At 40.4% G+C, this 72089-nt stretch overlaps 4 protein-coding genes across 6 annotated transcripts; 2 read left to right on the plus strand and 2 right to left on the minus strand.

The window, feature by feature from the left end:
* Positions 1–15488: 15488 nt before the first annotated feature.
* Positions 15489–25972, minus strand: LOC123746920 (pseudouridylate synthase 1 homolog). Of its 3 annotated transcripts, none has more exons than XM_045728835.2 (10): positions 25894–25972; positions 25185–25349; positions 22776–22944; positions 21125–21291; positions 20714–20880; positions 19406–19512; positions 18682–18782; positions 17660–17865; positions 16783–16968; positions 15489–16357 (listed from the first exon to the last, which is right to left on the minus strand). In XM_045728835.2, exons 1-10 carry the CDS (start codon positions 25907–25909, stop codon positions 16034–16036), a joined length of 1608 nt encoding a protein of 535 aa, XP_045584791.1. In that variant the 5' UTR covers positions 25910–25972; the 3' UTR covers positions 15489–16033. The 3 variants fall into 3 exon arrangements, with proteins under 3 accessions (XP_045584791.1, XP_069177746.1, XP_045584794.1); XM_069321645.1 differs by having other exon boundaries at positions 25851–25928; XM_045728838.2 differs by having other exon boundaries at positions 15489–16360; positions 25851–25928.
* A 7437-nt stretch (positions 25973–33409) lies between these two features.
* Positions 33410–57439, plus strand: LOC123746945 (28S rRNA (cytosine(4447)-C(5))-methyltransferase). The gene is made up of 11 exons (XM_045728848.2): positions 33410–33630; positions 34808–34933; positions 35453–35735; positions 39616–39771; positions 40068–40260; positions 47796–47951; positions 49703–49802; positions 54635–54774; positions 55492–55707; positions 56547–56659; positions 57202–57439. The coding sequence occupies exons 1-11, from the start codon at positions 33534–33536 to the stop codon at positions 57332–57334; spliced, it is 1713 nt and encodes a 570-aa protein (XP_045584804.2). The 5' UTR covers positions 33410–33533; the 3' UTR covers positions 57335–57439.
* Positions 57440–59253: 1814 nt separating this feature from the next.
* On the plus strand, positions 59254–59961 carry LOC123748179 (high mobility group nucleosome-binding domain-containing protein 5-like). The gene has a single exon (XM_045730372.2). It carries the CDS (start codon positions 59254–59256, stop codon positions 59959–59961), a length of 708 nt encoding a protein of 235 aa, XP_045586328.2.
* Positions 59962–64909: 4948 nt separating this feature from the next.
* On the minus strand, positions 64910–71519 carry LOC138362996 (peptidyl-prolyl cis-trans isomerase-like 3). Its single transcript, XM_069321646.1, is given in 6 exon segments — positions 64910–65310; positions 66088–66206; positions 68182–68238; positions 68240–68281; positions 69033–69170; positions 71242–71519. Coding segments are annotated over 6 exon segments (486 nt in total). The 5' UTR covers positions 71245–71519; the 3' UTR covers positions 64910–65183.
* Positions 71520–72089: the final 570 nt, after the last annotated feature.

A 72089-nucleotide genomic window follows, 5' to 3' on the forward strand; every position in this document is an offset into this window, starting at 1 on the left:
CTGGTTGGGCCGGATGGTTTGTGCTGGTTGGGCCGGATGGTTTGTGCTGGTTGGGCCGGATGGTTTGTGTTCAGCCGATGGGCTGTTTTACACTGTCACTTGGTAGCTACACCACGGTCCAGCTCATGGTGTTAGGGGGCCTGATAGCTGAGTGGACAGCGTTCGGGATTCGTAGTTCCGGGTTCGATCCCCGGTGGAACCGAAGACAAATGGGGAGTGTCTTTCACCCTGATGCGTCTGTTCACCTAGCAGTAAATAGGTACCTGGGAGTTAGACAGCTGCTACGGGCTACTTCCTGGGGATGTGTAACAAAAAAGGAGACCTGGTCGAAGACCGGGCCGCGGGGACGCTAAGCCCCGATATCTATCATCGTCATTCAAGAAAACCTAAAGATGATACCTACCTCACGTAACTCGTTTTCCCGGGGGACAGGAAGCCTGTGAATATATATCGGGATTGCCCCAAGGTCGAATTGCTGACCCTCCCCACAATACAACCCTTCACGACAGTTGCCTAACTCTCGGGTACCTATTTACTGCTGGTGAACAGTTCATTAGGTGAAAGGAAGCGCTGCCCAACCGATTGATTGATTGATGAAGATTAAGCCACCCAAGAGGTGGCACAGGCATGAATTGCCCGTAAGCTACCCAACCATTTCTGCCCCGCCCGGGAATCGAACCCGAGATCCCCCGATTTATTTCGTGTTGTGATGAGTTTTCCTCTCCATAATGGAGGGAAGATTTGGCTGACCCATTATTGACTTGCAATGCAATATATTAATTCTAGGCATTCACTGTTGCCCTGCAACAGCGTAATTTATACTACATATTGAAATAAACGAAGTACTACTGTTAATGGTTGTCTGGTATTAGCTGATAGCGTTCACCGTCCAAGTGATAATCTACTGTGTGGACAGTTAGCACTATAGGGGGGGGGGGATGATATACTTAATAAAGCTTAGTGTTTACTCAATTTGTTCGTCATTGGATGTTAGTTTATGTGTTTAAATGCTGGGTCAAAACGGCCCATCATTAAAACTCATTACACATGACCCTGATGGCGTTCGAACTTTTCTCGAACAGTGCTCACTCACTTATTATGTTCGAATCGCATCTTCGTTAATGCTTCTTCCCCGACGCTGCAAATACCAGCCCGTCCTCATCAACCAAGGCCACAGCCCGTCCTCATCAACCAAGGCCACAGCCCGTCCTCATCAACCAAGGCCACAGCCCGTCCTCATCAACCAAGGCCACAGCCCGTCCTCATCAACCAAGACCACAGCCCGTCCTCATCAACCAAGGCCACAGCCCGTCCTCATCAACCAAGGCCACAGCCCGTCCTCATCAACCAAGGCCACAGCCCGTCCTCATCAACCAAGGCCACAGCCCGTCCTCATCAACCAAGGCCACAGCCCGTCCTCATCAACCAAGGCCACAGCCCGTCCTCATCAACCAAGGCCACAGCCCGTCCTCGTCAACCAAGGCCACAGCCCGTCCTCATCAACCAAGACCACAGCCCGTCCTCATCAACCAAGACCACAGCCCGTCCTCATCAACCAAGACTACAGCCCGTCCTCATCAACCAAGGCCACAGCCCGTCCTCATCAACCAAGGCCACAGCCCGTCCTCATCAACCAAGGCCACAACCCGTCCTCGTCAACCAAGGCCACAGCCCGTCCTCATCAACCAAGGCCACAGCCCGTCCTCATCAACCAAGGCCACAGCCCGTCCTCATCAACCAAGGCCACAGCCCGTCCTCGTCAACCAAGGCCACAGCCCGTCCTCATCAACCAAGGCCACAGCCCGTCCTCATCAACCAAGACCACAGCCCGTCCTCATCAACCAAGGCCACAGCCCGTCCTCATCAACCAAGACCACAGCCCGTCCTCATCAACCAAGGCCACAGCCCGTCCTCATCAACCAAGGCCACAGCCCGTCCTCATCAACCAAGACCACAGCCCGTCCTCATCAACCAAGGCCACAGCCCGTCCTCGTCAACCAAGGCCACAGCCCGTCCTCATCAACCAAGGCCACAGCCCGTCCTCATCAACCAAGACCACAGCCCGTCCTCATCAACCAAGACCAAAAGTGACTACATGCACAACCCGTCCTCGACTCAAGTCCATTACATTCAGCGGTCAACCCCACAGACGCATTCATCAATTTTAACATGCTGTTCATTCAAAACGGGAATTTTCGCAAGTATAAATTAATATTATATTATATTAGCATATTGTGCATATATAGGCATAAGTTAGGTTAGGTGTTTAGGTTCTGTTGGCGATTATTTGTATTTGTAGTACGTGGGTGAAGCATTTATAGCGTTGTGATTCGAACAAAATTCGTCAGTAAAGCACTTGTTCCGGAAGTGTTCGAACGAAATCAGTTGTGAGTCGTGTGTAAACCGCTTTTCATTCATAAACAGGGGGTTTGGCGGGTGCATGGAATCACTTTTGGGTCTTTGTTTGGAGGACGGGCTGTTTACAGCGTTGTAGTTCGAACAAAATTCGTCAGTGAAGCACTTGTTCCGGAAGTGTTCGAACATCAGCAGTTGTGAGTCATGTGTAAACCGTTTTCCATTCATAAACATTGGGTTTGGCGGTTGCATGGAATGGATTTTGGATCTTTATTTGGAGGACGGACTGTCCACGCACAGTTGTGGTCTAGTTGAACAAGTGTCGAACACGTGTTGAACAAGTGTGTGATAACTCACGCCACTACAAAGCAGACCTGACGACTACCAGCGTCTACTTTAACCTCACGAATATTACCATCACCATTATTCCTCACATCCACCTACCTCCTCACCTCATTTTACCTCACCTTCTCACCTCATTTTACCTCACCTTCTCTCCTGCGTTGTATTGCCTCACTTCTTTCCTTGTCACGACCCGACAAGGGTCCGGGTCGGACAGAAATATCGTTATTTCCTATTTGTTAATTAGGTTATATGACACATTAGCCATAGATTAAAGCCTCCACAGCCTCTAAGGAGAGTCGTGATTGGACGAGTAACAGTGGCGGCGCACTACGAGTCAGAGTGGCCAGCTGTCATCACCCGGCGAAGCTCGTGAACACCGAGGGGGTAATGAAGCCTCGAATTACTTTACCAACAATTCCAATATGGCGGCTGGGTTCACGCGGGAACCTTAAGGGGAGATAGAGAGGTTCTGTCCCTTGCTTGGCATGAAATTAACACCCACTGGAGACATGACCGTCTACATGCATGTGCATATACGCACACGCAGACGCACATTGTTGAAGGGAGGGTATTTACACTCACACACATGATCCAGACATACAAAATACGTCGTCCTCCCTTCACCTTCTAGTGTGTGGTCTGGTCAACATTCTTCAGCCACGTTATTGTGACTCATCGTCTGCATACAAAATACCACTGAGCCGGCTACCACCAGAAAATCGGCAGTCATCATATTTCAGCCAAATTAGTTTCAAGTTTTGCTTATGAAAGGTTACGTTGTACTGTATTAGTATGTGTATATACCCACCTAGATGTGCTTACAGGGTCGAGCGTCAGCTCTCACGTCCCGCCTTGCGACCACTCCAATGGTTCTTTTCCTTGGCATCACTATACTCATATTTGGGTTCCTTTGAAGTTCTTTCTGACGTTTCTGTGACTCAGTTATGTCTCCAGGTTTCCCGTTTTCTTCACCTTATGTGTTGCCACAAGCGGGGACTAGTTTATTGTGCACCCCATACTCATGCTGTGAGCGGTAGTTTATTGTGCACCCCATACTCATGCTGTGAGCAGTTGTTTATTGTGCACCCCATACTCATCCTGTGAGCGGTTGTTTATTGTGCACCCCATACTCATCCTGTGAGCGGTTGTTTATTGTGCACCCCATACTCATCCTGTGAGCGGTAGTACAAAATGAGTTACAGAAGGGCAAAAGGACGTATACCTTAACGGGAATTGTTACATCAACATTTACAATCAATCCGCTCATCTTGTAACAACAATGACCTCCAGTAACAGACTTCTATCGCTTCAACTTCTACTGTTCCTCCAATACTACTTCTCTATTCAAAGTGGAAAATTCCCCCTAAAATCTTGAAGATCGTTATCATATCTCCCTTTGTTTCCTTCAATGTGGTGAGGCTAGTTCCCTTGGTCTTCGCCCAACCACTTGGGCTGGACGGTAGAGCGACGGTCTCGCTTCATGCAGGTCGGCGTTCAATCCCCGACCGTCCAAGGGGTTGGGCACCATTCCTTCCTCCCCGTCCCATCCCAAATCCTTATCCTGACCCCTTCCAAGTGCTATATAGTCGTAATGGCTTGGCACTTTCTCGACAGCACCGCTCCTGTGCCAGGTAAGTCCACTACGGACTCACCATAGCCCGTGCTACTTGCCCCGCTCCTGTGCCAGGTAAGTCCACTACGGGCTCACCATAGCCCGTGCTACTTGCCCCGCTCCTGTGCCAGGTAAGTCCACTACGGGCTCACCATAGCCCGTGCTACTTGCCCCGCTCCTGTGCCAGGTAAGTCCACTACGGGCTCACCATAGCCCGTGCTACTTGCCCCGCTCCTGTGCCAGGTAAGCTACGGGCTCACCATAGCCGGTGCTACTTGCCCCGCTCCTCTGCCAGGTAAGCTACGGGTTCACCATAGCCGGTGCTACTTGCCCCGCTCCTCTGCCAGGTAAGCTACGGGCTCACCATAGCCGGTGCTACTTGCCCCGCTCCTCTGCCAGGTAAGCTACGGGCTCACCATAGCCCGTGCTACTTGGAACTTGTTCTGTGTAGCTGAATCTATAACAACAACAACAACAACAACACTTTCTCAAAGTTACAGCCCCGCTCCTGTGCCAGGCAAGTCCACTACGGGCTCACCATAGCCCGTGCTACTTGCAACTTTTGGTTCCAGTAGCTGAATCTATAACAACAACAACAAACACTTTCTCCCAATAATACCTTCATAGCTCCGTCCCGCTGCAGTGCAATGAGCCCAGTTGCATAGCTTTGGAAAACCTTTTCTTCTTTCACTTTGAATTTCTATGGTAGAGGAGGTAGGCTGTGGCGTGAGTATGCCGCCACATTCCGTGGCGGCATACTCAAAATATGTCATACAACTTCCTGAAGATTATGGCCATATTTGACAGTTATGTTGTGGGGATAATATGATTGGTTGTGTAAAACCCTGGTTTGTGTCTCGGAGAGGCTGCAGGATCCAAGTAAGTTTAGTAGAACTTCTGGTTTCAACTCTTTTGACCATGTCGTAGCTTAGTCGATTAAGGAAGCGTCTGGGATACTCTCAGACGTAGGTTCGAATCCTCGTCACAGCCCTTGTGGATTTGTTCTTGGAAGGACAGAACTTGGCAGCGGCCAGTGATTTACTACCACGCCAGAGACGTGGTGCTCAGGACGTGATGACACGAGTGCGTTGCAAATGTTATTTAATAATTCATTTGTGTATAAACATGCCTATGGATGGGGGTGTAGCTCCTGGGCCCCACTGTAGAGGTGCTGTTGACGGGTAGTACGCTGTGGACGGGTGGAGGCGTATGGTAAGGTAATTATCAGCAGAAAGCACCAAGCCATCATGATTATAGAGGGGGGTAATGTACTAAGGGGTAGTGTAAATTGGGGGCGAGAGTAGTTAGAGGATAGCGTAGTTAAGGGGTAGTGCAGTTAGAGGATAGCGTAGTTAAGGAGTAGTGCAGTTAGAGGATAGCGTAGTTAAGGGATAGTGCAGTTAGAGGATAGCGTAGTTAAGGAGTAGTGCAGTTAAGGTAGTAGTGCAGTTAGAGGATAGCGTAGTTAAGGGGTAGTGCAGTTAGAGGATAGCGTAGTTAAGGAGTAGTGCAGTTAGAGGATAGCGTAGTTAAGGGATAGTGCAGTTAGAGGATAGCGTAGTTAAGGAGTAGTGCAGTTAAGGTAGTAGTGCAGTTAGAGGATAGCATAGTTAAGGGGTAGTGCAGTTAGAGGATAGCGTAGTTAAGGAGTAGTGCAGTTAGAGGATAGCGTAGTTAAGGGATAGTGCAGTTAGAGGATAGCGTAGTTAAGGGATAGTGCAGTTAGAGGATAGCGTAGTTAAGGAGTAGTGCAGTTAGAGGATAGCGTAGTTAAGGGATAGTGCAGTTAGAGGATAGCGTAGTTAAGGGATAGTGCAGTTAGAGGATAGCGTAGTTAAGGGATAGTGCAGTTAGAGGATAGCGTAGTTAAGGGGTAGTGCAGTTAGAGGATAGCGTAGTTAAGGGATAGTGCAGTTAGAGGATAGCGTAGTTAAGGGGTAGTGCAGTTAGAGGATAGCGTAGTTAAGGGATAGTGCAGTTAGAGGATAGCGTAGTTAAGGGGTAGTGCAGTTAGAGGATAGCGTAGTTAAGGAGTAGTGCAGTTAGAGGATAGCGTAGTTAAGGGATAGTGCAGTTAGAGGATAGCGTAGTTAAGGAGTAGTGCAGTTAAGGTAGTAGTGCAGTTAGAGGATAGCGTAGTTAAGGAGTAGTGCAGTTAGAGGATAGCGTAGTTAAGGTAGTAGTGCAGTTAGAGGATAGCGTAGTTAAGGGGTAGTGCAGTTAGAGGATAGCGTAGTTAAGGTAGTAGTGCAGTTAGAGGATAGCGTAGTTAAGGGGTAGTGCAGTTAGAGGATAGCGTAGTTAAGGTAGTAGTGCAGTTAGAGGATAGCGTAGTTAAGGGGTAGTGCAGTTAGAGGATAGCGTAGTTAAGGCTACTCACCACGTCTGACTGGGGTCATACTCAGGCCAGTAGGTGAAGCGGTCTCCACACTGGAGCACGGGCAGGGGGCGCCGCTCCCTCTTGGGCTGCTGCAGCTGGTGCTGCATGGGGGGCGGGTGGATCATCTGCTTCATGAAGCTCTTGGCGCGCCCCTGGGGCCGGGGGGCGGCCCCAGTTCCCGGCGTGGGCACCAGTCTGGGCCCCAGGCGTGGGTTAGGCGTGCCCCCAGGCCGGTGGTACTGGTGGTGGTGGTGGTAGCCGCTCGGCGTGGTGGTGGTAGTGGTGGTAGTGGTGGTGACGGTGGTGGCAGCGGCGGCGGCGGCGGCCACATCGTTGCCGCTGCTGTTCTCTCGGCCGAAGGGAAACCGTTTGGGCGAGAGCGAGAGGGTGTTGGTGACCCCGGCCATCACCTGCTGCAGGGAGTTGAGGAAGCTCATGGTCTTGCTGCTGAAGCCTCGAGTTGAACCCCAGCTGGTGAAGCCTCGAGTTGAACCCCAGCTGGTGAAGCCTCGTTTTCAACCCCAGCTGGTGAAGCCTCGAGTTGAACCCCAGCTGGTGAAGCCTCGAGTTGAACCCCAGCTGGTGAAGCCTCGTTTTCAACCCCAGCTGATGAAGCCTCGTTTTCAACCCCAGCTGGTGAAGCCTCGTTTTGAACCCCAACTGGTGAAGCCTCGTTTTGAATCCCAGCTGGTGAAGCCTCGTTTTGAATCCCAGCTGGTGAAGCCTCGAGTTGAACCCCAGCTGGTGAAGCCTCGTTCTGAACCTCAGCTGGTGATGCCTCGTTTTGAACCCCAGCTGGTGAAGCCTCGTTCTGAACCTCAGCTGGTGAAGCCTCGTTCTGAACCTCAGCTGGTGAAGCCTCGTTCTGAACCCCAGCTGGTGAACTCTCGTCTTGAACCCCAGCTGGTAAATCCCAGGTGGTATAGCCTCGATTTAAACCCAAGGTGGTAAAGGTTCGTATTGAACCCCAGGTGGTAAAGCCTTGACGTAAACCTTAGGTGATAAAGCTTTGTATTGAACTCAAGGTGGTAAAAACAGTCTTGAACCCCAGTCTTGGAGAAACTACGTTTTGAACCCAACTTAGTAAAAAAACTTTTTTGAACCCCAGGTGACAAAACCACTTTCTAAACCCCCCCCCCCCCCAGTATTAAACCCCCAGATGATAATATTTGAAACCTCAAATGGTGGATTTTGCTCTTAAACCCTCAGATCAAAGAAAAATAAAATCACCAACATCAAGCCTCCAAAAACACCTGGATGACCCCAAGACCTGCCTGCCGGAGTGGCCTTACTGAAGCCAGCGCCCCGAGGGCCGGCCCTGTCCCTCCCACAGTAGCAGGTGGCTCCTGGAGGCAGCGAGGAGCCCTGATACTCGAGTCTCACATGACCCGTGACTCCACCTGTTGTTGATATCGCACGCACACACACACACGCGCGCGCGGGGTGAGGGGGGTGGGGGCTCTCCGGAGGAGTGGTTGCACAGGGGGAGCTTGGGGAGAGGGGGGAGGGGAGAGATAGGCCCTCAAGCACGGCACTGTTGCAGTGGGAGGATAGTGGTGGGGGGCGGCGGCGCCCCACTCGTGTGGTGATGGTTAGTGGGGAGTGGTGTGGGTGAGCGGCAACATGGCTGTGGTGGGGGAGGTGTGGTCGTGGTGGTGGCGCGGCCAACACTGACGACCATCTCCCCATCGCACCTGTGACGGGCCACACACACACATACGCAAGCGTAAGCCCGTCCCATCTAGCCCCCCCCCCTCCCCTTAACCCCCTAACCCATTAGCCCCCCCCCCCAAACCCCCCCCACCACACCAGGCCCAGCACAACCCCCCCCATCCTCTCCCCCCCCCTCCAACCATCCCGTCACGTAAGCGTCATTTCTCATGCATCCTATTTTACGAACCCGTCACTTAACGGACCCGTCACTTAACGGACCCGTCACTTAACGGTCTTGTCACTTAACGGTCTTGTCACTTAACGGACTTGTCACTTAACGGACTCGTCACTTAACGGACTTGTCACTTAACGGACCCGTCACTTAACGGACTTGTCACTTAACGAACCCGTCACTTAACGGACCCGGCTCTTAACGGACCCGTCACTTAACGGACTTGTCACTTAACGGACCCGTCACTTAACGGACCCGTCACCTAACAAACTCGACATTCAACGAACCCGTCACATAACGAACCCGTCATTTAACAAACCCGTCACTTCACGAACCCGTCACTTAACGAACCCGTCACTTCACGAACCCGTCACTTAACGAACCCGTCACTTAACGAACCCGTCACTTAACGGACCCGGCACTTAACGGACCCGTCACTTAACGGACTTGTCACTTAACGAACCCGTCACTTAACGAACCCGTCACTTCACGAACCCGTCACCTTACAAACCCGTCACTTAACGAACCCGTCACTTAACGAACCCGTCACTTCACGAACCCGTCACCTTACAAACCCGTCACTTAACGAACCCGTCACTTCACGAACCCGTCATTTAACGAACCCGTCACCTAACAAACTCGACATTCAACGAACCCGTCACATAACGAACCCGTCACTTCACGAACCCGTCACTTAACGAACCCGTCACTTAACGGACCCGTCACTTAACGGACCCGTCACTTAACGGACCCATCACTTAACGGACCCGTCACTTCACGAACTCGTTCATGTGAAAGCCTCACTAATTTACTGAGAAAAACAACACGTCAAGAACTGGGTGCTCTAGACAAGGTCATTACAACACATCAATAATTATTGATGGTGTATATATTAATTAACATCAATATACACCACGCGGCCAGTGTGTGTACTCACCTACGAACCCGAGCCGGTCGGCCGAGCGGACAGCACGCTGGACTTGTGATCCTGTGGTCCTGTGTTCGATCCCGGGCGCCGGCGAGAAACAATGGGCAGAGTTTCTTTCACCCTATGCCCCTGTTACCTAGCAGTAAAACAGGTACCTGGGTGTTAGTCAGCTGTCACGGGCTGCTTCCTGGGGGTGGAGGCCTGGTCGAGGACCGGGCCGCGGGGACACTAAAAGCCCCGAAATCATCTCAAGATAACCTCAAGAAGATAACCTATTTGAGCTTGCTGGATTGAGCTTCAGATCTTGAGCCACCTGTTTTCCAGTCGCAGGTTTTCTAGCTCAATGATCCCCGAACAATATTTCTATAACGTGTCGATGTTATGACTGGAATTCGCTTCTTCAATCTATTAGTATACTCCATTTTCCTAGTTTTCTTAACGCTGTGAAAAAAGGTTATCTCTTGGAGTCTATATTTTTCTCAAGTTTCCACCCATGTGTTCTCGTCCTGTGGGTTGTGAAGATCTTTGTCACGCTGTCAATCCCCGTTTTGTCACGCTGTCAATCCCCTGTTGTCATGCTGTCAATCCCCTGTTGTCACGCTGTCAATCGCACTCATTATGTCATGTTTCTGTCATGTATTCCTTCTGTTGTAACGACGGTAGGTCAAGCTTAAATATTTACTGGTATTCTCGGAAAATAACCCACAGTGTTCTAACATGAGGGCCAACAGGGGTGCCACCGTCACTTGTGGGGGAGGAGTGGTGGTGCGTGTCTCACACACGGGCCACAGTTATGGCACTGTGGCAAATTGCACCGTAATGCACCTTATTTTCAGGCTCCATACACCACTCGCCACCTGCCTGGTGAGGTGGTGTGGCCACTGGCAGGTGTGGCCTGTGGCAGGTGTGGCCTTTGGCAGGTGAGACCCTGTGGCAGTTGTGGCCTTTGGCAGGTGTGGCCTCTAGCAGGTTGTGGCCTGTGGCAGGTGTGGCCGAAGGTGTGTGATCCCCAACAGGACAGCCCAGTCGAGAGCTTGGATCTCGACTGGGATCCGAGCAGTACATGTATATACATACATGTATAGCTTTTGACGTGAGAACTATACATGTGTATATATGTGTTTTTCTATACATGTATGTATATACGTGCTTGTCTATACATGTATATAAGTATTCGTCTGTATATGTATGTATATTAGTGCTCGTCTGTATATGTATGTATATTAGTGCTCGTCTGTATATGTATGTATATTAGTGCTCGTCTGTATATGTATGTATATTAGTGCTCGTCTATACATCTATATATATGTGTACGACTGAGTGGGAATTGTATTGTTTATTCTTTTATCACGCCACACTGTGGGAAATGTGATTAGTCAAGGCTTTACCGTCAGCCTTCCTCTCTTCTTGCCTGTCTCTCTGTCCACTTGACTGTGTACCTGTCTACTTAACTGACTTTGTGCTCACTTGACTGTCTCTATTTTACTTGCAGTATACACGGAGTGTGTGTCTGAGTTCTTCTATAAGCCCGTCCTGGGAATGATTTGATCCATCAGGCTGTTGGTTTACTCCACTCCACCCTTATGTAATGGAGCTGTATCTGCTGATTAAAGTGTTTTTTGGTATCTACACTGTAGCCAAGCTTTTTTTCCACACGTAGCGCTCGTCCTACTGGTGTTTTACATAACTTTGTAAATATAGAATTCCAAGAATCTGAACCTGGAAGCTGAGTGCGTGGACATGTTGCCAGTTTTCCTTTGAAAGTCTGCCGTGCTCGTGTAAATATCAGTTCTATTGTCAAAGTTTTAGATATCGTTCTCTGTGTATGTTGTATGGTTCGTAGTGGTTGTATATGAAGGTTACATAGATGAAATTGTCAATATCAGTACGTTACCTTAATGGGGTAACCTTTTAGTCTATTTAATTTTGTTATACTCACCAAAGTGTACATATGGGGGTTGAGCTCCGGCTCTTTGGCCAGTTTGTGTGTACTAATGATACACATGCATGCACGCACACATACATGCTAGCACACACATATACGCAAGAAAACACACACATACATGCTAGCACACACATATACGCAAGAAAACACACACATATATGCAAGCAAGCACACACATACACGCAAGCATGCACCTGCGTGAAATGCACCTCACGACGCTGGAGGACAGAAGAGTAAGAGGAGACGTGATCACTACCTACAAAATTCTCAGAGGAATTGACAGGGTAGATAAGGATAAACTTTTTAACATGGGTGGTATGCAAACAAGGGAACACAGGTGGAGACTGAGTACCCAAATGAGCCACAGGGACGTTAGAAGGAACTTTTTCAGTGTCAGAGTAGTTAACAGATGGAATGCATTAGGCAGTGATGTGGTGGAGGCTAACTCCATGCACAGTTTGAAATGTAGATATGATAGAGCCCAGTAGGCTCAGGAATCTGTACACCAGTTGATTGACAGTTGAGAGGTGGGACCAAAGAGCCAAAGCTCAACCCCCACAAGCACAAACAGGCGAGTACAAATAGGTGAGTACACATATTTGTGTGTATGTGTGTGTGTGTGTGTGTAAACCAGTAGGACTTGGAAGGGTTCAAAATTACCAGTGATGAGGTTAAGAGGCAGTTGTTGGAGCTGGACATGAGAAAGGCTGTTGGTCCAGGCAGAATCTCACCATGGGTACAGAACGAGTGTGCAGAAGCACTTTGGTTGCTTGTCTCCATGGTGTATCGTAGGTCACTGGAGACTGTAGACTTACCGGAAATATGGAAGACGGCTAATCTAGTCTCAATATACAAAAAGGGTGACAGGCAAGAGGTACTGAACTACAGGTCAGTGTCTTTAATGTATACCATGCAAGGTGATGGAGAAGATCATGAGTAAAAAACTAGTAACACATCTGGAGAGAAGGGACTTCGTGACACACCACCAACATGGGTTCAAAGAGGGTAAATCTTGACTCACGGGTTTAAAAGAATTCTACGATCAGGTGACAAAACTTAAGCAAGAAAGAAAAGGTTGGGCAGACTGCATTTTCTTGGACTGTCGGAAAGCATATGACATGGTCCCCCATAAGAGGCTGGTGCATAAGTTGGAGAAACAGGCAAAAGTAACTGATAGGGTGCTCCAGTGGATAAGGGAGTCCCTAAGCAATAGGAAGCAGAGTTACTGTGAGGGGTGAGACCTCAGATTGGCATGAAGTCACAAGCGGAGTCCCAGGGGGACAACACATACTTATGTACTCAAACCTATTCTGTTTCTGATATATATAAATGATCTCCCAGAGGGTACAGACTCATTCCTCTCAATGTTTGCTGACGATGCCAAAATTATGAGAAAGATTAAGTCAGAGGAGGACAGCATAAAGCTTTAAGAAGACCTGGATAAACTGAAGGAATACTCCAAGAAATGGTTGTTAAGAGTTTAACCTGAGCAAATGTAATATAATGAAGATAGGTGTAGGGAGCAGGCCAGATACAAGGTATCATTTGGAAGATGAAATTCTTCTAGAATCAGAGTGAAAGACCTGAGGGGTTGATATCATGCCAGACCTGTCCTCCGAAACCCACATCAAGAGGATAACATCATTGGCATATACCAGGTTGGCCAACATAAGAATGGCCTTTAGAAACTTGAGCAAGGAATCATTCAGAACTTTATAGTCCAAGTATGTCAGACTAATTCTGGGGTATGAAGCTTCAGCATGGAGTCCATATCTCGTCAAGCATAAAACTAAATTGGAGAAGGCTCAGAGGTTTGCCCCCAGACTAGTGCCTGAACTGAGGGGAATGAGGTGTGATGAAAAACTACAGGAATTAAACCTCACATTGCTGGAAGACAGGAGAGTTGGGGGGGGGGCCATGATCACCACATACAAGATTCTCAATGGAATTGATAGGGTAGACAAAGACAGTTTATTTAACACAAGGTGGAAATTGAGTGCCCAAATGAGCCATAAAGACTTTAGAAAGAATTTTTTTAGTGTCAGAGTAGTTAATAAATGGAATGCATTAGGAAGTGATTTGGTGGAGACTTCTTTCTTTGATGTCCAAAGGGATTGGAAAGGATGGGGGAGGTAGAGGGATAGGGAGATGAAATTCAGGAAGAGGATGCGGGTGTAGAGAGATTGGTGGAAGAAGACTCCATACACAGTTTCAAGTGTAGATATGATAGAGCCCAATAGGTTCAGGAACCTGTACACCTGTTGGCTGACGGTTGAGGGGCAGAACCAAAGAGCCGAGGCTCAACCCCCCGCAAGCGCAACCAGGTGAATACATACACACAAGCAAGTATGCATATACATGCAAGCAAGCACACACGCATACACACAAGCAAGCACGTACGCATACACACAAGCAAGCATGCACATATGTGCAAGCAAGCACGCACATACATGCAAGCAAGCATGCACATACACACAAACAACCACGTACATGAACGTGTCTCCAACGCGTGCACAAACGTCGAGGTGACAAGAATTGAATGTCGAAGACAGACTCCGTTCACAGTTTTAATGGTGGATTTGTCAGTCCAATAGCCTCTGGAATCCATACACCAGTCGATTGAAAGCTGAGAGATGGGAGCTAAGGAAAGGAACTAATCCCCATACAAGAACAACTAGGTGAGCACAACTAGCTGTCCCCCAGTGCACGTGCACCTCCTGTATATCAGTGGTAGAGAGGTAGGGGTCAGCCTTAACATTTACGACCTTAGTGCTAACATTTTTTATCCCCACTGTCTACATACAGTATTTAATTGTGATAGTTATGATTAAAAACTCGATTTGGCTTCACAATTAGGAAATGGCGTAATGAAAAGAAGGCGTCTGTTCCACTCCAATATGAACAAGTCAACCTCAGAGCAACCAAATGTCTTGCAAATGCCCTCTGCAGGGTATGCCACACAGCAGCAAACTCACACATAATACTATGCACTGAAAGGAACAGACCCTGGACAGCCTGGTGAGTGATAATCATCAAGCCCCAACCCAGAGATGAGGTGTCTGTGAACACACTGATCGACAGGAGAGGACGGCACTATGGACCCGAACCTTGAAAAGCCCAAAGAAGCTGGCGAAACAAGACCTGATGAAGGAGAATCATGGCCTGAACCTGACAGTCCAGGATGCGGCAAAACAGGCGGAACTGGAGAAACCGGTACAACATCCTGAGCCAAACCCAACCCAACTGGAAAAATCATGCAGGCAAAGTTCAAGCTCCTGCACAACCACTAGACTAACCAAGAAGTCACCCAGAGCTGATCAAACACCTGAAGGTGACAAAGCTGCAGGTGGAACAAAGCCACTGGAGGCAGGGACACTGACACCGAGTCCCAAATGAGGCCCGGCCAAGTTCATACCCGAGACAGAACCAAATGGGATTCCCACCAGTCTATCAAGCACCCAAACCTGGCAAGCTGGGAAAGAAACAGATCTCTGGCCAGCTGACAACACAGACCTGCTGGGGACCCAACCCAGCCAATGATCGAGGTTGCGGAAGAACGAACGAGAAGAGACGAAGCCAGGTCACCAAGACTTGTGCCAATCTAGTAAAAACATGGAGAGTCAGATTCAAGCCAAAAGTCAAAGCCCAGAACAAAAATCTGATGCCCCACAATGAAACCTAACCAGTCCCTGTACTTCAGGTGAATAGGGCATACCAATACACATCCTGGAGACCCAAGGACAACATCCAAGTGTCCGCCTGTAATACAAGGCAAACCTGAGCTAAAGTACTTATGCGTAAGGTCAGAGGCAGGGAAACAGTTAATACTCTATATATTTTATGAGGGTTAACTTTCAGCTCTAAATTGGGATGGATAGTCATTGAGCACTGTCACCATCTTAGTTAACATATATTATTCCTCTCTCAATAGGTATCAATTTTGAGTACCAGAACACAAAATTTAGTTCAATGCCTGCAATTTTGGTATAGCGCAATTATGTTAATTTGAGGCTTTGTTTAATAAATAAAATACACTACTTTCATACATTCATATATTAAAGCAAATATAAACATACCTTCTGAATTATTCATAAAAATTTGAATTTACAATATTCATACATGGATTTTGATATACAGTACACATATATTCATTAATTTTGTAACGCTCATTATAATTTTCATTTTTAACTATACAAAGACACATAGTTTAATATAGTTTGATAAAGATTTGAAATTTATAAAAAAAACATATCAACATTAAAAATGACCAATTTTTAAATATTTAGCTAGCATTATTATATCAACATTAATACAGGCTTAATGACCAAAAAATGAATCATGCTTCAGAGGAGCCTCTTGCTTTTACCAAGAATGTTCTTTACTAGAGACATTGGAGGCACAGAACAACTGAAAGGGTCTAGCATTGGGCCTTCAACCCTCAAAAAAATCCATATATATTAGGGCGACAGGACAAATGAGGAGCTATTTGTCTAGCTTACTCACCTCTCCAATTTGATGCTTGTACCTCCTCAATTCATCTACCAGTACATAAATGTTACCCACGAGATAAACAGCGACTTTTTCTATCCACTACTCTCGTCATACACTTTTTCTTTATTGTCTGTAATACTCTCTTCTTCTACATTACCAACATCCTTCCCAGTCTTGTTTGCACTTTCATCTCCTACACCATTTTCCACATTTGCCACATGCTTATCAGATCCATTCACACACAAATCTGCTTCTTGTGGCACAGCTTCCACCACCTTCACCACAGGGACTACTCTATACTGGTCCAGGTCCCCTTCGTCCTCATCCTCGGCATCATCATCACTACCTCTGTCCTGACTCTCCGCTTCCCGGAACTTTGCCAGCCTTGCTGCTGCATGACCCAAAGGTGTCCTTGCCTGCTGAAGAATATTAAGAAGACAACACATTACACACATTTATAATCATTATGAGTACACTTCTGCTTAATAAAATATAAAAAAAAAATTAACTAGTATTTTATATGCATAGGGTCAATTGCTGCTCAGCCCATCCTCTCGAATAGCCACAATGTCACAAAAATTATATACTAAATTGCCCGAGCCTAACCTAACTCAATCATTGGACCCACTATTAGAAAACATGTACAGTATAGCATCCCATCAATTTTGTAAGATGCTATGATTTGTTGTCAACCATATTTTGACACTGGGGTTTTGACATCAAAATATGATGTCTTATTCGAGAGGACAGGTTGGCTCTATATTGATCAATACATACAAGATTTGTTGATAGTAATCAATATACAAATAAAAACTTCAATTTTAAAAATAAACCTTCTTACACTTGAGTTTTCAAGTTGTTCATCATTTCCTGATGAAACCTCGGATATGTTGAATTTATGAAGGGGCAGTGTTGCCATCCACTTGAGCATTGGCTTTTCCTTGATCTCCGTGTTAACTATCGAAGAGTCAATATATTTTTTGCGGAATTCCTGGATCTTCTGTGCTGCTTCATCCCAGTTGAGCGGCTGTGAAAATATAGCAATAATTATATTTGCTTCATTAGTCCCTCCATCATTTACACCCTGGATTCATACGACATATGATTAAGTTCAATTCCCTCAGAACGGCAAAGTTGAAATTACGTTTTCTGTTACCAAAAGTGACAGCCAATCTTTACACCCATATTATAACAGACATTCCATCTTTTAACTGAAAACTGTCAGCATCCAACAACACTGGAAGATTTCATACAGGCCACATGATCTACATCAAACCTGCACCATTCTTGACCTAGCTCATTTGACCACTCCAGAAATTAACATCTAATCAAACCGACAACATCCACTTTGGCTGATATTACTCTGTTCTCAGATATGAATGGCCAGCAGCAGGAAAAAAAAAAAAAAAAAAAATATCTTTAGAGCTCAGATTTTTATTGTATTAGTGTGTAAGTTATTAGAAAAGTGGTATCAGAAGCAGCAGATCTTTGTATGTAATATTTGGAGCCCAAAACAATATATAAAGCATCCTGAAATTATCTGCTAAGATGAATCGTTTCCTTGGTTTTTATGAACCAAGAAGATTATTTTTTCCAAACTGGGTCATATAATCTTAAAGTAAACATCACAAGGGGTCCCAAACTTCTTAACCAAAGATTTCTAGCTATCTAATAAGTACTGTACCTATATTATAAAATTTACTGTAACCATAACAAACCTCATGGATGCCATCAGTTCCATATCTCTTATTGTATTTGTCATAGTGTGGCTCCTCCAGTACTAAGCCAAGCCCAGGAGCAATGGGAACATCCACACGGTCCTTCCCCCAAGCCCTGGTGATGATGTCAGCCTGAGCAAGCCCCTGACTGATGGCCATTGTCAAACCAATCATTTTGCGAATCTGGTGCAACATAAAACTTTGACCTGCGAAAACATAACACACAAACATTCATATATAGGATACTTATATACATTAGCTGTAAATACTAAGGCTCTTCTGTTTGACAACAATTTGTCTGATAGATATGCATTCTTACCCACTTTTATAATGTAAAGACAGAATTTGTTGAGCTGGAGCATGCTAATTTCTTCTATAATGCACACTTCTGCATTGGCATCTACTATACAGTATATAAAGCATGTACTGGGAATGGGCAAAAAAATAATGAATGTCAAGATGATATCTAACTTCAAGGACACACAGATCTTACATTTAATGCTTTACTGAATATTTAATGGGTAAAACAGTAAATTCTATGTTTATCTCAATGACCTATTTAATGCTTCTCTACCCCATGAAGTGAGAATCAAGCACTCAATGAAATGAAACGTATATTTCTATTGGGTCCTCAAGTAGCTCACTGAGCTAATGTTGATCCAGCCAAGCCTTGGGGAGATGCAGCAGGCCTCCAAGACCCTCCATGTTAACTCTTCCCCACCTACATACACATCTACTCTTCCACCTGCATGAAGCAACTACTCCTTCACTTGTACATACACCTACTCTCCCACTAACTCATAGACACCAGTATAAAAGTCAACGTTTAACATTCCTCATCACAATGTGATGAAAGTGTAACAGATCACTGCAAGTATTTACACATCATTTACTCTCCTTTCATCAGAACTACAGATCCCACTTGTATCACTCCCCATACTGCTGAAGAAAATGGCATAGCAATAATAATTTAATATGCAACAACAACAAATATGACTAGAACCAACATGTCAGTAGAGTACCTTTAATTTTGATAACGAGCCATTCCAAGCCATCACGCTCAAACGGCTCACCACAGTCTATGTCCATGATATAGCGGTTCGCACTTGCATCCTGGGCTTTTCTGAAAAGATTACCTATCTTCATCTAATATACATTTTACATATTCAATGTTTGTTTTCCATACAAAACCTGATATGTGTATTTTAATTATCTTTGTAATATAATTATTTTTAATTCACACAATACAGTACTGAAAAAATCCAGCTTAGAGTGCAGAATGTTGACCTGCCTAAACTGCACCAGATCCTTACCAAATTATCAGAGGAAAAACGATCTTGAATTATGAGCAACTAAATGGAATAGCTTAGAAAAATAATTAGATTATGTGGGTTAATATCAATACTGTATAATAATTATACCCATATGTAGCTATGTGATTAATACAATATCTATACTGGATAAAGATTAGAGCCATGTATGGCAAAATTATGAAACAAATACATAGTTATGATAGTCGTGATAATCTGAAAGTCCAAGAAAACCCAATCAAAATTACCTACAGGAAATGTAATGCACTAAGAAACATCGTCCATGATACCATCATTCTGTCATCAGAATGATGGCATCCTGAAAATCCTTCTAGCAAAAACACTCTTGACCTATTTAGTTTGATTTCTATGTAGCATCATTTAATATTAACACTGCAAGTTTCAGTGAGATAGCCAAGGTAATCACACGACTCACTTTCGGGCCGTGAAATTGTGGAAATTGTGAGTGCCTTTATACAATTCCAAAGTGGCTTTAAGTTGTTCCAAAACCTCGGGAGTAATACGGTAGTCCTCATTCATTATCTGCAATGTTGAAATCTAATAACACTTGTACTGTAGAAAAATATTGCATGATCACATATAGTTAAGCCATTTTGCATGCCATTAATAAAAAGGCGGTTCACGCATACAGGTCTTTCTCAAACAAATAGACGGTACACCTTGATATGTAGAACACTAAAACCTATCATCACTTCTACAGTATAGATATGGGGTGGGAAGGCATATACCATACAGAATTGAAAAGTATTATAAATCAGAGTAAAAAATAGTGACATCCATTATTCTCATAACAGCATTTCCACAATCAACACATGGGATGACAATACTGTATTGCCACACATTAGCAAGAAAGCTTCACAAGTATTTGAGCTGTTTCTTGGATTCTCTGTGAACTACTCAATCTAAGGTATTACAGCAAATTTTCAATTATTCATTGCCTCTTAACAAACTGCTTCTATTCAGTCCTGTTCAAAAGTTGTGTCATTCACCTGCATAAAGCAATTTATCACAAACTTACAACCCTTACCTGCTTACTTTTATTTTGGGCCTTCCTCCTTTCCTCCTACCATGAAGATCAGTCACATACACTTTATTTACCACTCTCACTTCATCCATTTACTCAACAGCTCTTGACCACTCAAGCAAATTCACCTATACTGTACTTAGATTCACACATGCATTCACATTCCATACTTGCCCATACATTTATCATTCCTTATTATATCTATCCTCCTAATACTGTACTCCATATATGCTCTTCAAGCACACACATAATTCTGCAAAACTTGTCATTGTGTTACATTAGCAAGACAGTTGTCACTTACTTGCAAAAGGAACAAAATACAGTTAGAAACATGATGACTCCAGATAAAATAAAATTTCAAAGCCCAAAAGATTTTGTCAAATTATGCAAAAATGAGTTGGCCAATCAGGACATAGTTTTTTATATATGTTAGCATAAAAAGTCCTAATCAGCTCATAACTTGATTGAAGGAAAACAGAAGCATTGGATTACAAACATATTCAACACAAAGAGCCAAAGCTCAACCATCACAAGCACAACTAGGTGAGTACATATGTATTTGAAAACATGTAGAGATAGACATCCATAAACAATAGAAAATTATTTACATCACAATACAGGTACCAAGTACAGAATAGTATAGACATATTCATTGCTAGTTCAAAAGGTTACCCCAAGAATTGCAGGCACAAAACTTACTTCTGTTAAAGGAGCAAAAGCAAAAGAAGGACACATATACGAGTAAGTGCGCGAGTCACACCACGACTTGCAATTGAAGCTTTTAGTTGTGCGACGAATAGCCATCACACGTATCTGAGAACAGAGGTGTTCATTGATAGCACCGACCATATCTGGTACATCCTCAGCTGAAAAGTAAAAGTAATGATGATCAATATCATAACCAATCATCTTGACTTCAGCTGTCTAATAAGCCACTGTCCACTATCCTACACAGACTCACACTAACCAAACCTGTTAGTGTATTTTGACCACTGCATATTTAAAATGCAGTACAGGTATCTATTACTGCACAGACTAATATTACATTGTTCATGAATGAAAATCTTGATCAATTTTTCACAGTACTGTATCTCCTGTGTTTATACTTACGAAGCTTGAGTGATATTACTTGACGCGCTGCAGAAACACCTTTGTCTGTCCGTGCGGCACGTTGAAAGTGGAATATCTGAGGGCACGTACACCCTTCGTCGGTTACCAGGTCAGCACGTAACATGGCTGTTAACAAGTCATCTTCTATGGTACGATAGCCAGGGTTTCTGTGGACACAATACAATAACTCTTGTTGCTCGAGACAAAATACTCAGCATAACAAAATAAACTTAATACAGTGCAACCTCGGTTGACGACTGCCGTAAAGTAAGGTTTTTTTTGGTATATGACCTCAAATTCATCGTAAAATTTTAATTGGTGTATGATAGTTTACTTGGAAGACAACGCCTATTCGTACTCATATGGGTTGAACGAGCGTGTGATACTGGGGGCACGGGGCAAGGCACTAACAGTTTGTTTACAAATCTATCCTGCATAGTGACGACTGCAGCTGTGCTTGAATTCTATGTGAAGAATTTCATTGTTTGCCTGCTTTTTTTGCTTTTTTAACATACTGTATGTGAATTCTGAGACAATTCTATTACAAATGTTCCAGAGATGTGTAAATATTTCATTCAAAATGATCTGCTACCAGAAATCTTAGCCAAATATTCCCAGTTTGTAACTGTAGGTAGTAACTAAGTGATTGTAACCTATCTACCGCTGCCCACTCGATGGAGGGGCGGTGTGCAGGACAAACATATGTGGAGAGCTAGAGTCACAATTGATATGTCAGTTGCTTAATTTAGAAACTGTACTTGTGGTCGATCTTGACCTTCCTCATTTATTAAGAAAAAGTGTGCAGTATGCAAAGAATTGCAAAGTTTGCTGAAAAATGTCACCCAAATCAAGCTTTAGCAGACCATTGTGTTAACCTTTTTAATGACAAAGTGATGTCTCACTTCAGATAAGTGTTACAACGTAGAGGAAAAACAAGTGTCAATAGACAGGTTTTTAGTGAGACAAACAAGCAGTGAGCCATAACCAGGTCCTAGTGGCATGCCTGCAAAACGTAGAAGAGAGAGTACCCCAGAAAAGTCATCACTGCCTGATATTATAATGGAAGGGGACTCCCCTTCCAAACACTAACACCTCTCCTTCTCACCATCTTCCATATGCCAACAAGAGTCGTCATTAAAGGTAAGATATACATACTGTATTGTAGTCCAAAATGAGTGGTATTCAGTATAAAAATTTATTTTTAAGTTAATATTTTTGGGGGTGTGGAATGGATTAATTCAATTTACATTATTTCTGATGGGAAAATTTGCTTTGGTTGACGATGCATCTCTGGGACCGGATTACAATCATAAACGAAAGTACTACTGTATAAGTAAAGAAATAGCACTATATTTTATAATTGCATTCAAAATACTGTTCCAGGATATTTAAATTGTGTTATGTAGTGTATACAAATGCTTGATGGTTACTACATATTAAAGACATTGTGAAAAAATTAATTAAATTTTTGTAGTTTTCTTCTTTTAATTTTCTTGTTTCCTATGCAATACATGTATAGTATGGCAATCCCAATGCTGTGCCCTGTTTTCTCATTTTTATATTTTATTTTGAACTTGCTGAACAGTTGCTTATAAGGTATAATTTGATAGAGCTAATGTTACATAAATTTCCATAAAGTCAAGCCACTCACCTTTGCATGCCCAAATAACCTTTTCCGGAGTAGGCAAGGAGCAACGCATATTTCCTGCGTTTTCTTCTGACAATCTCCCTGCCATTTGTTTCAGCTAAGCCATCCAAATGAATACGTTTTGTCTGGGGTTCTGTTGTCTCCGGTTCTGGCGCACGCTTAATACTCCCTCCTGGTTAATGAAAGTTCTTGATAACTCTTCAGTTAACTATGAAGAAATAGCATCACACAAAGCACATGATAACAATGATCTTGAAAAACCCAAGGAAATTCCCAACACTTCTTATAAAACACAATTATATAAAGTGCCTCAAGACTGAACTAGTGAAAATTTTACCTTTACTGCTTAGCAAAAACAGTATAAATACAACTTCATGTGACCAATTTTTAGTGCTAAGAGGAGAGAGAAAATTAAGTAAACATCCAGCTTTCAGTTTCCTGAAAAACAATTTTTTTATGTAAGGCATTCAGTTGCTTCCTTAGTACAAGATCTGAATACTCCCCTAAGTAGGATCTGGAACAATCTAGTAAGATTTATATGCCCATGATGCTTCACATAATAGTTAAAATGATTCACCGACACGTGTATGCTCTTTTCTAGAATCTACAGATGTCCACCACTCTCAATATAGTCTTCTGCAATCATCCACTGACATCAGAGTTTGGGGATTCTGAAACTCTGACCTTACCTTTGCATCCTGGTACCTCTGAACCTCGATTCTCCCCACGGTACCGGGGTTCTCTCTCCTCAGTACCTCCCCACGATTCCTCACCTATATCACTATTACAGGGGCTGTAGTTGGTCTTTGACAGGCGACTGTCTTCTCTCCTCGTAGGCTTGAGGTTCTGGGATGTGGAGTGCTCTTGACAATAGCTACTTCCTGCCCCTGTAGTTGCTTCTGCCACCATTCTGTGGCAGCTGCATCTCACCAATGTTAGTCATACTGGCTTAGCATTTTCTCCTGATAATTTTATTCCATTTTGCCATTGTTTTTATTTGGCTTCATTCCATGTGATAATCTTGTTTTAGTTGGCAACTGAATACTATAGTTTACAAATCAGGCAGAAAACTATACTGTATTTTGAAACGCCCCTTTCTGAGAGAGGCACTCTGTTCCTTCCTCAATGCCCATATCTTTTTTTTGTACTTTTGATTGGTTTTCTCGTAGTTTTATCAGTAGTTAGAATGTGACTAGGCTTGATGAACGGGCTCTCATGTGGTGCCGGTCCCAACACTTGTTTTGGTGCAACAGCCAAAGGTGGGACTTGGGAGCTAAATAACACAGTGCTTACCTAGGGGAGTAGGATACGGCCTAAGGAAGCGACTGAGTACCAGACACTCAAAAAATATAAATGGAAACACAATCCCTGATGTCTCTGACCTTAGAGAACCATCACCTTCCCTGACTTCATCACACTTACCCTAACATCCTCCCCACCTCTTTTCTCCCCATATAAGCACTAGCCATGTTAGCGCTTATTGTTTCATTGTTCAAAGATTTGGGTTTGGAAGAAATGCCTGTCTGTTTTCTAATGACATATGAAAGCTTTAATAATTTATTTATTATTCACTCCTAAACTTCCTTCAGGCATTTTCAATGTCATATATTAATTTAGGTCTATAATCAAGTCATGCTCTTTGGCAAAATTTACATTTTAAATCTAGGCATTTTTACTGCTGTTGCTTTTATTAAATTTTATATTATGGGTTTATAACATCACATGGGTAAGTGGTGCCCAGTATAATCACTGGGCAAACTAAGCCCACCCGCTTTATCACATGTTTATTCAGACAACCGCCTTACCTCTCCACTTTATCGCCACAAACCCAAAATAAATAACTGGCATATCCAGATAAGTAGTGTTCGGAAAGCATATGGTCATCTGTATACATAACTTGAGGATGATAATGAAATTAACTCTTCACCATCCATTATATTTACTTAATCCTAATTTGTAGTTCAAATTAAATCTCGATACAATATCTATCAACGAATTAAAATACACTGATGGTTAAAGTTTCAGCATGATTGAAGAGATTGGTTATGTCAGAAAAGATAGTCAGCCAGGTACTAGTTATATTGCCTTCTTATTAATGAGAGCTCCACCTCTATAAACTCACCCACCTCCCTCTGAAGTGTTATTAAACACGATGTACCGGGTGAAAGGCCCAGTACAAATCTGTCAAGTGGAAGTCAAGTGTAATATATTGAAATAAACAATGATAGAGACAGAAAGTATGTGTCAAGAGCAAAAACAGTCAAGAACTTGCCAAAATTTTTAATTTTATGGAAAGCCTTGTGATGAAGAAATAAATTACAAGAAACACTAGGATCCTGCAATATACAGTACAATACAATAGTTAGAGGTCATCACAGAATCACACATAAGATTTCCTTTCAAAACACTGACCATGGTGGATTGCATCAAGGTCACCGTGACTGTCCTTTGAAGACGCCATTGAATTAAATGAAAGATTTTGTAAACAAGTTCCAGCAGCAAACAGGAAATGTAGTCCAGGCACCCGACTCTTTGCAGAAAATGCAGCGTCAAGTAGCCGATAATATCCGAATAAACCTGGAATAGCATAAAATATTTTCTGTAAGGTACAAAAATTTGAACATTTTTTTTTTTTTTTTGTCTATCACAAAATATGCCAGATGTCTAACATGCAATGAAACATTCCAAGGAAGAAACTGTAAATATATGGATTGATACACTATACAAACAGAAAAACTCATGAATGTATGAAATCACGTGTCTGATTGTATGCAGCCGGTATAATGCCCTCTAAAATAAACAAAAATATTTGCCTAGTAAGACTCGTGAAATAATTGGTAATTCCAGTTAACTGGTAATTTTTTAATTGAAAAAAATCGCCACATTAAGGATATGCAAATATAATACCATAAATTATAACTATCATTTAACTCAAGTGTGAGAGTGAACTCCTCTCAACAAGTGAATAATATTGAGCCTGTCACAGAATAAATCACTAAAAGCAGTTACACCGATTGATCATCACCAAATACATTTAGTAATTTACGAAACTTGATTAAAAAGTCAAACAAAACCCACAAACTAGTGGTGGTGGTAATGAAGTGAAAGCCTGGGAGCCTACCAGTGTTTACAGCCATGTGTTCGTGTTCTTCAAACTCTTCATCCGGATTATCATCTGGGTCATTGATCCACCTGGCAAGGCTAGGAATCCGGATTCACATCAAAATGGCTGCGGTAACGCAAATAATAATAATAATAATGATGATATCAAAAATAATAATGATAATAACAATGTACATAAATTACGGAAGGTCTGATTACAGTGGTTTCATAATATGTATTTATGTTTCTTATGAAGCCACTGTCGTCTAATACAGATGGCTTCGTTCTCGACTTACAATCTGGGATTCTGGGTTTGATTTATGTACAGTTCAATGGTTTGCTACGTTTCTTTTTACCTAATACAGCTCTTTACCTAGCAATAAATAGGTGCCCGGGAGTTAGGCAACTGCTTCATCTTGGAGAGGCAAAATAGAAAAATAGAAAAGATTCGTGCTAGAATCATTGATTTCACCTTTCATTTTTTTTTTTACTTTGATTAAACTTAAACATCTATACAAATCCCTAGCTCATATATCGCCATAGGATCAAAAGGGCGTTGATAAATTTTCTTATGTTTCCCGGCTTGTTCTTGGGGCTTCAAACATAAGTCTGGAACGCGGCTTGGCTAAAAGGTGCCGGGATTCTGGGTGCCCTGGAGGCTCCTGTGTTCTCTTTGGTCATGAAGGACGCCTGACTCTTGCTCCACTAGGGTAGCTACCCTGCGTGTGGTAGCCGGTCCATATCCTGCGTGTGGTGTGGGTGGACTGTCCACACCCTGCGTGTGGTGAGGGTGCCAGGTCCATACCCTGCGTGTAGTGAGGGTGCCAGGTCCATACCCTGCGTGTGGTGAGGGTGCCAGGTCCATACCCTGCGTGTGGTGAGGGTGCCAGGTCCATACCCTGCGTGTGGTGAGGGTGCCAGGTCCATACCCTGCGTGTGGTGAGGGTGCCAGGTCCATACCCTGTGTGTGGTGAGGGTGCCAGGTCCATACCCTGCGTGTGGTGAGGGTGCCAGGTCCATACCCTGCGTGTGGTGAGGGTGCCAGGTCCATACCCTGCGTGTGGTGAGGGTGCCAGGTCCATACCCTGCGTGTGGTGAGGGTGCCAGGTCCATACCCTGCGTGTGGTGAGGGTGCCAGGTCCATACCCTGCCGCGGGTATGAAGGATGTCGCGCCGCTGCAAGCGGTCTAAATTGTGTGTTGTATGTTTTTATTGCCGTTTGACTTTGTATTATTTTTACGGTATAGACTCCCGTATAGCTCGGTCGGCCGAGCGAACAGCACGTTGGACTTGTGATCCTGTGGTCCTGGGTTCGATCCCAGGCGCCGGCGAGAAACAATGGGCAGAGTTTCTTTCACCCTATGCCCCTGTTACCTAGCAGTAAAATAGGTACCTGGGTGTTAGTCAGCTGTCACGGGCTGCTTCCTGGGGGTGGAGGCCTGGTTGAGGACCGGGCCGCGGGGACACTAAAAGCCACGAAATCATCTCAAGATAACCTCAAGAAGATAACCCGTTTTGCTTCCATTCCGGAACCGGATCGACAGGGTGCATACGGCTATTTCAGTCGTCGGCCTAATCTTTACTAACATCATCTTATGAATTACCTGAATATACCTGATGAACATTATCTCTCTAGTGTCCTCGATGAGGACATTAATCTGACAGCTTGCCGAAGGTCCTCCTTATTTGTCCTAATGACTTGATCGAGCTGAACTTTGAACTGCAGTAGTGTTTAGGCATTTAACTGCTTCGACAGGTAAGCAGTTCCATGGGTCCATAACCATATGGGTGAAAAAGCATGTTTTCTGTCCTACATTGTAGCTTGTTGAGTTTGAAACTGTTGCTCCTTGTATGTGTTACATCTGGCCTTATAAAGAAATTGCCTGTATCAATATCCTCCAAATTGTTATCCACCACGCTAGAAGAAGTGGTTAGAGGTGTTTGTTTGGGTTTAAACTGTTAGTAGATAGAGGTATGGGAATTGATTTGGAGGAAGGAGGTAATAAAAGTATGTGTTTGTGGGAGAAAGGAATTGGCAAAACGATCAGGGAAAGAGAAGGTCCGCAAAATAACAATTCACTTAGGGTATATTACACTAACAGTAGAAGTCTAAGAAATAAAATTAACGAATTAAATGCTCTTGTCTGCACAGAAAAAATAGATATTATTGCACTTACCGAAACGTGGATGAATGTAGAAAATAGAGAACTATTAGCTGAATATCAAATATATGGATTTAAACTATTTCACACAGATAGATATATTAGACGAGGAGGTGGAGTAGCCATATATGTTAGGGACAATTTGAAATGTAGTCTCAAAGAGGGAATCAAAACAGAGCCACACACAGAAACTATTTGGATTGAATTAAACGAAAAAGCTAATAATTTTATAATAGGAGTAATATATAGGCCACCAAATTTAGACAGAATGGAAGCAAAGCATCTATGGGATGAAATATCTAGAGCATCTAGATCTAACAGTATTTATGTCATGGGTGACTTTAATTTTAGCGGAATAAACTGGTTGAACAAAACAGGGAATAGTGAAGCAGAAGATTTTCTAGAATTAATTGACGATTGCTTTCTTACGCAACACATTAAGGAACCAACACGGGAAAATAATATTTTAGATTTAATGTTAACTAACAGGGAAACGCAAATTAATGACATCGAAATAGGGAGTGAGCTAGGGAGCAGTGATCACAAAGAAATCAGATTTAGCATAGAATGGAATAGACCAGTAGGAGAAAATTCTGTTAAAGTGCCAGATTTTCGAAAAGCTGATTTTAATAGCCTAAGAAATTTTTTGGGTCAAATTGATTGGAAAGGCTTGGGTATGGGGTGTGGGCCGGTCTTGGAGCGAGACATGAACCCAGCGATAGGTGACTTAAATGGGGATTTCGATGTGGATTCAATATATAACTTATTTAAGAATATTCTAAACAAAGCACAGGAACGTAGTATACCATACAAATTGAATAGATCGTATACTAATGACCCAAAGTGGATAACAAAGAATTTGAAGAACCTTATAGGTAAAAAGAGAGCTTGGTACAAAAGGATTAAAAATGGGGAGGTCACTTTAGAACAGGAATTCGTACAACTGGTTAGAAATGTTAAAAAAGAGATAAGGAAAGCAAAAAGGAACTATGAAGTTCGCATAGCAGGGCAAGCAAAGACAAATCCTAAAGGGTTTTTTCAGTTATATCGTACTAAGACTAGGGAAAGGATAGGTCCATTAAAAACTGAGACAGGTCAAATAACAGATAGTGATGAAGAGATGAGTTGTATTTTTAATAAATATTTTGTATCTGTATTTACTAAAGAGGAACTTAACAATATGCCTTCAGCCGAACAAGTCTATGTGGGTGGGGACGAGGACAGGTTGACGAGTTTAGCAGTTACCAGGGAGGATGTTCTTAAACAAATAGTAAAACTCAAACCAAACAAATCCCCAGGGCCGGATGAAGTGTTTGCTAGGGTGCTTAAAGAATGCAAAGAGGAGCTTTGTGACCCACTGTCAACCATATTTAATAAATCAATAGAGTCAGGCAGAGTGCCAGAGTTTTGGAAAGTTGCTAATGTGATACCAGTTTTTAAGAAAGGAGATAGATCACTTGCGTCTAACTATCGACCAATTAGCCTAACGTCTATTGTGGGAAAGTTACTCGAATCTATAATAGCAAATAAAATTCGTCTTCATCTTGAAAAACATAAATTAATAATTGAGTCTCAACATGGTTTTATAAATGGCCGTTCATGTTTAACAAATTTGTTATCTTTTTATTCTAGCATTGTTGAGGCAGTTGATAGTGGTAAGGAGTGCGATGTTGTATACCTTGACTTTAGCAAAGCTTTTGATACAGTGCCACATGAAAGACTGATTAAAAAAATAGAGTCTCATGGTATTGGGGGTGCTATATTAAGCTGGATTAGGGCATGGCTATACCAAAGGAAACAGAGAGTTAGTATAAATGGAATCAAGTCAGAGTGGGAAAATGTTGTAAGTGGAGTGCCTCAAGGCTCTGTCCTGGGACCTCTGTTGTTTATAATATATATAAATGATTTAGATTCAGGTTTGAGTAGCAACATTTGCAAATTTGCCGATGATACGAAAATCGGTAGGGAAATTAATTCGGAGGAGGACTCACTATCACTTCAAGTTGATCTAGATAGGGTTTTGAAATGGTCAAAGGATTGGCAGATGCAGTTTAATGCTGATAAATGTAAAGTTCTGAGGTTAGGTAATGATGATAGAGTTACAAGATACGAGCTAGATGGTGTTGTGATTGCGAAGTCGGATTGCGAAAGGGATCTGGGAGTTATGATTAGTAAGAATTTAAAACAAAAGGATCAATGCATAAATGTTCGTAATAAGGCAAATCGGACACTTGGATTTATTAATCGCAGCGTTAGTAACAAGACACCTGGTGTGGTTCTCAAGCTATATCTTGCTCTAGTTAGGCCCCATTTAGATTATGCAGTTCAGTTTTGGTCGCCATATTATAGAATGGATATAAATTCACTTGAACGTGTCCAGCGTAGGATGACTAAGTTAATTCCCCAAATTAGAAATCTTTCATATGAAGAAAGATTAACAAAGCTTAAGTTGCATTCACTGGAAAGGCGAAGAGTTAGGGGTGACATGATAGAGGTTTACAAGTGGATGAATGGACATAACCGGGGGGATATTAATAGGGTATTAAAAGTATCAACACAGGACAGAACACGAAACAATGGATATAAATTGGATAAGTTTAGATTTAGGAAAGACTTGGGTAAATACTGGTTCAGTAACAGGGTTGTTGATTTGTGGAACCAATTGCCGCGTAACATTGTGGAAGGGGGGTCCCTCGATTGTTTCAAGCACGGGTTGGACAAGTATATGAGTGGGATTGGGTGGTTATAGAATAGGAGCTGCCTCGTATGGGCCAATAGGCCTTCTGCAGTTACCTTTGTTCTTATGTTCTTATGTATGTTCGGTATTCTAAGAGTTTTTTTTTTTTTTTTTTTTTTATTTTTTTTTTTTTTTTTTTTTTTTTTTTTTTTTTTGAGATATATACAAGAGTTGTTACATTCTTGTACAGCCACTAGTACGCGTAGCGTTTCGGGCAAGTCCTTAATCCTATGGTCCCTGGAATACGATCCCCTGCCGCGAAGAATCGTTTTTTCATCCAAGTACACATTTTACTGTTGCGTTAAACAGAGGCTACAGTTAAGGAATTGCGCCCAGTAAATCCTCCCCGGCCAGGATACGAACCCATGACATAGCGCTCGCGGAACGCCAGGCGAGTGTCTTACCACTACACCACGGAGTTTCGATGAGATCGGCCGTCATGTCTGGTTTGCAGTGTTGTCGGGCTTGTGGCCCTCAGCCGTTCCTGCTGTAGCGAGTAATCCTTATACTCGCTCCATTATCTCATCATCTTAATGGCATAACTAATTACACAAGCTATAATTCTATCCCTATTTACAGGTAACGGTTTTTCTACCCTCCTATCTTACTGTGAGGTGTAGTCACCGTATTTAAGCAAGCGATTTGAGAATAGCAAAAACACCATTTGGTCACCATTTGGTCCGGGAGACATCTCCTGTCACGCAGGGTGCAGTCGCGCCTCCACAGATCTCCAGTATCATCTCTTGATACTCACACGGGAGGCATCTCCCGTCACGCAGGGTGCAGTCGCACCTCCACAGATCTCCAGTATCATCTATTGATGCTGGTGATGGCTCAAAAGGGCCACCACTTACGAGCTATTCATGCCTGTGCCACCTTTTGGGTGGCTTCATATCTTAACACATTCACAAGGGAGACATCTCCCGTCATGCAGGGTGCATTCGCACCTCCACAGATCTCCAGTATCAGCTCTTGATACTGGTAATGGCTTAAAAGGGCCACCACTTACGGGCTATTCATGCCCGTGCCACCTTTTGGGTGGCTTAATCTTCATCAATCATCAATCGAATAGCAAAAACACCATTTGGTTACCACTTGGTCCGGGAGACATCTCCCGTCACGCAGGGTGCAGTTGCGCCTCCACAGATCTCCAGTATCATCTTTTGATACTGGTAATGGCTCGAAAGGGCCACCACTTACGGGCTATTCATGCCCGTGCCACCTCTTGGGTGGCTTAATCTTCATCAATCAATCAATCGAATAGCAAACCAGTACAATCTCCAGTCAAGAATGTAGCACTTGGCGTAGGCAGTTCTAATCGACCCAAGACGCTACAGCTTCAACACAGAGCAGACAGCAGACTACGACCTCATCCAGCTACAACGCTCTCCCACATAGAGCTCCGCGACTCCGGCCACACTCAGCTCTCTGCTCTGCTCCAGGCTTCGTCTCAACGTCTACGACACTGCTGTATCTAGGACTACTAAATAAATATGAAACTCACTAACTAAACACTGTGTATCTAATCAACCCAACAGCGTAACTAATCGTACGTTACACTGGTATGGGAGTCGACCTAGTTCTGGAATGATTTTTGTTACCCGGTGTTAAACTTTCTCCAAGGCAGAAATGTCCTTTCTGAAGATGAGGTCTCCATGTTTAGATACAATAATCCAAGTACTCACCTAGTTGTGCTTTGGCTCTTTGGTCCTACCTCTCAACTGTCTATCAACTGGTATACAGATTCTTGAGCCTATTGGGCTCTATCAAATCTGCATTTGAAACTGTGATTGAAGTCTTCCTGCACCACATCACTGCCTAATGTATTCCATTGTTAACTACTCTGACACTGAACAAATTCTTTCTTTCTTGGGCGCACTAGAAATTTTGTATTTATTTATACATTCTTACAAGAATGTAAGAATATTCCTACATCCTTGTACAACCACTAGCACGCATAGCGTTTCGGGAAAGTCCTTAATCCTAATTTTCCCCCGGAATACGACCCACCAAATCGTTGAACAGGTACCCATTCACTGTTGGGTGAACACAGTCTAAGGATTGGCGCTAAGTAAATCCTCCTCGGCCAGGATGTGAACCCTGGCTAAAGCGCTCGCGCAACGCCAGGCGAGTGTGTTACCACTTTGCCATGGGGACTGCAATGAATATTCAGTTGAATAACTACCTTCTTGTTCTTAGTCAAAGGTTTGTTTGAATATTCTTAAGGTATGGTTGGCCTTCTTTTTTTCTCTTTTTTCACTGCAGCTCTCACTTTAGCAACTTTCAGTGGTTGGCGGATTCTGAATCAAGGTTTTCTTCATCAATCTGCTGCAATAAAATGTTGTTGATTTGCTGGTTGTTATGTGTATTGTTATAATCCACCAGTATGTTGGATTATAACAACAATACAACAGTGTCAAGGTCTTGCTTCTGTTCGCCTAGCAGTAAATAGGTACCTCTTTACAAAAAAATATGGCATCCTTTGACAAACTCTCGGCTTACTGTCCCTATCGAGGCCACTAGATAGATGGTGGACCTCAGATGATTGCAGGTAAATATACACAAGCTTCCTGCCTAAGAATTAAAATAGTTAGGAATAGCAAGATAACCATTTTCTGTGTTAGTGGCGACGGTGGCGCCGCGGACGGCATGTGGTTTGTATTGGTCTGGCCCACGAGGACGCCAGCTGTGTTATGGGGGGAGTAAAGTGAGGCGTTATTAGTGTTTCATTACGTTGATAGTTAGACGTTGTCAGTGGATATGGGTAGAAAGGGCAACTTTGAGGAGAAGGTTAAGAAGGGACCAGGACGGAAGGCCAAGAAACAGCAGAATCCTGTGTTTGGCTTCAAGCTCAATGGTGAGTTTAAAAGTTGTTCGTGTTATTATGGTTCCCATTATGAGGGCCAAGAATCTTACTTAACTCAACCTAAGGCTGATCTTACCCATGACACTCACAAGTGTGGCCTAACTCTAAGGTACCTATTTTTTGCTAGTTTGACAAGGGGCATTAGTAAATATACCACATGTCTCGTCTTCCCGAGACTGACCCAAGGCTGTTTAGTTGTGAAGAAGTTGTGCTAATCACTTGACCATATCTGAAAAAGTTGAAATGAATTTTGAGGATCAATTTGAAAATCATTCTAGCTAAGAATGTGGCTAGATAACCTTAGATATAGGCAGTAGACTCCCAAAAGTTAAAGCTTGTACACAGTACTGGTATATATCTAAAATAAAAAATTCTTTAATTTTGCTAGGTTTGGGATTTTAAAGGTTAGTGATGGTACAGAATGTTATAGTTTTTGACAGGTCTTGAACCCTAAATATTAGTCCATGGCATACTGTGTAATTTCAATTCAGTGCCCCATAGGCCTATATTTAATGTATGCATTATCTATTTGTTACAGCCTCACATAGCCAGTAACTGGATTCTTTACTTATCAAAGTGTATATGTGTCAAACTATTGCCTCCTCTTACTCGATCCTATCCTGAGTCATAGGGAAGTTATTAAGAACTGGCAGTAATAATTAATCTAAAGGGAAAAGGGGGTAAACAACACTAAACAAAACCTTCACCAAGTGTACTTCTTAACTATATATATATATATATACATGACATAACACTGCAGGTCTGACTTTCACACTGGACACTTTAAAACTTCTGCAATATTCTTTCCTGGCGAGTCCACTTCTATCTACTATGCTACACCACCCAAGGTACCCTTCCTGAGTCTGTCTTCTATGGTCCACACGCCGGCCAGTTCATCTTTCTCAGTAAATCATGGGCCAGTCTTACACAGTATCGTCATGTTGCCAAAACACCACTTCTACTCCAGCAACAGAGCTTTAAAAATTATGTGATGCTGATCTGTTTGTTTACCGTATGTCCTGCAGAAGCCTGTCTAGGCTGCTCAGTTTTGTATGAGATTTGTTACTGTCTTGGAAATGGGATGCCAGTAAAGCATTGTACTCATGTGAGAGGTGTGCCATTACTCTTTTGTGGCCTATTAACTTATTCTGCTAACGTTTTTTGACAGAGCTGGATGGGGAAGAAAAGAAGTTGAGTAGACGACAAAAGGTACGCGCCACAAAACGAACCAATGAGACCAGTAAAGTTGTGCAACCAGCAAAGAAACTCAAGAAGACTTTGCCTCCACCAGAAGGTATAATAATTATTAATTTTAAGGTCATGCACAGCTTCATCCAAGCTTCACATCACCAGATGTGAGAAAACAAGTTCTGGTTACAATATGCAAGTTAATATAGGTTGATAGGGACATTTTTGTGAACACATTATGATGTAAGAGCTGGTAATTTTAAAGGTTAGTGATGGTACAGAATGTTATAGTTTTTGACACAACAGTCTCCGTGGTGTAGTGGTAAGACACTCGCCTGGCGTTCCGCGAGCGCTATGTCATGGGTTCGTATCCTGGCCGGGGAGGATTTACTGGGCGCAATTCCTTAACTGTAGCCTCTGTTTAACGCAACAGTAAAATGTGTACTTGGATGAAAAAACGATTCTTCGCGGCAGGGGATCGTATTCCAGGGACCTGCCCGAAACGCTACGCGTACTAGTGGCTGTACAAGAATGTAATGTATGTATGTAACAATGTAATGTATAGAAAGAGAGCATATCAGTATGTGAGTGTTTTTAACAATTTTATTAAAACTTTGTACACCAGAGAATGAGTTGGACAGTGAAGGTGAATACCAAGACAGTTCTGATGAGATGGAGGAAGGAAGCCCCACAGTGAAGGACACTAAACAACCACAAAATAAGACCAAATTTGCACTCTTTGAAAATGACGATGAGAGTGCAGAAGACACTGAGGAAGGTGATGACAGCGATGAGAGCGAGGGTGATGATGACAGAGATAATTATGGTGACGATGATGATGATGATGATGGTGATGGTGACATTGAAAAATCATCAAAAAAGCTGGAAAAAAAAGAGAAGGCAAAAATGTAAGTGTAGTTAACAAATCCTATATTCAAAGATTTTATGATTTCATTCAGCTTCATTACTACAGTAAAGTCCTCTTTGTTCTGTTAACCTTTCCTAATTATTGTTTTAATGTTTAAGTGATATAATTCCTGTTTTAAGTCAAGATAATTAATTCCATATCTTTTGACATCTGTGGTTAGAAAATAACCAGTTAAGTACAACTACAATTTTGTGTAAACTTCATAAACTATAACAGTAGATAGAGCACGTCTGGTTTTCATATTTTCAGACTGTCAATTTATATATGTAAACATTTGAATTGTACAATATACATTCCCAAGCATTTTATTGGCAAACTCATACCTGTAATTACAGTGGTCCCCCTCCGTTTACGAATTTAATCCATTCCCAGAGACAGCTCGTAACCCGAAGATTCACAACCCGAAACAAGTTTTCTCATAAGAAATAATGTAAATTGACTTAATCCGTTCCACACTTCCAAAAATATTAACTTCGAAATACATTTCATACATAATACACACAAATATTTAGTACTATAATATGTACAAGTTATAGCTTACCTTTATTGATGACTCTTGTTGGCATATGGAAAATGGTGAGGAGGGAGGAAGGAGGTGTTAGTATTTGGAAGGGAGTTTCCCTTCCATTATAACATCAGGCACTGATGACTTCTCTGGGGTACTCTCTCTCTCTCCTACGTATTGCAGGCATACCGCTAGGAACTGGTTGTAGCTCATTGCTTGCTTGTCTTACTAAGAATCTGTCTAGAGACATTTGTTTTTCCCTACATGTTAACACTTGTCTGTAGTGAGACATCACATTGTCATTAATAAGGTCAATGCAACAGCCTGCTAGAGTCTTTCCAGTAAAACTTTACATTTCCTCCCATACAGCATACATTTTCTTAATGAAGAAGGGACATTCTCTACTGCCTCCTCCTCTCCTGGAGATTTGTTGTACTGCTTAACTAGTTCCATTACCATTCTCTAGTACCATTTTCATGTTAACAAATGATCTTGTTTTTCATCTATGGTCATCTTTACATATGTTTTCTTAGGTTGAAAATTACCATTGACTATCTTGGGATCCATGGTGTGATATATATAATAATTACTTTTATGTTCAGAAACAAAAAAAAGCAGAAAAACAATGAAATTCTTTACATAGAATTCAAGCGCAATTGTTACTAACCAGGAGCCACTGGTAAACTGAAGCGCAGGCGACCTTGCCACCAGGAACCACGTGCTCGGTCGACCCATACGTGTATCAACAAACTCGTAACTCGAGGCAAAGCTTGTAAACTGATTAAAATTTTACGAAGAAATTTGGCTTGTAACCCGAAAAATTCGTAAAGAGGGGCATTTGTAAGCCGAGGTGTCACTGGACAGTGGAACCTTGATTAGGTGAATCTGCAGTTGGACTTTTTGTAATTATTTGTTTTTGGGCATTTTGGATTTTTTTTTTAGGGCAAATGGTAAGGGCACAATATTGCCCCCCAAAAATAAAATAGGGGCCTTGGGGAAGCCATGGAACATATTTAACCCTTAAACTGCGCATGGTTTATATATACGCCCAGAGTAACATGTCTCACTGTGCGCATGGCGTATACTGTTAATACGACATTGGGTGCCGGGCACGATTCAAATGACCCACGGCTACACGGGGTTCACATCAGCTTCCTCAGGGCTCTTGTAAACAGACGCCATGTTTAAAAAAAATCATTGGTAATATTCTCCGTTGTGAGAGCCACAGTACTGTGGGAGCAACCAAGGCTGGCGCTCGCAGCATGAGCTAACAGCATTGCTGTTCAGCTTGTGACCACATCATCGCCTAAAAATGTCAAAATAAACATGTAACTGCTATTATTTAGCAATGACAGTATTACAGATGACCCCTGACTGTGATAAAAATGACCAGGATTGTGATAATAGCAGGACTGTTGTGATAATTAACGCTGTGTGGGAGGAGTAATGCTGAGGGAGGGAGGAAGATAGCGTCATTTACTGTGTGACCACCTGTTATTGTCTGCATTCGCCATACCAGCTCAGTGGTTCTCTATGGTGAACACAAATGTAGATACTTATATATAATGTGTGTATTAGTGTAATAACAGCAAAAGGATTATGTTCGGAGCCATTTGGGTTACGGAGGTGGCATCGTCTGCATGACTTGTCTAACTGCATAGAGGGTGACCATTATGCTCTTTCTCTTTGGGCACCCTACAAGCTTAGGTGTACAGTTACGGTGCATACAGCATGCAGACACTTGCATATGTGTGTGTGTATATAGTGTAATAACACCACAAACAGTATTGTTGGGGGAGAATTTTAGTGCGTCTGACCTTGAATGAGTGAGGGAGGCAGCTGCCAGCTGGCTGTGTGTGTAGTGATGTCTCTTAGTGCCTGAACTAACTATAACAGCTTAGTTGTACAGTTGTGGTGAACAAAACATGTAGATACTTATATATAATCTGTGTATATAGTGTAATAACAGCAAAACTATTTGTTTATTGTTTTATGAACATAATAATTGAATCACTAATATGCACACCATACTTTTTGAGTATAGCGATGATTCATCCCTTTTATTATATAAATCTATCATACTACACACTATTGAATAATATTACTGCAAAAAACTAAGAAAACATAAAAAACATAAATCAGACACATTGAAATAATTAGGTAATAATATCTTTGTGGCAACTCCCACCTGACAGCTCGGATGACGCTGACCGCCTCTGACGACTGCCCTGTCAACGCCCACATTTTGCCAGACTTCCTGGGGCCTATTGCGGCCAAAATATGTCGCTCACTTTTTTTTTTTCCCCCTGTGCTCAGGGAACACAAATTAACATTTTTAGAAGATGAAAAAAAATATAGAATTTTTTCCTTGTGCACAGGGGTGTAAATCTCCTCAGGACCCCTTAGCAGCTTAAGGGTAAAACCAAATTCTATGGTTCATTTTAATTTTGAGATTCCCTTAGTTTTTGCTCATTAGTATAGGTCCATTTTCTTTTGAAAATTAGATTTCCAGACTAGGGCATAAGAAATATGCTAGATGTAGTTAAATCTCTTTGCAGACAGATTTTCTTTGTCGCTGTCCATTTTATGACAGGTTGAAATTAAAATTTTGCTTAGTGAAATCAGCCCATAGGACATGGGAAATATTAGAGAAACTTCCCACAATGCCGTAGTGCTTGAATGAAGGTGAAGGAAAGACCCAATACAGTATATGTGTATGTATTAAAAACCAAATTTTTGGATGTCGTCTATATCCTTTCGTAGGTAATGTATATAATGTTCATATTGTATATAATATTATATACAGTACCTTGAGAAAGAATGTAGGCTACATCTGAATATTTGTTTTTTAATTGCACACACATTGGGGTCTTTCCTAGACCTTCAAATGTAACTGTTAATATGACTCCAATCATCTTTATAAAGATTTTTGTTCATGGACTCGATATTACAAGAAATAGTTGGAGCCTTGGGGAAGCTATTGAGGATACATAGAACCAAATTCTATGGATTATTTTAATTTAGAGTTGGCAGGGTTTTCAATGACTGGTATGGCTCTGATACCTTTGAAAATTAGTTGAGAAACTGGAGATGTGAGTTGTTCATTTGGTAGTTGTCTGTTGTACTATAGGTTGAAATAAAAAAAAAAAATCAGAGTGAAATTAGCCCATATGGCATGGGAATGCATCCTAGGTTGCAACTAATTCCTTGCTGTAACAAATTGGAGTTGGTCTTGTATACTTCATTGAATTAAGGTTGTACAGTACTGTACTTTGCCTTGTAAATTAACACACTAGTAAAGATTAAGCAGTTGAACCATCTTGTAGAATACCCATTATAAAGAGACATTCTTTAGTGCTGCAGGTGATGCATACCTGGAGGAGTCGGCAGCAAATATTGGAGTGCAGATTCCCAGCCTTGAGGAAGTGCAAAAGGATCTTGAAGAATCGGCAGACTTGGCCAATATCAACAGTCGAATCAAGGACACAGCATTTATACTGGCTGATTTTAAGCAAGTTGTTCCTCTTACAATACACAATTTTTGTTCTATAATGGCTTAAGAATGATCTATATTAAACATAATTATTCCACTTTCATGCATCATTTAAGAGGCATTTTTTCTCCAGTCTTATGAATGTGTTAGTCTTAAGTGAGAGTTTTATTGTAAATTACTTTTTCCCATTTTACAAGTTTCATCCTGTAAACAGTATTAAAGACAAAGCTGCAAATGTAATACAGTATTGCCTAAATACTGGTGGTTATTATGTGTTGTGCCTTGACATTTATAATTTAGTTTTGAATTTACAGTAAACGGCGCGAAAAAGGACGGAGTCGCTCAGAATACTTACAAATCTTTGTGAATGACCTCTCTACATATTACTCTTACAATGTCTACTTGATGGAGAAGCTCTTGGATATGTTTGGTCCTACAGAAGTTATTGAGTTTTTAGAAGCCAATGAATTGCCCAGACCTGTGACTGTTCGCACCAATACCCTTAAGGTCAGCTTTCCCTTCCTTGATAATTTTATCTTCCAATTTACTTCTTGTTCTGAGAAAGACAATTGCTAAAAATGGTATTAAATCTTTACTATTTGCACAGTCAACTGTCTCAACCATCATGCCAGTTTCCCACTAATTGCATGTTTAATGATAATAGAGAATCACTGTTGATTATACTGTATACTGTTTCTTTGGTTCTAGGTTTTCTTTGCCACTGTCGACTTCAGTATGAACGTCATGCTAATCTTAACATTTTAATATAAAGGAATATGGTATGTTTGTTTTTATGGACTGATAACCATCATTCATTTTACAATTTTACAAGACTGGCATTTGCTTCCTTCCTGCCGTTACTGTACCATAAGTTCTGGCGAAGGAAGACTTGCATAAATTGTTGTCATTGTACAATGTAATGCCATCGATGTCTTAACTACTATCTCAGACAGTCCGTGCGAGAGCTATTGGACATGTTAACATTTGTGCCAATGTACATTTATTTCAATTGTTAAACTGTTTTCAGTCAAATTATTTGAATTTAAATGGATGACGTTGGACTGTGTATAGAGTACAGTACTGTCTGAATGAACCGTGTCTCTTAAAAAAATAGCAACTCGTTAATGACAAGTGTTCTCTGATGATCCATTCTCCTGTTTCTCCTGTTTAGATAGTATTATAGTCCAAAAAAATAAAGCTATGAAACACAAACTAAAATATTCTTAGGCCTAGTATAACACACACATATACTATATTAGGAATGAGAAAGCATGTATTAGGCCTAGGAAGGTTATGTAAACTTAAGTTTACTTTGCAACATCAATGCTAAAACTTTTACAGTTTGTCCAAATTCAATACTGTAATACCAATTTATACTTTCTAATTGCCTTTTACATCAATATATGTACGATGGTCCTTATCGTTACTATAAGTGCTACCTAAACTGGAGGATGGGCTCTCTATGATGGTGTGTAAAAGCACTTGGTATTTAGGTTAGTGAGACTATGCCTAATTTTCAACAGGTGCTCATTAGCATCAGAATGTCCATTATACATACAAAGTGCAGAACTTTAAAGAACAAGAAAAAAGTCACAATGTTTATTTGGCAAATACAGTAGACAGCTTTGTTTTTTCAATAATCTCTATTATACTTCTTTGAATGCAATATCATTAGTACTGTACTTTGTAATGCATGCAATAGATACTATGAAATCTTCATAGATATGTGTGTGCACCAATATATATGTATGTTGGAGGTAATTTTTCAGTGTCTAGCATATACAGTACAACCTCGATTCGACATACTGTACCCTGATTTGGCGAATCTCCGGGTAGGTCACACACTTTTTGGGTCAGATTTATTCGCCCGTTTCGACGTAATCTGGTTCGCCGAAGCAGGGGATGTGCGGATTTGCTGATGATGTTGGGACAGAGTTCACAAGAGTGGTGGAAAACTTTCCCATTCTATCATGGGTTATACAGTGGTACCTCGCATAACGATTGCCCCAAAAGACGAATATTTTGGGTAACGAACGGCCCGATCGGCGTCAAATCGTCCCTTATGACGAACGCTGGTTTGAGTAACGTCAACACCACATGGTGGGGTCGCGCTGCTGCTTGCACATTCTTAGACGCCTCCGACGATGCACATAAATTATGTTGTTCTTGTTTAAAGATGCTAATGATGCTGGGATATAAAAGGGTGACTACTGAGATGTTGCAAAGCATTGACGTTTTTGTAGGAAAAAAGAAATGAAATGTCTGATATACAACAAATGTCAAAAAGGTTCGTTCGGTGTTCGGCAGGTAGGCTGCTCCATTATAACAATCTTTCTTTGTTTCAAATGTGTTCCATTTGTTTTTTATTTGTCATTTGCATCTCAATAATGGAGAAGCCTACCTTACATACACTGAATAAACCATTATGACATTTTCCTTTCTTCAAATGTGTCCAATATTTATTTTTCATTTGCCTTATAGCAAAAGGTTCGTTCGGTGGTCGGCAGGTAGGCTGCTCCATGTTTCTTACATACAAAAAACGTAAATAATAAAAAAAATGAAGAATTTTGAAAACCAGTACAAATGTCAAAAAGGTTCGTTCGGTGGTCTACAGGTCGGCTGCTCCATGTTTCTTAAAAAAAAAAAAAAACGAAAAATAAAAGAACTGTTGAAACAATTTGAAAAATGGACAAATGTCATAAAGGTTCGTTCAGTGTTTGTCGGGTAGGCTGCTCCATTATTGAGACGTAAGTGACAAATACAAAACAAATGGAACACATTTGAAACAAAGAAAGATTGTCATAATGGAGCAGCCTACCCAACAAAAACTGAACGAACCTTTTGCCATAACGAATATGAAAGACAAGGGCTGCTGGCTGGGTTAGTACTGCGTGAGCAACCATTTGTGGCACACGTGCCTCTGGCTCTCAAACACCTGTCCCACACGGTGTTGAAAGACTGTGCTCAGTCGGTGCAATTCAGACCCTTTTGTTTGAAGAACATAAGGGTCATAACATTGGTGAAGCTAGGCGCAATAAGGGCTTAACACAACGGTCGGATGCCAGTGATACAGCACCTATGAGGATGATACAGCAAGCATATCCAGGTGTAGCTCTGAGCCCCACCCTTGCCATCTCTAATGTATATAGATGATACATAGATGAATCGTTTTCTGCGTTCAGTGATGATGCATCTGATACAAGTAGCATAGATTAACAGTGTTAGCGGCTTCCATGGTGGTGGTGTTCATTGATATTTTCAAGAATACCTGAATCTTTTCCTGACTGATGGACACTCTTTGAGGCTAGCTGAATCTCTTCCTGACTGATGGACACTCTTTGAGGCTAGCTGAATCTCTTCCTGTGTGGGACCTTACAAAGCGATCTTTTCAAGACTACCTTACAAATTGAGCTTTTCCTATAATCGTTTCAATACTACTTTATGCTTTACAAGCTTGGCTACATACCACCTACAAGTACCAAAGCCAAGGGTGCACGCAAGTGCGTTATTTGCAAGCACACATAACGATGAAACAGGAAGCAAAAATCTATCTGTAGCTGGTGCAAGGAGAGCAAAGTCGCGCTGTGTACCATGGACTACTTCGTTGACTATTATGCACCTCCAAAGTACTGAGTGTGTAATACAGTGTGTTACTGTGTAAATAGTATGTGAAACTGTACATATTGTAATATTAGTGAATTTTTACCACGTAATATTGTGACAATAAACATTTATTGTGGACACATTACTGACACATGTATCACAGTTTCATGGAAAATTATGAACATTCTACTGTATACATATTGTAAAGGTCACAAATATGCATCATATACGATAAATGAAACAAATAAAACCGCATTGGAAATGCATAGAAAAAATATTTGAAAATATATTTGTGGCAACACGCGGTGCTTGAATGGCCTGCGCGACCGTGTCTGGGAGCTTCACACACGGGCGACCAGGCCCTGATGACGTCACAGCGCACCTTGTCCACGCCCTCACAGCCAAAGTAAGTGGAATTTGGTAATTATTTTTACATAGACATGTTCAGGGACGGTAATTTATCATTTTACAAAGAAAAATTTTATTTTGGGGAACATTTGATGTCATGCACTCTGGGGAAATTTCACAATAAACACAGTGCATCACACTGGTTACATGGGGGGACACTCGTTTTGTATGACGTCCGTTTCACATGACGAACATGGAACGGATTAAATTCGTTATGCGAGGTACCACTGTAATTAATAATTCCTTCATGTACAAGTTGGATCACACAAGAGGACCACATAACAAGTGAATCATATTAACACTTTCGCAATTTGGTGACAACATAGTCGTCACCAATATTCTTACTGACTACACTGGCGTGCCGCGCTCGAGAGTCACGAGAAAAAATATTTGTATAAAATCCGTTTATTATCCGATCAACTTGGGGATAGTTTACAAATGTTTGCCATGAAATTTACGTTTTCTCTAATAGCCGGACAGCTTATTAAAGAGAACGGCGTGGCAGTGAATCATCGTGGTAAAACAATTTTATTATTGACACCACGAGTATAATCGACGTAGTTTTTATATATGTTGCCAGTCGAACGCATCCTTATGTGACCTTTAATATTTATGTTCTTATAGAACATTCTATTGCGAACACATTGGAACAAATATGAAATACATACATCGAAAAATAATGTCAGGACAGTGAATTGAATATACACTTTTCAAAGCGAGTTTCGCCGATATGCCGCCGCGGGTAACACCCTTGGCCACTTCCCACACTGTTTTGGGTGGGCTACGACATTGAATCTATATTTATATGCATATGTCCGTGTAGAGAATTTTATTGCGATTTCAGTGATACCAAAATTAACACTGTAGCACAACTGTGGGCTTCACAACCATTAAGAGAGTGGGAACATTTTGTTGCTGTTTGGCGCTCTCGGCCAGTGGTCTGAATAGGTTTTTATTTGGTGTTGATATGCCTTATGCTTTGGCAGCATTTTATAGGTATGTTCTTATAGACAATTCTATTGCGAACACAGTGATACCAAATTTAAATACGTACGCCTACAATTAGTGTCAGGACAGTCAAAAGAGTATACACTTTTCGGTCTTACCGTTTAGGCGCGCGAAACGCCGATATCACATAGGGTATGATTTTTTTCAGAACGCCGATAGCGCGAAAGTGTTAACCAAGCACCAGGCAGACTGGTCCAAGTGAACCATATTAATTAAATCAAACACCAGCCAGAGTGGCCCACAAAAACTGAACCATATTAACCAAACACCAGCCAGTGACCACACAGGTGAATGACTGAGTTTTCATGATTTTCGTTCACTGATTTGTGGCACACGTATTTTTGTAAATTAATCTAAAGACTGAAGCATGAAAAGCTAGCTACACATGTTGAAATCTTAGACATTTTCTGTGATGAAACAAGATGAGTGAAGGTGGACAGATAAGGGAATACAGTACTGTTATAAACCTCACTTGGTTTTCCTTCATCTGTGTTGTCATAGTTCAGTGACCCATGACTTTGAAAGTTTCAGATTAATAAATCATTTCTAAAACCGGTGTTTTAATAGCTCTTTATTATCGTAATTATATTTCTAAACTAAACCAAAAAAATATACTGTAAATAATTTCTCAAATAGTAGATGTCTGTTATTGGCTCTAGCTTTCAAAACAACCCGAGCACAGGTGGACTGGTCCATTCCCTTTACACACAGCACCATGTGCTTTTCGTTCGCATTCGTCGCTGCAGTTCGGTGACCTACAGCCTCGAAATAATAAAATTAATAAATCATTTCTAAAATAAGTATTTTTATAGCTCTTATTATCCTAGTAATGTTGCTAAACTAAATGCATATCTCAAAAATATATAATATGATATAAATCTAATATTTGAGAGAAATTTGTTACTGGATCTGGCTTAAACTTCAGCCTATTGTAGGATGTATAAACTTAGTTCCTCGGTGTTAGCCGCCTATCCGCCTGCCCAAAAACCAGCCTAAATAGCCACACATCTACCTAGCCCGCTCGAATAGCTGCTCGCCCAAATAGCTGCCCACCCACACCTCTTACTCATCCACCTTCCCAAATCCAACCACCCCGTCTGAATAGCCGCCCTACCACACAGCCTGCCCATCCACCTGCCTAAATCCAGCCATCCTGCCTGAATAGCTGCCCACATGGCTGCCCAAGCCCCACCCACACTGCGTGCCTAAATAGCCGCTCATCTGCTTGCTCAAACCCACCCAACCCACCTACCCACCAGTCGTCCACTAATCCATCCATGATGATGTGAGTAATGTTCAAAGATGAACATTCCAAATTTTTGAGCTAGTGAAGAATGGTTGGAAAGATTTAAGAATAGGCATAATATTAAGAACAGGAAAATTGCCAGAGAATCATTAAGCATCTGAAACCAAGACGGCAGCAGCAAGCACCAGTAAAGCTGATGCAAACATCTAGAACATCGTGTGTGGAGTGTACAGTTATAACAAGTGTTAAATCTAAGTACAGTAGAACCTCGAATAATGAATTTAATCAGTTCCGGCACCAAGTTCGTTATGTGAAACGCTCTTCTTTCAAAACGAATTTCCCCATTTAAAATAATGGAAATCAAATTAATCCGTTCTACCACCGAAAAACATCAATATGATATTCAAAGTTTTAAATAATAGAGCAGCCAACCTTACATACACTGAACAAACCTTTATGACATTTTTCTTCAAATTTGTTCAATTTTTTTTCATTTTTTTTTATAACAAAAGGTTTGCTCGATGTTTGTTAGGTAGGCTGCTCCATGTTTCTTTAAAAAAAAAAAACGAAAAATAAATCAAAAGTTGAAGCAGTTTGAAAAATGGACAAATGCCATCAAGGTTCATTCAGTGTTTGTCAGGTAGGCTGCTCCATTATGACAATCTGTCTTTGTTTCAAATGTGTTCCATTAGTTTTGTATTTTGTATTTATTTCTCAATAATGGAGCAGCCTACCCAACAAACACTGAACAAACCTGTATGGCATTTGTCCATTTTTCATTTTTTTTTTTTTTAAGAAACCTGGAGCAGCCTACCTGACCAACACCAAATGAATCTTTGGGACATTTGTTTATTTTTAAAATTTCATTTCTTTTTTCTACAAAAAAGTCTGCTCTGCAACATCACAGCAGTCACCCCTTTACATCCAAGCATCATTAGCACCTTTAAACAAAAAAAATAATAATAATTTATTTGCATCGTTGGAGGTGTCCGAGAATGTGCGAGAAGCAGCGCGACCCCATCATTGGGTATTGTCGTAATTCAAACGAGCGCTCGCCAAACGAGAGGAATTGTTGGCGATCGGGGCGCTCGTTACCCAAATTACTCGCTAACTGAGGCGCACGTCACTTGAGGTTCTACTGTACATAGTGTTAAAATTAAAGTTGCTGTAATTTTTAGTGTACTGTATAATAAATAGTTTTCATAAACTGTATTGAAGTACAGTACTTAACATACAGCAGAACTATATAATACAGTGCTAACTGCATAATACAGTACTGTACCTATTTGCTGTACTGTATTCACAAGTCTATGAGAATTCAGGATGGGCATACTACAACAATGAGGTAAATAACACAGTATTTTTTATTATAGTAGTATTATATAGGTACAGTATATAATATAATAATGCATTTTTATTGTGTACAAGAAAAAAAGACTGACACAAAAGCCTCCTGAAGATCACCTGTTGTAACGAATCCAACCCTGCATCCAGTTGAATCCAAACCCTGGTCTCATATAGTGCGCTGAATTGAGGTTGTACTGACAGCAAATGGGCAGGCTTGTGTGCACTGAGATTTGTCTGTGCACATACATATGTGTGTGTGTACCTTGAAGTATGTACAGTACTGTACATACATATTATACTAATGCTAAAATTCATTATATATACCTGTACCATACTGGGTAGATTGTTTTATATTACTGTATATGTATCCTGCATTTTTGGAATACTGTTTACTGTATTACTCAGTGCTGTATACTGTTGATCTCAACAGACTCGTCGAAAGGTCCTGGCTGCAGCTTTGATTGCCCGAGGAATTGATGTGGACATAATTAATTGGTCGAAGGTGGGGTTGATAGTAATGCGTACACCAGGCAATGTGACCCTCGGTGCCACTCCAGAGTATTTGGCTGGCCATTATATTCTCCAGGTTAGTGGTTATTAAATGTTTTTTTGGAATATAAATTGTTCAAATAATGTTTGAAGTAGTGCAGAGCTCAAGCTATAAAGAAAATAAATATAAAATTACAGAGGATTAGATTACAGTGGTTAAGTAGTGGTACAGTATTCATATTTTATAGTCACTAATTACATGCAGCATAATGTAGTATCACTAGCAATAATGTTAATGCTTATTCATTGTCAGTCATCTGTTTATTGCCTCTTATGTATATACATTTCTATTAACTATAAAATTTGCAAATTTGTTTAATTCAACAGCAGCTAGTGGGAAAATTTGCTCTTTTTATAGATTTCTTCATAGTTATCAGTACCCCATTTCATTGGATAGGTAGACATTTGTACAGAAAATGTAGGGGAATTTCCATGTAAAGTTTAGGATAAATTATTAAGTATACAGTATTTGCAAATTCCCAAACCATCCCTTATGCCGCCATCTCTTCTCAACCAGAGTTCCGCAGTACCCAAGGTAGCTGGTGGTTCCTCAAGAGTTGTTGATAGGCTAATTGTAATTACATGCAAATGTATTTTTTGAGTCATTTGTTTGATTTTTCTTGTCTAACCAGTATCAAGAACAGACAGAAATAGTCTCCTTTCAGTTGACAATAAATTCTGTATCTGAAGCATAATCCAGAATTATTTCAAAAGTATAAATGTTGAGAAACTGCTCTATACAGTGGAACCGCTCTATCCAAATCCCCTTTTTCCTGATTCTTGGATTGTTGGACAAAAGAAATTTCCAATCCTTCACCCCCCCCCCCCCCATAAACCAGTGTGCGTATGGTTAATAGTGGTTGCCCTCTATTAACCTTGAAGTCTTAATGGTTTGGCAATGTTTTTTTTCAATTATTGGGTCATCCGGTGGTACAATTGGTCAGGGTTTTTGAGGTCACACTAGTGAGCATTAGGGAGAAGTGGCAGTATTATACTCGAGCAGATCATCATCATTTCTATTACAGTACTTTATAAGGCTAGGTATACTGTGGTGTTTGTGACATATAAAATGTTGAGTATTTAGTTAATTTTGCCTGGATTGTACCTGGATGGGGTTCTGAGATTTCTTCTCCCTCAGGCTGGGGCTGGGGGGAGAAGAAATCCCTATCCCTATATATTATATAAATATTTATATTTATTATATAAATCCCTGGGGCTCTATATATTATATAGGGCCCCAGGCCCAGGCTTGAATTAAAAATGGGTTTCTATTTATCATATACCCTATCCTCTTATCCTTGATATTCAAAATTTAATTTGAATTTCATTAAAATAAATTTTTGTCTCGTCTCACTTTACGATATTCACCCATGTTCTTGGCCACAGATTCGCACGAGTACACAACTTCCACTCTTCATTATCCATTCTTTCAACATGACCAAGCTAACCCAGCATACTCATCTTAGAATGCAGATATTGCTAGATTGAATTACATTCCTTATTTCCATTCCAACATAACTGGTCTCACAACTGTTCATGCTAATGTCTCATACTTCTACATTCATTACATAAGTGGAGACAAATGAAAACTGACCACTCATTTGTTGCTTAATATCTGTAATGTCTTGGTTGTCTTGGCAAATACATTGCATTTGCACATTACAAACATATCATTGTTGGCACGGGTGTATAATGAAATCACATTTATGTGATGTACCAATGAGATTTATTTTATTTATTCTTGTTGTGATTCTTATGACCTAAATGTCTAATTTTATTTATTTATAGGGTGCATCAAGTTTCTTACCCGTAATGGCGTTGTCACCAAAAGAGGGGGAGAAAATCTTGGACATGTGTGCTGCTCCGGGTGGAAAGTCAACTCATATTGGTTTGTTGATATTTTAATCTACATGTATTAAGTATATTCATGACTTGTATAATCTGAGTAGCTTCCAGGTATGCAGATATGGTACCGATTGTTGATTAACCACTGAACTGCTCTGCTTTAAAATATGACACACCTGTGGTGTGCCAAAAATAAATTCTTTTCTTTTATTTTTATAAAATTTTCTCTTTTTGAATTGTTAAAAATGCAGTCTCTGATCACGGGAAACTAAAAAAAAAAATTTTGTGACATACTTTAGCCATGATGGAGCCGGGAATTTGAGAAAATTATGAGTGATGGCGTGCTTGGGGTCAGTCGGCTCCGCCACCCTGTGTAATTACCCAAGTGTAATTACCTAAGTGTAATTACCTAAGTGTAGTTACAGGATGAGAGCTACGCTCGAGGTGTCCCGTCTTCCCAGCACTCTTTGTCATATAACGCTTTGAAACTACTGACGGTCTTGGCCTCCACCACCTTCTCACCTAACTTGTTCCAACCGTCTACCACTCTGTTTGTGGGACAACAGTTGCTGTGAATATAATGTTTCACAATTATTTTGATGTCTTCTCATTTGTTTCTTCTCTGGTTTTTTGCTGTAATATTATTCAAAAGTGTGTAATCTGTGGAATTTATATAGTTCAAAGTGTGGAACATTGCCGTGCTCAAAATTATGGGGCTCATATATGTGGCATATATATTATATTCTATGATCAATCAAAGTGTTTTTGCTGATATTACACTATATACACACACATTGTATATACCCATCTACATATGTGCTCACCATAACAAACTACAAAGTTGGTATGGTGAGCCCAAAAAACAAGAGTGAGCTGCCACACCCAGCCAGCCATCCCTCACTCCTCCAATACCTTACTCGCCAACATTCCTCCTTCCACCATACTGTTATTGTTTTTATTACACTATTTACACATGTTATGTATAAGTATCTACATGTTTTATTCACCATAACTATACAACTAAGCTGGTATTGTGTTCAAACAGCACAGCGGCCACAATACATACACTGCATGACAAGTCACACAGTAGACGACGCTACAAGTACGATGCCACCTCCCTCACCAAAATGGCTCCTCCCAACATACTCCTGTTGCTGTTATTACACTATATACACACGTTATATATAAGTATCTACATTTGTGTTCACCACAGCGAACCACTTAGCTAGTATGGTGAGTCCAAACGAGTGGCTGCCACACAGTGACACTACCTTGATTCCCTCCCTCCCTCGCCAAAATTCCTCCTCCCACAAAAGTTTATTTTGTAAGTGAACATGAGAAGTTGTTTGAAGATTCCCAGATGACAAAATAATCCTGTGGTTTTGTGGCGAGCGCTGTGAACATTTTGAACTGCATTGATTTACTGATATTTGAACATTGTACACAGTCATTATCACACTCAGGCTCTTCTGTAATACTATCATGGCTAAATAATACCAATTACATATTTATTTTGACATTATTAGGCGATGCTGTGGTCACAAGCTTAACAGCAGTGCTGTGAGCTCATGCTGCATGCACCAGCCTTGATTCCTGACTCGGTACTAAGGCTCTCACACCCGGTAATGTTGCCGAAGATTTTTTTTTAAATGGCGTCTGTTTACAAGTGCCCTGAGAAAACTGATGTGAACCCCATGTAGCCGCGGGAGTTTTGAATCATATGCTATACCTATAAGATCCCCGAGGCCTGTTGTGCACCACCCGTCGAGAGCCTCAAGGCGAATTGCGCAGTGCAGTGGTTAATATAAGTTTGATGAACTTTGAGCTCTTAGAGAGTATAATTTATTTTTACCTTTTGCTTTGGCAAAGAGCTTAAAGTGGAAAATAGAATTAAATATGTAGGAAGTGTGAGTGATGAAAGGAATTTGTGCAATCGTTGTTGAATAAGGTTAGTCAGGGAAGGACAGTGGTTGTGCACTTGAAGCCCTGGTTTGATAAAACATGATAGAAATAAAGCTTAAGGGCTGCATGGAAGTGCTTATACTGACCCCATTATATGAATGCAAGATGGTGTAAAAAATATACACATCGCAGTAGAAATGGATAATCTGAGAAGCATGTGCTATGTGGAAAATAAACAGAACAAAAAGTTAACATTTTAATACATACAATGGGCAACAACTTGAAGCTTAACAAGTCATAATGTAAGACAGGAAACAGGAGCTGCTTTTTCACCCATAGGGTTTTATACCCTTAGAACCAACCACCTATCTGCCAAAGATGTAAATGTAAAAATATTAATGCAAATCAAAATCCCATTGGGTTTAAAAAATTATCAGAAAACATGGGGAGACCTTTAACAAGGTGGCAGCTTCCTGTTTCTGTCAAGGCCACTAGGTAGATGGTGGCTCACAGGTACACTTGGCCCTATTAATTTGTATTGTATATGGCATTTCATGAAGAGTACTGTATACCTGGTGTTCTGGGTTGACCCTCGGCAGCTCAGATGTATTTTCACTGGCATCAGAGTGTCTGGACTTGCCCAGACTTGCCAAACACCAAGACCCAAATTAGAGGCAAGGGAAGCATGGTGATCTAACATAGACACAATGCCAAGTAAAACTGGCCAGAAAATTCGGGCTACCCACCTATTGTTGGTTCTGGGAATCAATTTTCCCATGGCCCAGTCTGGCCAAGTCTTCTTATTAGTGGTCTGATCAATGCTAAACAAAAGCTACACATTTTGATTAAGCCTTAAATTGCGCATCGCATCATATGATGCTTTGACCGACTTTCAGTAAATTGCGCATCACATCATATGATGCTTTGGAGTACTACGCAAGATTTAAACGGCCCGCGGATACACAGGGTTCACCACACCTTCATCAGGGCTCTTGTAAACAGACGCCATTTAAAAAAAAAATTGTGGGCCAAATTCCCGGGTGTTAGGGGCCTCAGTATTGAGTGAGCTACCAAGCCTGATGCACGCAGCATGAGCTCACAGCACTGCTGTTCAGCTTGTGAACACAGCATCGCCTAAAAATGCCATAATATACTTGTTCATGCTATTATGTAGTGATGATATTATTACAGAAGACCCTGGACTGTGATAAAACTGACCAGGGTTCTGATAATAGCAGGATTGTGGTGATATTTAGCGCTGTGCTCCATGGAGGGAGGAGTAATGCTGTGGGAGGGAGGGTGGTGGCGTTGTCTTCTGACTGTGTGTGGCCACCTTTTATTGACTGCACTCACCATATCAGCTTAGTGGTTTGCTATGGTGAACACAAATGTAGATACTTATATATAACGTGTGTATAGAGGGTATAAACAGCAATAGGAGTAGGTTGGGAGCCGCCCTTTGGCGAGGGAGGTGGCGTCGTCTGCACGACTTATGTTGTTTACTGGTGACCACTATGGTCTTTGGGCACCATACCAGTTTACTTGTACAAGTATGGTGAATAAAACAGGTGTATACTTATATATAATATGTGTATATAGCGCAATAACATCACAAACAGTATTGTTGGAGGAGAAATATTAGTGCGTCTGGCCTTGAGGGCGGCCGCCACCAGCTGACTGTGAGTAGCTAAGTCTTTGTGCCTTTACTCACCATACAAGCTTAGATGTACAGTTATGGTGAACAAAACATGTAAATACTTATTTGTAACATCTGTATCTAAAAGCAAAAACAGTATGGTGGGAGGAGAATGGTGGGAAGTCAGGTGAGGGAGGGAGTGGCAGCCAGTGGCGGGCTGCCACTGGCTGCCATTGCCACTGCCACTCAGCATACCAACTTAGTGGTTCGTTATGGTGAACACGAATGTAGATACTTATATATAACGTTTGTATATAGTGAATAAAAGCAAAAACAGTATTGTGGGAGGAGAATGTGGGCGAGTGAGGTGTTGAGGGAGTGAGTGGCTGGCTGGTGTGTGGCGGTCACTCCTCGTTACTTTTTGACTCATAATAGCAACTTAGTGGTTCGTTATGGTGAACAAAACATGCAGATACTTATATATAACCTGTGTATATAGTGTAATAACCGACAGTATTTCTTCACTGTATGATGAACATAATTGAATCAACAATATGCACCATATTTTTGAGTACAGCAATGATTCACTCATTTTATTATATAAATATATCACACTACACACTATTGAATAATATTACAGCAAAAAAACTACGAAAAATCAATCAGAGAAATTGAAATAATCAGGTAATTATCTCTTTGTGGCAACTCCGGCCTGACACCTGGCGAGCAACAGACCGTCTGGGACGCACGCTGAGTCAGCGCCTGTTTTTTGCCAGACTTCCCTGCCCTATAGCGGGCAATATATGCCACTTACGATTTTTTTATTATTTTTCCCATGATCAGTGAACACAAATTAACAGGTTTAGATTTTTTTTTTTGTATACGCCTGTGAGTGACACATGCTAAATAGCCAGGTGCCATACAAGGGTTAATGATAGATTAAACCAAGTCAAGCAGTAGTTTTATCAAGTGTGCCAGTGGTTGGAAACACAGTTACCCGACATTGTAATGGTGCCAGAGATATTTACAAATAATTGATCTGATCTTTGACTAGTTTAGATGCTCTGTTTTTATATAAGTGGACGTATTTAAGATTAGATGCTCTTTCACATAATCACAATTTTCACATAATTTTCATTATTGTTTTAGATTAAAAAAATTGGAGGAACTGGTCCCATTTAACAGTTAAATGTATGGGATCGCCGGAAATTTGCTGGTATTTCGGCAATTACACATGTAACTGAAGAATTGGAAGGTTGGCACGTAAAATTTTCATGACAAATGCCTATATAGTATTTACCTTTAATTAGTTATTATGATTTATTGTTTTATTTCAGCTGCAATAATGAGAAATACAGGGATGGTTGTGTGTAATGACTTGAACCGTGATCGTGTTAAAGCGCTGGTTGGTAACTTTCACCGCATGGGAATCACCAACTCTGTGATAACTTCACATGATGGCAGAGCTTTTCCTAAGGTACAGTAATCTTACTTTCTCATCAGGTTTGCCTATATTCCAGACAAGTTTTTTTGTACACAACTTAAGTTATGTAGCATTGCAAAACTAATGTTTCTATAGATTTACTAATAATATTAAGGGTTATTTATTGAGAAACATTTGTTAATGGAAACTTGTTTTTTAATCAACAAGTTTTTTTTAATCAAATGCCAAGATTTGTTAAGCAAAAGTAAATGTTATCCATTGTGGGTGTTTTCTAATGGGCTTGCTCAAGGCCTATTAGTGTCCAGTAATGAAGTCCCAAACAGTATTCTTTTTGCCATTCTGTGTAATTTCTGATTGCTCTTGTTAGCCAGCATCACTTTAGATATATCATGGGTTATAGATGCTGCATGCACCAGGAAAGTTGGGAGAGTATTTTAAGGCAATAAGGAATATAAGGTGTTAATTGATGCCTATGTTTATAACATTATGGGTAACTAGCACTGCAACACAAACATTTAAACCTTGTGCATTTAAATCTACACAGATTTAAATGCACAAGGTTTCATACAAAAATTATCCAATTCACTCCCTTCTAATTAGCTGTTCACTACTGGTTTGTCACTTAGGTGTTATTGAAAGCTACAATATATTTTCTTGTTTCTTTTTCTACACTCGAATTTATATACATTGCCTTCACAGATGTCTCCTTATCCATTTGTGTCGGTATTACTCTCATTGTGTTATTTACAGATGATGCCACGTGCCTTTGATCGTGTTCTCTTGGATGCGCCGTGCTCGGGTACTGGTGTCATTAGTAAAGATGAGCGAGTTAAAACGAGCAAGGACCAAAAAGATGTACAGAGGTGTTCACATCTTCAAAAAGAATTGATCTTGGCTGCCATCGATTCAGTTCACAAATTTGATGGCCAAACGGGTTACATAGTTTATTCTACTTGCTCTATCCTGGTAAGTTTCTATCACTGAATATTCATCTACCCACATTTTATTTACAAGTCAGGCTATTAGAACATATCTGACTGGTGATAGGCTTATTAATATAGGGCACTAGGGAGATACTTTGGTAGCCATCATGGAAAGGAAACGTTGAGGATTTGTTTAGTGAGAGGCTTCGTGATGGTATAAACCTGGTAACCTGGTAAGTAAGCTGGTGAACGTTACCAGTAAACCTGGTCACAATAAAACAATAGATTTGTGACAGGGCATCCAGGAAATTGTGTTCATTCCTTGGAAGGGAAGTTCTTGAGAAGACAGGATAACTAGGAAAAACATTATTTTGTTGATCAAACATAATGCATTCCTAACAATGTAATTGGGGCAAGTGCTCACTTGGGAAATACAAGTTAAAAGTGTCCATTTGGACATATACCTGTGACACTTTTCATTATAAAACTAGCACTGCCTTTGATGTACTTCGTCACTTGTATTATTGATAAACGTTAATGTGAACAGGCTTTAGTAGTGTGATTATTTGGAATGTGTTTGTGTTTACGTTCTTGGGGTGCCTTCTACACCCTAAGAAAGTTAATCACTTTCTTGGGGTGTAGAAGGCACTTCCAGGGAGAGAATGTGAAACTGTTGTAATAAGGGTTGCAGTTGTGCAATTCCAAATAAGATATTCTTGCTTCATTACATCTTATTACTTGGTTATGAAAGTTGGCAAGTCATACTTGCTTAATAATCAGGATGTGATACTGTTTAATGTTTGAGAACTATAACTGCTTTTACCACTTTAAATTGGTGGATTAAGACTACATTCAAATTGCAGTGTAACTAATTTTTATCAGGTCGAGGAAAATGAAGCAGTGGTTGAGTACGCACTCAAGAAAAGAAACGTGAAGTTGGTTCCTACAGGCTTAGATATTGGCAAGCCTGGGTATGTCAAGTACAGAGAGAATAGGTAAGTCAGTGCCTATACATCATGTATTTTTGTGGGGTAAACAAACAGGAGGTTATGAGAAAATGTCATAACATTGTCATAAAATGTGATTTCTTGGCGTTGGATCATTTCATTGATCCCAAAGATGGAATCGAACCACCATCCCTGAGCTACTCGGGTCTTAATATTTCCTCATGTCACTTGTAATTCACGTTCATGTGTGTTATATCAATTACGTGCCCAGATTCCAACTTTTTTTTTATCATTTGAGCATGTGAAATGTCTGACCACTCAGAATAATACATAAACTTTATGTATTAGTGTCACAAGTTCAAAATTAGTTGATGTGGATTGTCTGGTTTTGTAATATTTAAAAGGATTTTATTATGATTTTTTTTTTCAAACATATTCAGTAAATGCATAATTAAGGAACTATTTTAACAGTGTTACAAATTGGTTTAGTTAGGGTTGAAGAGAATATGCTGAGCTGTGCAATATAATTCAGTGTGAATATAAGGGCACTTGGCTTTTTCAAAGTGTTCTCTATTTTTTATTTTTTACAGATTTACTCCTACAATGCAACTCTGCAAGAGAATATATCCCCATGCCTATAACATGGATGGATTTTTCATTGCAAAACTGAAGAAGCTGGGGGAAATGGAGACAAAATCCACAGATGATAGTGAAACCAATTAATTTATATATATTTTTAACACCTTAGACTATTTTTTAATTGTCCAAAAATGCTAATTTTGAATTGTATAATAATGGCAAAGAATATATGTAAAAGTTGTCCTTTGACTTTCTTTTTCTCTTATCCTTTTGGCAGATTAATTACAGCTGTGTTTTCATTGGAGAAATGTTGAGATGACATGATGTAGTAAGTTGAGCCTATAGAATAATCGTTAATGGTTTAGTACAGGTGTGTATGTAATGAAAATTTCTTGTAACAAGCAGACAATAAGATGCCGATTGACTGCGGGGTGAGTGTATGCGAATAAATACCGTCTTTAGTTATTTAATGTTGCGTTTTTCTTTATTAAAAATTGCTACCTATTTGCAGTTGTGGTATAAACTTTTGATTCTTCACACATTGACATTAAGTTGGTGTGTGATCCAAACAGAGAAATTCGTACGATGTTAAAATGTATTCAAAGATTCCATTTGGGGTTATTCTGATAAGCCCCTTCTCATAACTGGTCATGAAGTGCTTGAGTACAGTACTTATTGATTTATGTTTTGTATTTCTTAACTTTTATATTTGGGAAAAATAACTTTCAACCATTAAAACTGCAAAATTAAAATTCATCTATAGTCTCCATTATGTAATGGAAAACGTGTTTCCCTAGAAACTCGATAAAAGCCCACATGTGTTCCCTGAACATTGCATACATGATATTATATCAAACATTTTTTTTCTCATTTTACTGTAACATGAAAAAGAATCCCTTTTCTTATAAACCATGAGAAAATATTAAACTTTATTACTGCATTATTTATTTATTTGTTCATCAGTACACAATATAAAAATGGAAAAAATAATTTATGGCTCGGTACTGTTTGTCCCTGTGGCACAGCGTTAGTACATTAAAGTGATTTTGTCTGGGGTTCAAGCTCTGGAGAGGGTTTTGGGAGTAGTTCTACTCCCTGAGCCCAGCCTGAGGCCATGTAGGGTTCATTGGTCACAAATCAGTTTAACTGTTTCACCAGGAGTAAGTGGGGACCTGGATGTAAACGTGTGTGTATATCCAGGTCTAGGTGGGTAGTGTTCCTGGGAAAACCAGTCATGTGCAAAGTTTCTCTTAAAGAAAATGCTATGACCTTTAATGCCCAGATTTTCGTGTGAAAGGCACAGAATGCAAGTGACAAACAGGAAAATAGCTTGGGAGAATGGGCCAGTATCTTTTTTTCAGTCAGAAGAAAGCAGTTTCAAAAGTTGAAATGGGGTATGCATGGTTCTGTAACCAGCAAAGCAAACCGTACACAATTTTATTAAATTAATTTGCCCGTTAACTCTCCTGTGTACTTGGCATGTTATGTCACATGGAATTTCTCTACAAAGATACAGAAGAATTACATACAGTTCTTTGGTTTAATGTTATGATTTAATTAAAAGATTCAATTTAATGGAAGTAATACAGCAATGGAAGACGCATCTTCTTTGTGTATATATTGTACAATTATATTTATATGTATACTGTAATAATAAGTATGACTAGGTGGGGAAATTTCCCACAAGTCAGATCTCTAGTTTTATGGAGACAAGTGACCACAACTCAGGCCAACATGCCTTTCACAGCTACATGACCACTGTGACAAAATAACCTATGAATTAGAAGAAAAGCGATGCAGATCTAAGATAAATCTGTCTAAGATAACCAGACTTTATCAAGAGTCTGAGAATATGAGCTTCAGCACTGTCAACTTTGGACTATGCAACACAGAAAAACCTGGAGATATTCCTAAGTTATCATCCCCTATATTACCAACAATTTTGTCCAGTGCAGACAGCCAACAGCAGGCAACTAAAGCTGTGGCCGAAAATGGTGTGGGCCCAGATGAAGTGACAAAAAAATCCCCCTGAAATAAACATTTCTCTAACTGGAAAGGAAAACATGGAAGAAAATCCTGACATGAAAGGTAAGAATGATGGAGAAGCCAATCATAACATGGAAGGAAAAAACAACACAGAAGCCAAGCATGACATGGAAGGAAAAAACAATACTGAAGCCAAGCATGACATGGAAGGAAAAAACAATACTGAACCCAAGCATGACATGGAAGGAAAAAACAGCATTGAAGCCAATCATGACATGGACGAAAAACATGACAATGAAGCCAAGCATGACATGGACGAAAAACATGACAATGAAGCCAAGCATGACATGGAAGGAAAAAACAGCACTGAAGCTAATCATAACATGAACGAAAAACACGACACTGAAGCCAAGCATGATATGGAAGGAAAAAACAGCATTGAAGCCAATCATGACATGGACGAAAAACATGACAATGAAGCCAAGCATGACATGGAAGGAAAAAACAGCACTGAAGCTAATCATAACATGAACGAAAAACACGACACTGAAGCCAAGCATGATATGGAAGGAAAAAACAGCACTGAAGTCAAGCATGATATGGAAAGTAAACATGACAATGAAGCCAAGCATAACATCGAAGAAAAACACAACACTGAAACCAAGCATGATGGGACCTTAACATCTGAGCAAACAAATCTTAAGAATCAACAGAAAGTGTCCCACGAAGCAAAGAATGATTCAAAAGCTCTCATACGTCAAATATTTAGAGATATATTTGGGTAAATCAAGCATTTGATCTCTTTATTAACCCTGTCTCATCTGTCTAGTCATGAGCCAAACTTTAAGTAAAAATCCACCTGGCAACAAGACTTCAATATGTATATAGGAGTTGTTAGTACTGTACCTTGTTCTCTGTTCAACAAAGACTACCACATCTTGAAGTTTGCAGATACTGGTATTGACAAATTTCTGAGGAGAATAAGGACAGACTGACTGCAAATTTTTACAAGAGGATTTGAACCAGCTGCACAAGTAGTCTAATAAGGGCAATAGTGGATATCAATCCCAACTAATACATGGTAATGAGGATGAAAGCAAGAGAAAGGAAGCCAAATCAACATTGTAACCTGATGGAGGAAAACAGCTCCTGTAGAATTGAAAAGGTAAAAAGACCTTGGGAGTTGACATCATATGATTTACATTGCTGGAAGAGCATATGAGCAGGATAATATATGTAGCATATACAAATCTGGCAATACAATTAGAACCAAGTCAATGTAATAATGTGAAACCACCTATGCAGAATCTAACAAGGGCATGCAACACCATGAAACCTACACTTCATTACAACATAAAAGATAACCAAATACAAAGTGACTAAGAACATGTTGACCAAACTACACACTAGAAAGTGAAGAAACGACGACTTTCGGTCCGGTATCAAGTCGATTGTGATAATGGCCGAGGACGATAATGGTCCAAACCGACAATCGACTTGATAATGGTCCAGGACGGACCGAAACGTCATCGTCTCTTCACTTTCTAGTGTGTGGTTTGGTCAACATTTTTCTGCCACGTTATTGTGACTCCTAATCTGCACGTGAATTAGAACATATAATTTACCACAGGAAGGAACATGATGCGAGGATGCAAGAATAAATATGAAGAACGCAAAAATAGATACACGATGATGTTATTCGATGCATGGGTAGTGAGTAAGTGAAATGATTTAGAGGAGGAGGCAGTGAAGGCCACCTTAACTCACAGCTTTAAATGTAGATATGATAAAGCACAAGACTGTCAGGAATCATCGCACAGGATGAGGAAGTTAAAAAATGGGGCCAAGTAGCAGGAGTTCAATCCATGCAAACACAGCTATTGTAGTTAAGAACACACAAACATAATTGCATACAAGCACAAATTTATAATGAAATAATAATTATAAATAATGTGTGCAGTTACAAATTTGAGCTTGCATGAATATCTTTGTATCTGAAATAATGCTAAAGTATGTCCTTACACCCCTAGAAAAACCCTAATCTAAAATAGTTTTCTTGTCCCATAATCTAGTACATTTGCATCAGTGCAAATGATTTCAAGTTACATTACCCATTATACTTATGATAGCAGCAATATGCATAGTAAAGTATAAATGTATTTAAATCACACACATAAAATATTTCTCTCCTGTTCCTGATCAATATAATATTAATGCCACATAACTCACTGTCTGTCACACATTTACAGTTAGAAATGTAGCACTCTTGTCTATCTTGCATTCTTGCAGTTACAAGAGCAGGATAAATACAACGCTCGGGTGTTCAAGTATGCAATGCAAAAAATGTAATGCAATGAAGCAATTTTAAGTGTTCACACTGTTGGTCAATTTGTGCAAATCTGACCTTAGTACATTTGTTCAACTCTCACCTTCAACAGTTTGTTTTAATTATGTAATTATTTATGAAGGGTTTTTATTTTATAAAGTATCGCTTAAAAGCTCTAAATTCTTTGCTGTTAGATTTCAGAAAACATATATTTCCAGAGGATTTTAAATGTTGATATTTCTGCAGTCAACAGACTAATGCATCAAGAACATTTCCCAAAAACTAAGCCATAGGAGTTAAGACCAACGTTTCCTGGTGGAGGATCTCCCAAGAAACTAAGTAGTATCTTCTAGTGGCTTATATTTCAATCTCATCCCCATCTTGTGCACAAGTCTAAACTATCTCCATCAAACTACCCTATTATTGCACGATTCACTTAGAAGTTTTATACAATGCTTAACCTTAGAATGGACATCAAATGCATTGCCTGCAAAACTTACTTTTACCGAGGTCAATTATTTTAGTCGCTATCGAATACACCCTAGGCACAATAAGCACGAAGGTTACTCCTAATATTACTAAGTCAGTCTGCACTTTAAGTGATAATGTTTAAAGCGAGCCAGTAAATAAGAATCACATTTTATTTGTACATAACTTTTTGGCAAAGTTCATTCTAACCTCTGCAACTGTTATCATCTATAATTTTTATGTGATAATACTTGTATAGCATTATACTCTACAAGGCCCTTTTGGTATGAAGTTATAGAATGTTATCCCCAATTACCAATTAGTGTCTAATGGGTATATGATATAAACAATATTTATAGCATTTAATTTCATATTCCTACTATATTTATCAATATGTAAATATATCTTTTGTGTAAAATTCAAATTGTAAAATGCTATTGGGAAATCTACTCAGTAACATTTCCTATAATATTTTAATGATAGACATGCATTTTGTAATTTCCCTGTACTAAATATTATGTACTGTATTTATTAGGTAAATATCAAGGAACTCATGGCAACTTTTTGCCATGACCATTTATATATCACTACTGTATATGTAAGTACAGTTGTTTAGCAATATTTGTTGCTTAGAATAAGAGAATATTAACATATGAAGCAAAAGAGAATGTGCACTTTACAGAAACATTGTACATTTTTAATATCTTGAATGAATAAGTATAATGAAGATGTGAAAAATTGACTGGAGTACACACACACACGCGCGTACACACACACACACACACACATGTGAGGTAGAACTTTGTGTTTACCCTCAGTGTTCCTCACACCAGCATTATCCCCAATATTGTAAGTACAATAGTTACGTGTCCTTTTCGAGGCTGAACAGCTTACATATAATATGACTCGGTCATAAAACCAGCATTAAATGTAATGAAACACCATTTTCTGGGCTAAGCTTCAGAGGCTCCCTGAAGCTATCAAACTGACATGTGCCATATTAGTTTGGTGCCATTAGTCCCTGGAGTTTGAGTGACTACCGGGGGTCACGAGCCAGAACCTGGCCCCTTCAGAGAGGCACAGGGAGCAATGGCCATATTAGCTCTACATTTAGAGTTTGTCATCTCTGCCATCGACCGAGAAAGGCACCCTGAAAGGTAGGTAAACAATTACAAACCTCTAACTGGTTAAAATTGCAACCTACAACCAGAGGCCCAGGACTCCCCCCCAGTAGAAAACATTAAAACGAGCAACACGTCATCCAACTAGCGCACCCGCTCATTAGCGCCTCACCCTCCTCCAACAGGAAGGAGATGGGAGAGGTAACCCCGCTCAGGCGAACAGGGCGCACAACCATCAGTTCGAAGGATGATGAAAAACTGCCGACTGGAGGGAGGGAGGGGTGTCATGGAACCTCCAGAGCTCACTACCACCTTTGACCTCTTCCGTCAAAAAAGCAAAATGCGCAAAAAACAAATAAAAAGAACCCCGAAACAACATGCACAGATTAACCGGTTCCCATAGAAACCTTTGCCACCGCTGATGCAAGCTGCACCGGCTGCAGTGCACCCCACCCAGCACAAACCCACTCCCTACCCGGGGCAAGACGAGAAGACCAAGACCCCCGGCGAACCCCAAGGGAGAGAACAGCACAAAGCAATGAAGGCCTTTAATGGGAATGAGAGCTGAACAACCCAAGGAAGGTAACCCTGAATCCCAAGGAAAGTACTTACGAGCACCTAGGGAAGGGAACCCTAGGCGCATGCAGCCCAGAAGACTTATAAGAACACTTGGCCACCACACATAGGTGCTCTTCACCACTTTGCATTGTTGCAAAGTTATAAAACAAAGCCAGATAATAGCTTGATGCTAGACAGGACACCAGACAACCAGCAGACAAACTGACGGACCCCTGCTTGCCTGAGCAGGATCTCCCCCGTCCCCTCTCGGGGTAAGGGTGAGGCACTAATGAGGGGGCATGCTAGTTGGATGACCTGTTACTTGTTTTATTGTTTTCTATTTGGGGGAAGTTCTGGGCCTCTGTTTGGACACAGGTTGCATTTTTAACCAGTTAAAAGGTTTGCAATGGTTCACCTACCTTGCTGGGGTACCTTCCCCAGTCAATGGCAGAAATGACAAACTTAATGTAGAGAACTCGTATGGCTATTGTTCCCTGTGCCTCTGAGTGGGCCAGGTTCTAGCTCGTGAGCTCTTGGTAGGCACTCGAACTCCAAGGACTGATGGCACCAAACTAATATGGCACATGTCAGTTTGATAGCTTCAGGGAGCTGATGGGGCTCCCCTCAGAAAACTTTAAATCCCAGCTAATTATGTCATCACTTAATATAAAATATAGTTAAATAAAACCCCTTATACAGTACTGATATGCACTTTTCTTCCAAATACTGGGGCACACATATATACAGTCTGCATTTAATAGATATTATAAATTTTTACCACTAGGAATTCCAATCAATATGAGTTAATTAGGAACACATTACTAATTTACTATTGTGATTTTGGGATCTTTATGATGAGTTACTTACACACCAGATGTGATGCTCAAGAATAATCTCAGACTAGCGTTAAGTGTAACGCACACTGTGCGGCAACAACACGCAAAATTATTGCTTTGTAGATGAAGTTTTTTGTACAAATATTTGTGTAAATGTTTATGATAAAATTGAAGTTAGCTGTCACAATGAGTGTCAATAAATGCTAGTTTCTCAAAATATTATATGGCATTTTACTCATATATACCTTCAACAACAATTCCCACTTAAATGAGGATGAAATATCTCCTCTCTGGAAGGGCTCTGTTGGTGGTTCCCTGTTGCTCCTGAATAGCTCCACTCAATTTGAATTGCACAAGGCCTTTGGGAGTCTTTAAAACCCAATGGAAGACCAGAGGCCAGAACCTCTGGTCTCTGGTCCCCCCCCTCCCCTCACAGAGGTGCAAGGAGCAGAGAATTTATGATCACTCTAACCCAAACAAATAACCACAAGATTTTCAGTACACCACATCCAAAAGAAGCAAGGTAAAATGAAAACAAGAAAAAACTTGGAAAATTAAACCAAAATTTAAATGGTATAGGGTAAAATGTTAAATCTGTTTGTTAAAAATATTTAATTAAATTCTTTCTTAAAAGGAGAAGTAGCAATCTCAATACATTTGTCATTCAAAATATAATACAATTAAGAAAAATAATTGCCTTAACCTGCTATAGGATTAGCATGAATAGTAACATAATTTATCCTCGTCTCAGTAGTAGGTTTGTAGTTTTTCGGGTTGACAGGTAGCTTCTCCAGCTCGTCGAGCACCTCTAAACCATCAATAACTCTGAAATTAATAATAATAATAATTAATTCATTCATTGTGTCGGGGTACAGGCAGCCAGTATATACATACAGTACACATTAGGCTTGTACTGGTCCCCCCCCCCCCCAGGGTCGAATTACTGACCCTCCCCAGAATGCAATCCCCTAACAAGCTAACTCCCAGGTACCAATTTCCTGCTCTAAATGCTATGCATGCTAATGACTTTACAAGAATGTAAGAACTCTTGTACAATATATATGAATAAAAAATAAAACGGATGCAGGCGATGAGTCACAATAACGTGGGTGAAGTATGTTGACCAGACCACACACTAGAAAGTGAAGGGACGACAACGTTTCGGTCCGTTCTGGACCTTTCTCAAGTCGATGAACTTGAGAACTTGTCATTGACTTGAGAATGGTCCGGGATGGACAGAAACGTCGTCGTCCCTTCACCTTCTAGTGTGTGGTCTGGTCAACAAACAAATAAGATATTTATTCACTCGAGAGATTTTAATCATTCAATTGACTGGGCTAATTCATGCAAAAGTGTTTATATACAGTATATATTTATTTTTGGCATTAACAGGTATTTTCTTTCTGCAGTTAGAGTTCCTAACCAAGTCTTAACTTATAACAACATTATTTACACAGGTCTTTTGATAGAATAATTGGTGACATAACGAGGCATTTACACAGATCTATGTTCCTCCATTTGAATATTATGTAGCTGAATAGATGTAACTATATATAAAGAGAATATTTAAAGCTAAAACACGATTAGAAATTAAATACTCACTTTCCAAATATTGTATACTTGAGATCGAGGTGTGGTTGTGGACAATACGAAATAAAGAACTGTGAAGCGTTCGTGTTCGGCCCACTGTTAGCCATGGACACTGTACCTCTAGCAGAATGCTGCAAATTAAATCCTATGATTAGAATATCAATGTCAAAATTTTTTTTAGAAGGTACTGATAGCTTACTAACTAAAAGTATTCCAATAATCTGTTATTAAGCTTTAAGACACATATCAGGTATAGTATATGCAGGTATAAATAAATGCAGAATCGAAGTAATAGAACAGTTGAGAAAAATTTGCCTGGAATAGGTGAGGAAAATTTGCCTGAAAGTCTAGGACCATGATATAGTGCCAGATAATTGATAAAGAGCTGTGATCCTACATTTATAAAAAAAAAAAAAATCTAGATTTAAATGTAATGAAATTCCCTTTTCTGGTAAGGCCTCATTAGCTTCTCGATGATTATGAGTTGTACTGCATAGGCTTAGGATTGTGCAAGGCTTCTGCGATGCACACTAATGTACTGGGTGCCACTACTAGAATCTGGCTCTCAAAGAATTTGTGAAAGAGGAGCTTGATGACCAGAGTTAATCTCAAAACTGTGGAAAACCAAACAGAAAATCTGACAAAACAAAAAACCAATGCTTGAAAGAAAGAAATTAAAGAAAAAGAGAAAAAATGGCAATCTGTCACACCAACATGTCACCAGTACAGAACACCCAAAAACAGCATGAGAGAAAGAAAAGACAAGGAGAGAGCAGCAAATTATTGAGGCCTTACCAGAAAACAGCATTTTATTATATTTAATGCTTGATTTCTGGGAAGTCCCCCTCAGTACCTCCCCTTTGCTTACCCGCAGTAACACCACAGTGAGGAGAATGGCTTTACTGGAAAGGAACTTACTACAGGTACTGCATTTGCAAAAGAAGAATAGGCATGGGAAAGGAAGAGGGATTGGGGTTAGACGAGCTACAAAGGCACACCAGACCCAAAGGTAAAACAAAAGCCTGTTAAACATTTAATAAATACAACAGTGAAAAACAACCACCATTGGACCACCAAAACCCCAAGTCCAGACAGCAGTTAAACAAAAATGCAAAGAACACTGATAAAAGCAACTAACTGCCCACACCATAGAAATGCAGAAAGACAGCCAGAAGGCTGAACCAAAACCACATCAACAGACTTAGCAGAACAGAACCATAAACCCAGGGACAAAAGATGGAGGGTGGGTAATAATAATAATAATTCACTGTTTCGGGGAACAGGAAACCAGAGTACAGTATATTCATACATGTTAGGCTTATATCGAGGTCCCCCCCATTCCCCCTAAGAGTCAAATTACTGACCCCACCCAGGATGCAACCCCACAACAAGCTGACTAACTCCCAAGTACCTACTTACTGCCCGGTGAACAGAGGCCTTAGGTGAAAGGAAATGTGATCCAACCATTTCTGTCCAGCCCGGGATTTGAACCAGGAATTCTCGATTGTGCATCAAAAATTAACCCAACTGTACTACCACGACCCTCTAACCTGAACAATGGGAGGAATATGCAAACCAAAGTGCAGCAAGAATCCATGCAATATCAGGAACAAGAGGGCTACAAATACACTAGAATACACATGCACACAGTCACACCAGACACAAACCCCTGGTTGACAGAAGGAAGCTGGTTACCTGACAACAAACCAGACCAGACATCGGGCTAGAGGGAAAGCCAAAGGGCACCAGGGAATAGGAAATCAAGAGTCAAGAGTTGTTGAAATACTGTAGACAATTTGAGATGCACTGTGGTGTTAGGGTAATATGTATAGTAAGGAATAAAAATACTGCATATAGAAAAGTCAGTAAATCATGACATTGAGGAGAGATAAGATGGTTTGGCCATATTGAATGAATGGATGATAAGAGTTTTTAACAACTCATTAATGCAAATTAGAATGTAGTAGAGGAAGGCTAAGTAAAATGGACAGCTATGATAAGTGAGAAAACTGGGGTCAAGAGAGTGAACTTAGCACACAAATTGGAGACCCTATATACTATTTTCCACTGGCATGGGGAACAAATAATTTCATATCACACACTTACCTTCAAATCATCTCTAACTTCGTCTTCAAACTTTTGCCCCCAGATAGACTGTCCCCCCCTTCCCTGTACCAGTTGGGTCACCAGTCTGGATCATAAAACCCTGAAATATCAAATAATAATATAAATATAAATATTTAACAAGCTAGTACAGTACCTGAATTAGTATTAAAACTATTTCTGAACAATTGCATACAGTTGTTCTCAGGCAAGTCCCCATTTATTCTGCTCTATTTTCTTGTGCCTGTGCTTAACTCTTACCTTGGGAAGTAATTTAATGCTGTAGCTCAAAAATATGGCTCCAAATGAACATGAGTAATTGCCATAAATTGAAAAATGTCACAGTGAAAAGGTATTATAAGCTTGCCACTTGTTTTCTTGTTTGTAAACCTCACCTCATCATTTTGTCATAAGCTACTAAAGGTTATATTATATATAATGATTCAAAATTCATTGTGTCGGGGGACACAAAGCAAGTCTCCCTACACTTGGATAGAGTAATCTAAGTGGAGGCAAATGAGAGATTTATACAGTTGAACCATTACCTTCTTTTCCTTAAAAGTCAAAAGTACGCTTGATTATCCCAAGAGTATGGTTAGCTATTCTGACTGGTGCATGCACCTGTTGTGCAACTTTTAATGAGTGGTGGATTTTGACTCCGGGGTCCTTTTTTTTATCAAGACAATAAAATTATATCCATTTTATATATTATAATATTTTGGGGGAACAGGTTACATTTAAAATATTTTAATTCTTATAATCAATGTAATGATTCGTTCAGTCATTAAGCAGTAACTAAAAAAAATAAAACATAGGTAATTTAAAACTCCTTCACTCAGCCTGACGAAGCTCACCTTTATGTTACGATGGAAGAGGCAACTGTCATAATAATGAGAGGCACACAGAGCTAAAAAGTTTTCACAGGTCTTGGGGCAATGCTCGCAAAACAACTCGATCTTGATTTCACCAACATCTGTATGCAACGTAACACTCTGCAAAAGAATATCACAATTAAAACTAAAAAAACTTTGTTACATTACAAAGCATAAGGTTTTCCTGATTATTAAGCCTATAATGCAGCCACAAATTATGATGCTACTCTAGCACAATGGATGTGAAAGTGATTAAAAACTTAAGTTTCTTGGTATAGAATATGGAAAACTGTGCAATTAAATGTTATAAAAATACAGTATGAATATTTAAATTGTATAATTGCACTGGACAGGCTCATTCACCTGTAAGTAGAAAAAATATGGGAAAAATTTTAATCCAGTTGTGTCACTTTGAGTATATAATAAACTAAATAATAAAAATAATAACTAACGAGTAATATATATACTTCAGTAATATATATATATATATATACACAAGTATAGTAATGTATATATATATATATATATATATATATATATATATATATATATATATATATATATATATATATATATATATATATATATATATACAAATATATATACTTCATAGCAATAATAATTCATTATGTCAAGGGACAGGCAGCCAGTGTATATATACATATTAGGTTTATATTTACATAGTAGTCCCCCCCCCTCTCAAGATCGAGCTACTAACCCTCCCCCAGGAAGCAACCCCCACCATAAGCTGGCTAACCCCTGAGTACTTGGATACGTAACATTATATACTCAAAACAACTAGCCACAGCATTTTGAAACCTACCTAATCTAACCTAGCCCAATCCAATCCAACATAACCTAGCCTAACCTAACCCAACCGGGCCCAATGCAGCCTAACCTAAGACATCCTATCATAATATAGTTATTGAATTATATACTGTTGAAGCCCATTAAATTATATACTGTTTTAATAAACAGAAAAATTTTTTTAGTCGAATCGTCTCGTGTCCGAAACAACCATACCCCCCCCCAACCTCTTTACTACTAGGTGAACAGATGCATTAGGTAACAGCAAATACATTTGTCCCACCCGGGATTCGAACCCTGAATTCCTGCTCGCAAGTCACGAAAGAACCAGACAATTAAGCCCATAACTAAACATCTGACGACTGATTAAAAAAAAAAAAAAAAGTCTTTGCCGTTATTGCTAAATCTCCAGTCAATACAGACACCATAGTTTTCTGACCAGGGGGAGAAAGATACTGGCAGTATGGGGCGTTAAAGTTTATTGAAGATTAAATTCTGCAGAACATGTAAATATATAAAGTTCACATAAAGTAAGTAATTATATAAAGTTTATATTAAACACGGTTTATATTATAGACTTAACAAAGTTGATATTATATAAAACTTAATATTGAACATGTAAATATACAAAGTTTCAAATATAATTTAAGGAATATATAACGTTTATATTAAAATATATAAAGTAAATATATAAAGTAAATATATAAAGTAAGAATTAACAGTAACAATTCCAAGGACTAGATTTAACTTAAAAGGTACACCCGTAGTAAGTATGAGACCTTAGCCTATAGTGACATGGAAACTAATTCTGCAGAAAACTAAAGGTTAACTGGTACTAGAATTAAGGCCGAGTGCAAATGTGTAGTAATTATATAACACTAGGATATAACAGGCAGGACACAAAGAATAACTAATAAGTGAGAGACCACATAACACGTAATGTACCCGGCCAAGAGGCCGTAAAAGACCTAATGGATAAGGAGAAGGGGGTGTGACTACAAGTAGGGCTTACTAGCACCTAGACTGGGCAAAGTATTAGCTGCGGACAGCGGGACACTTGGGGACCGGCGCTGCACCCCCCTTCCCACATGCAGTGGGGAGACAATCGGGACAACTGTGCAAAGCATGACGGGGGTACAAAAGCAGCCGCTTGCAAAAGGGGGGGAGGGTGGGGTTTTGCGAGGGCAGCGGCGAGGGCAGGCGGAGTGAGGCGGAGCCCCGTTGTGCGCCCGTATTTATACGGCCCCAAGCTGCCCGCGCAACGCCGCGGGACGCGCTGCGCAATTGTTTCTTTCTCCCCCGCCAGAAACATCCCCGCTTGTGATGCAAGCAGTGACCATTTAACATATTAATTTGTTATACAAGCTCATACGCCTATACTGACCATTGTGAGAGGAGAAATTCACACAGTGCAGAAATGGTCTTCTCTCCACGCGTTCAGCAATTATTCTTACTTGGTTTCAATGGGCTGTGACAGACCGCTCCTGTGCCTGGTAAGTCCACTACGGGATCACCATAGCCCGTGCTACTTGGAACTTGTTCCGAGTAGCTGAAAATTTATAACAACGACAACAACGACTGTGACAGATTAGGTCTATATAAACCCCCAGTCTTGTCTTTCCGCTCCCTGGATAATATTGCTTTCCTTGTGGAAGAAATGAATACAAAATCTTAGCTACCTATGTGCTTTAATTTACTGTACCTACAATTTTCTCTCATCTTCTTTTTTTCATTTCATGTAACTGTTATCATTTTTTTGTCTATAAATTTTGCAAGTATTTACCTCCTTAAAATTTTCTTAGATTAAGGACCTGCCCGAAACGCTGCGCGTGCTAGTGGCTTTACAAGACTGTAATTACCATATTTGTATCCTCACATTCCTTATGTACATTCTTGTAAATAAATAAATAAATAAATAAATAAATGAATGAATGAATGAATGAATGAATGAATGAATGAATGAATGAATGAATGAATGAATGAATGAATGAATGAATAAATAAATAAATAAATAAATAAATAAATAAATAAATAAAGTTTCCCGTGGCGCAGTGGTAAGACACTCGCCTCGACGTATGTTTCGGAGGGCGTCAGTTCCGTATACACAAAAGCCCAGTTCGTTCACAAACAGGTTTGTATTCAGGAACCCTTTTGTAAACACGAGGTGTAAACAAAAACAAATATACATGTGTTGTAGACAAAAACGCATATATATGTGTTGTAGACAATTCA

The sequence above is a fragment of the Procambarus clarkii genome, chromosome 10 (genome assembly GCF_040958095.1).
Source record: "Procambarus clarkii isolate CNS0578487 chromosome 10, FALCON_Pclarkii_2.0, whole genome shotgun sequence".
NCBI classification, from domain to species: Eukaryota; Metazoa; Arthropoda; class Malacostraca; order Decapoda; family Cambaridae; genus Procambarus; species Procambarus clarkii.

What these genes read in the sequence shown, in the direction of transcription:
- LOC123748179 (XM_045730372.2), top strand. Translation starts at nt 59,254, where the DNA reads ATGGAAGAAAATCCTGACATGAAAGGTAAGAATGATGGAGAAGCCAAT.
- LOC123746920 (XM_045728835.2), bottom strand. An exon ending in CCTTGATGCAATCCACCATG is followed by an intron (nt 22,945 to 25,184) that starts GTCAGTGTTTTG and finishes TTCATTAACCAG; the next exon opens with GAGGGAGTATTAAGCGTGCG. An exon ending in GAACTGATGGCATCCATGAG is followed by an intron (nt 16,969 to 17,659) that starts GTTTGTTATGGT and finishes ATATTTTCACAG; the next exon opens with CCGCTCAACTGGGATGAAGC.
- LOC123746945 (XM_045728848.2), top strand. Translation starts at nt 33,534, where the DNA reads ATGGGTAGAAAGGGCAACTTTGAGGAGAAGGTTAAGAAGGGACCAGGA. An exon ending in AAAAAAGAGAAGGCAAAAAT is followed by an intron (nt 35,736 to 39,615) that starts GTAAGTGTAGTT and finishes GACATTCTTTAG; the next exon opens with TGCTGCAGGTGATGCATACC. An exon ending in ATTCTACTTGCTCTATCCTG is followed by an intron (nt 55,708 to 56,546) that starts GTAAGTTTCTAT and finishes AATTTTTATCAG; the next exon opens with GTCGAGGAAAATGAAGCAGT.